The sequence below is a fragment of the Notamacropus eugenii genome, chromosome 3 (assembly GCF_028372415.1).
Source record: "Notamacropus eugenii isolate mMacEug1 chromosome 3, mMacEug1.pri_v2, whole genome shotgun sequence".
Lineage (NCBI taxonomy): Eukaryota > Metazoa > Chordata > Mammalia > Diprotodontia > Macropodidae > Notamacropus > Notamacropus eugenii.
The window spans coordinates 479,509,875-479,581,963 of record NC_092874.1 but is presented as its reverse complement, the minus strand read 5'-3'; the positions used below and the strand labels follow the sequence as shown (position 1 = coordinate 479,581,963).

The window sequence follows — 72,089 nt, the reverse complement described above, 5'->3', positions numbered from 1 at the left end:
TTTTCTAGGCTACATCATTACAATCTGAGGCCAAAGGAGAGGATGAGAGTGTGGTCCCCAGTAAAACCTTACAAAAGAGACAAGTCTGGGCACATGAGCCTACCCTCCTGCACCTCCAAAACAGTCAGCCCACTGCTATAAATTCTGCCAATGGCAGGGTTCTCTCATCATTTTAACATACCCTCTCCCAAATTATACATGACAATGACTGCCCATTTTAATCACTCGATTTCATGACTTGTTCATTCATTTAACAAGCTTTAAGTCTTCACTATGAGCCAGACACTTCTGATAGACATGAGGAACACAAAGAAACGCCCCCTTCCCAAAGAAGTCCCTGACCTTGAAGAGTTTACATCCTACTGAGGATATTGCCATAATACAAGTAAGTTAGCATAATTAATTTAAAACTGGAACAAATGTCAGAGGTCACCTAATTCAACTGTCTGATTAACCACTGAGGAACTGGGACCCATGGAAGGCAAGTAACTGGCCAAAGATCACAAAGAATTGGGTGTGTGTGGGTGTGGGTGTGTGTTGGGAGGGGGGGTGTATGCCTGTTTGCAACAAAGGTGTGGAAAGTCAAGCTGCAGCAGAAACTATGATCCCCTCAAGCTCGATCTGGATGAAGCCTTCCAAAGAGATGGGAAAATTAACTTTCCAAACACCCATTTTTCCTAGGGGGATTTGAAGAACAGGACAGCAAACCAATGCAAAACTCATTTGTATCTCTTTGCCAAAAAGGAAGATAGGTTTGGGGGTTCTATAGAAACAGTCTGAGTGAAGGGCAACAAAGTGAAAGGTCATTTTCATCCCATCACCACTGGAGAACTGGCTTATACTTGAGAGCAGCCTGCAGTCAGGAGGGAGGGCACTGGACTAGAAGTCAGAGAGACTTGGGTTGAAAACCAAGCCTTATTTCCAATGTTTCTAATGCCTAGCACATAGTGTTTAAGAAATACTTCTTTCTTCATTCTACTTGCAAATTGGACAAGAAGGATCCTGGTCAAGTTCCCTGTTCTGGGCAATGTGGAATAGAATCCTTCTGCTGCTGACTGACATGGTTATAGTGACTGGCCCTATTCCTCATTAAGAAAGATGAGGAATCTCCTTCTGCCAATGCAAACTAGCTCCTTTTCTACAAGTTACAGGCTTGGAAAGTTGTCAAGAAGTTTGAGAAGTTTGGAGAGAGAACTAGAAATATGCCCGAAGTTATAAATTACAAATTATGTCCAAAGAGCTAAAAAACTGGGTATATACCCTTTGACCCACCAATACCGCCACTAGGTCTGTTTCCAAAATGATCAGGGGAAAAGGAGAAGGACCTCCTTGTTCTAAAACATTGAAAGCAGCTCTGTTTGTGGTGGCAAAGAATTGGAAATGTCAGGAATGCCCATGAATTGCGGAGTGGCTGAACAAGTTATGGTCTGTGATCATGATGGAATTCTACTGGTTTGTAAGAAATGGTGAACTCAATGATCTTGGAAAAATATGGAAAGAGCTGCATGAAATAATGAAGAGTAGAATGGGGAAAGGCAAGAGAACATTGTCTATAGTAACAATAATATTGCCTTAAGGACAACTTTGAGCCAATAAGTCATTTTGACTATTATAAATATCCAAATTAACTAGAAAGTGTCTATGAAGGAAAAAGCTATCTGCATACAGAGGGGAAAAAAACCCCTGATAAACAGAAGGAGATATAGAATAGATTTACATACATATGTGGGTGAGTGTGTGTCTAATGATAGCCATCTGTAGGGTGGGTGGGGGGGAGGGAAAAAGAAAATTAAGTAATAATTTTATTATAAATTGAAAAGGAAAAGCAAGTTGTACGTAATAGATTTGCAGTTTCGTGTGCAATTCTCTTTTTCTATTCTAATTTTTCTCTTCTTCTTGAGTTCAGAATAATAAGAAACAAAAACAAAATCTTAATTTTAATTTTAAAAATCCTGCAGAAGGAAAAAGAATAAGAAAACTGAAAGGTTATAATGGACTTAGGGTTAAACTGCTTCAGGATTTGAGGGTAAGTCATCTTTTCCTTGGGATTCACTCTCTGTCCATCCTCCAGGCTAACTCTCAATTAGAATAAAACCTTAAATAAATATACAATACTCTTATTTAGAGGACTCAATGTCTGAGGAGAGCAGCAGACAGCCTAAGAGTTTTTGGGGTGGAGAGGAGTAGAAGTGAGTCAAGGCAACATTTTCATAACTTCGTCTTTGGTCAAAGGAAATGGGAAGGACAATCACTATTGACATCACCAAAGCTGCCACTCCCCACTGCCATTGGGGAGAAGATTGGTCCGTACCTCTTAGAAAGGTCACAAGGTTTGAGCAGCTCACTTCCTCTGCTGACACCACAACAGGCTGCTTCCAGGCACTCTTTCCACCATCCTGATCTTTACATCCATCACTCTTCTTGTTCCTTGGGTTTTAATTTGGTCAACCATTGGAACAGCCAGAATGAGCCTCTGCCAAGTGCTTGCTGTGGCTGCCTTCTGGGCCTGTGAGTTAACTTCTCCTTCTCTTCAGATCAGGTGAGAAATAGAGAAAAATTCTCAAAAGGACCTTCTCATGTTCCTATGTTCTCTTCTTTTATTTCCAGTTGGACATGCAGCTGTACAACTGGCACAGCCTCAGGTCTCTATCACCAAAGAGCCGGGAACAACAGCATGTGTGACCTGTCTAGTGTCCGGCGTTACAAACTTTGCTTCTTGGTACATACACTGGTACCAACAGAAGCCAAACCAGTCTTCGCAGCATCTGCTCTATGTACAATCAACCAGCACCCCCAACATAATATCCTTAGGTGATGTAAGGAACAAATTTGTGGCAGAAAAGAATGAAAACTGAAGAACCTCATTCCTAGCAATTAACTCCATAACACCTGAAGATGAGGCCACCTACTACTGTGCATGCTGGGAAGAGCACAGTAGTCAACACCCAATGACAACACCTACAAGATTCATGCCTTCCTCCCTCCCTCCCACATCCTCTTCCCTGGGGGCCACCTCCTCATTTCTCACTCCCATCCTCAGCCTGCCTGCAGCACTTCCTAAATTTCTTCTCAAGGCCACGTGGCCCACGTCTATACCATACCATATTCCTGTTTGACACAGATTCCAAGCTCCCTCCATCAGCATCATAATCACTCACATCTCTGCAGGACTTTAAGGTTTACATTGGCTTAATGGACTGGGCTAGACAGTTTCTGAGGTGCTTTCCAATTCTCAAATTTTGTCATTCTGTTTTTTGGCATGGCACCTTACACTCTATCATGTTGTCTCACCCTCTTCTCTCTCTCGAATAGAATCTCTTTCCATTCCCTTATTATAGAGAGTGAGATGATAAGAGATGATTTAAGTGGCTTACCCAGAATCACCTGTCTAAGGTAGAATTTGAAGCCAGATTTCCAGACATCATGTCTAGCCCCCTGTTCAAGGCTCATACACCAATGTTGGCAATTGAATCCTATATTCCTCAGGAGAAATTAGGAGAAACAGGAAGAATGAAGACATTAATATCATCTCTTAATTCCTTAGGTCTGTGAAAAAACTCAAATGTTTTTTCTGACTAGGGAAATACCTTCCAACATTAAGATTCTATTTCTCCTCATTATTCATGGTGGTGGGGGTTCATTAGCTTAGTCAGTCAACAAATACTGATTCACATGGAGTATGCTCAGTGCTGTGGGAAAGAAGAAAGGAGCAGAAGACATATTTCCCTTTAAGAAATTGATACAGCAGAGGTGTGGAAACTCAAGTTACAGCAGGAACAATGACCCTCCTACGTTCTATCTGGATGAAACCTTCCAAAGAGACTGGTAAATTAAGTCTCCAAATATTCATTTTGTTGGAGGATGTGAAGAGCAAGAGAGCAAATTAATGCCAGAGCTCATTTGTTTCCCTTTGTCAAAGGGAAAGAAAGATTCAGGGGTCCTATAGAAACAGTCCAAATGAAGGACAACACAAAGTGAAAGGTCATCATCATCCCATCACCCCTGGGAGATGGGCTTCTACTTGGGAGTAGCCTGGAGTCTGGAGACAGGGCACTGGACTGGAAGCCAGAGAGATCTGCGTTGAAATCTAAGCCTTATGTCCTGTGCTTCCACTGTCTGGCACTTAGTAGGTCTTTAAGAAATACTTCTTGCTTGATTCTACATGCTAACTGAGGGGGTCTGGGCAAGTGACTCCTTGTCTCTAAGCCTCAGTTCCTTCATCTGGCCAATGTTTGATAGAATCCTTCCACTGCTGACTCATATAGTTATTAAGAGGAAAGCAATAATGACTGTTCCTGTGCTTCATTAGGACAGAGGAGGCATCTCCCTCTTCCAATGCAAGCTGATACCTTCTCTACAGTCTACAGGCTTGGAGAATAGTCAAGAAGACTGAGAGATTTGGAGAGTGATCTGGAACTGTGACTAAAGCTATGAGTTGTAAATTAAATACAAAGAGTTACAAAATGGTATACACCTCTTGACCCAGCAACACCACTACTAAATCTGTTCCCTAAGATGATCAGAAGAGAAGGGAAAGAACCTTCTTCAGTAAAAGATTCCTGAAAATGCAACGATAAATTAATTCAAAATCAAAAGGGTAGGGGTGGAGCCAAGATGGGGAGTAGAAAGACGCACGTACACATAGCTCTGAACCCACAACCCATACAACATCTGTAAATAGCAACTCACTGCGAATTCTGCAGCACCAGGGGCCACAGAACATTGGAGCGAAGGAGATTTCTGTTCCAGAGGGACCTGCAAACCTCTTGCAAAAGGTCCTTTGCACCGCGGACTGGGCGCCCCGGACTGAGCGACGTGGACTGGGAGCCAAGCACAGCCCTGCCACTGCTGGGGCACTGAGAGGAACAGATCCGAGCAGGCTTCAGGGATGGGATCTCCAGCAGCCGCGCGGGTCCCTCCACCCACAGGTGACGGGGGTCAGTGAGAGGGTCTTCTTGGTGGGTCGAGAGGGGAGTGGGGTGCCCCCATGACTCAAGCCCCCTCGGGAGGCAGTAGCTGACGCAGTGGCAGACCAGGGCTCCCCAAGCAGGCAGGAGCCCAGATCCATTGTTGAAGGTCTCTACATAAACCCCCTGAGGGAACTGAGCCTGAGAGGCGGCCCTGCCCTGACCTGAGTACCTGAACTTAATCTCACACTGAACAGCAGCCCTGCCCCTGCCCAAAGCCCTGAGGCTGGGAAGCAGCATTTCAATCTCAGACCCCAAGCACTGGCTGGGAGGATCAGGAGGCAAGGTGGGTGTGAGGAGAATATTCAGAGGTCAAATCACTGGCTGGGAAAATGCCCAGAAAAGGGAAAAGAAATAAGACTATAGAAGGTTACTTTCTTGGTGAACAGGCATCTCCTCCCTTCCCTTCTGATGAGGAAGAACAATGCTTACCATCAGGCAAAGACATAGAAGTCAAGGCCTCTGTATCCCAAACACCCAGACTAAATATTCTGTGGGCTCAGGCCATGGAAGAGCTCAAAAAGGATTTTGAAAATCAACTTAGAGAGGTGGAGGAAAAGCTGGGAAGAGAAATGAGAGATATGCAGTCAAAGCATGAACAGCAGGTCAGCACCCTGCTAAAGGAGACCCCAAAAAATGCTGAAGAAAATAACACCTTGAAAAATAGGCTAACTCAATTGGCAAAAGAGGTTCAAAAAGCCAATGGGGAGAAGAATGCTTTCAAAAGCAGAATTAGCCAAATGGAAAAGGAGATTCAAAAGCTTACTGAACAAAATAGTTCTTTCAAAATTAGAATGGAATAGATGAAGGCTAATGACTTTATGAGAAACCAAGAAATCACAAAACAAAACCAAAAGAATGAAAAAATGGAAGATAATGTGAAATATCTCATTGGAAAAACAACTGACCTGGAAAATAGATCCAGGAGAGACAATTTAAAAATTATGGGACTGCCTGAAAGCCATGATCAAAAAAAGAGCCTAGACATCATCTTTCATGAAATTATCAAGGCAAACTGCCCTGAGATTCTAGAACCAGAGGGCAAAATAAATATGCAAGGAATCCACCCATCACCGCCTGAAAGAGATCCAAAAAGAGAAAGTCCTAGGAACATTGTGGCCAAATTCCAGAGTTCCCAGGTCAAGGAGGAAATATTGCAAGCAGCTAGAAAGAAACAATTCAAGTATTGTGGAAATACAATCAGGATAACACAAGATCTAGCAGCTTCTACATTAAGGGATCGAAGGGCATGGAATAGGATATTCCAGAAGTCAAATGAACTAGGACTAAAACCAAGAATCACCTACCCAGCAAAACTGAGTATAATACTTCAGGGGAAAAAATGGTCTTTCAAAGAAATTGAGGACTTTCAAGCATTCTTGATGAAAAGACCAGAGCTGAAAAGAAAATTTGACTTTCAAACACAAGAATGAAGAGAAGAATGAAAAGGTGAACAGCAAAGAGAAGTCATAAGGGACTTGCTAAAGTTGAACTGTTTACATTCCTACATGGAAAGACAATATTTGTAACTCTTGAAACTTTTCAGTATCTGGGTACTGGGTGGGATTACACACGCACACATGCACACACACACACACACACGTATAGAGACAGAGTGCACAGAGTGAATTGAAGAGGATGGGATCATATCTTTAAAAAAATGAAATCAAGCAGTGAGAGAGAAATATATTGGGAGGAGAAAGGGAGAAATGGAATGGGGCAAATTATCTCTCATAAAAGAGGCAAGCAAAAGACTTATTAGTGGAGGGACAAAGAGGGGAGGTGAGAGAAAAACATGAAGTTTACTCTCATCACATCCCACTAAAGGAAGGAATAAAATGCATGCTCATTTTGGTATGAAAACCTATCTTACAATACAGGAAAGTGGGGGATAAGGGGATAAGCAGGGTGGGGGGGATGATGGAAGGGAAGGTATGGGGAGGAGGGAGCAATTTGAGGTCGACACTCATGGGGAGGGACAGGATCAAAAGAGAATAGAAGTAATGGGGGACAGGATAGGATGGAGGGAAATATAGTCAGCCTTATACAACACAACTATTATGGAAGTCATTTACAAAACTACACAGATTTGGCCTATATTGAATTGCTTGCCTTCCAAAGGGAAGGGGTGGGGAGGGAGGGAGGTAAAGAAGTTGGAATTCAAAGTGTTAGGAACAACTGTTGAGTAATGTTCTTGCCACTAGGAAATAAGAAATACAGGTAAAGGGGTATAGAAAGTTATCTGGCCCTACAGGACAAAAGAGAAGATGGAGACAAGGGCAGAGAGGGATGATAGAAGAGAGAGCAGATTGGTGATTGGGGCAATTAGAATGCTCGGTGTCTGGGGGAGAGGGGACAAAAGGGGAGAAAATTTGGAACCCAAAATTTTGTTAAAATGAATGTCAAATAAATAAATTAAAAAAAAAGAATCCCCTTTTCTAAGGAAGGGCACCTACGAACAAGGATGCTGCTTGTAAATACCTAAACAATTGAAATCAATGAACTATCACCAATAAATTAACCTAGATCTGCTTCCCTTGTGAGTGGCTGTGCATCTATGACCAAAAGGACTTTTTCTCTGATTACCTTCCTTCCGGTTAGAGTCATTTCCTTTCTCTCCAACACAGGTATCATTTCCCTTTTAAAGAATGTCTTCTGCCCCTCTCCCAATACATTATGAGGACCACCAGAATGTTACTGGTTTGCTTTCTCATTCTGGCTTTCCTTGGGACTTGTGAGTTCTTTCTTCTTATCATTTATTTGGATTCAATTTTTGTAGGGGGTCAAAAATGGGTGAGGGCAAAAAACCTGATGCTTCCCTCTCAGAGACAGCCTGAGCTGTGGGATAAAAGACTGAATCTGAGGTTTCTTTTTAAGGCAACACCACATCTCTTCCTCTGAGAGATGCAGCATGGTGTAGTGACCTTAGAGTCCGAGTCCCTGGGCTGAAATCCTGTCTGAGTTCAGTTTTCCAATGGGATGTCCCTGGCAAAGGTATTACCAGGGCCATAATCTCTACATAAGAGCACTGGCTGTACTAAAGTCTCCTTGAAAGACATTTCCAAACCTCCTTGTGAATGAATAAATGCATTTGATTAGCCTTGTTTCAGTTACTCAAAAGAGAGAAACAGAAACTTCCATACCCTTTTCTGCTCCCTCTGTCCTTCCTTGAAGGTCGATGTCTCTGTTTCATTCTCTAAGTAGATACAAGAAGTCCAACTAGCCCAACAAATTCCTTTATTCATTGAAACAATGGCTGTGCTATCTCATGGAAATGCTAGTTTTATTCTATAAATTAAAAAAAAATTAAAAGACAATAAAACTCCTTAAAAAAAATCGAGTCCATAAATAAAGAATACATTTATCATCAGATCTGTGCTTATTTTATGTATAATTGATCAAAGAACTTAATAACTACTTTAAAAGAATTTTTGGACCATTCATCAATAGCTTTTTAAAAGACCATTTTAAAGACCCTTTTCATTAACTTGTCTTATGTCCTGAACTTGAATTATCCACTCCTGAAAGTCCAACTCCAGCTAAAACTGACCAACTGTATATTTTGAGTTGCTGGGTATCTGGCAGTTGAGGATAGATTCTTTTCTCTTGTAGGTGCAAGTAGGGAACCCATAGTGACCGAACGCATACTGTCCAACACTACAAGAAATGGGAACACCGCCTTCCTTGAATGCCAAGTAAATGTGACTCCTTTGGGGTATGCTTACATTCACTGGTACTGCCAGAAACCCGGTGGGCTTCTGGAATGAATTCTCTATCTTTCATCCAGCGAAAATGTCATTCATGAGGATGGGGTCAGTGAGGAGAGGTATGAGACCAAGAAACGGGAGAGTGACTTCTTGGCAAACCTCCGGATCCATCAAGTCACGGAGTCAGATGGGGGGCTACACTACTGTGCCTGCTGGGATGGCACTCTGAGTCAAAACCACAGAGGCTGTAAACAAAAACTCTCACTCTGTGCATCCATGCACCTGGAAAATCCTCACTGTCAGCCCCAGGTCCCACAGTTAGATACCAGACATGGTGGTAATCTTGCCTGTGCTCTGCTCAAAGCTAGGAGGGAGCAGTCTCACAACTGGCTCTGGGCGTCTTGATCCAACTGTGAGATTTTCTTTCATTTCTTTTCCCTTCTCCCACAGTTACCCAGGTTCTTGGAAACTGTCTCTGCTCCAACTCAGCCTCACCAACCTGAGGAAGCATATGTCAGTGAATGAGAGGGTCACGTCACTCAACCAAGTCCCACACATTTGGAGAGCCTTTAATGGTGCCTTAAAGGTGAACCCTCTCTGTTTTAAAATGAGTATGATCATAGACACAGAGGTGAAAAGGAACTCAAGAGGTGTCTGGTCCAAGACCCTTAGTTTATACAGAAGCAAACTGAGGCCCAGAAAAGTTATACTTGTAGGATCCTAGCTTCACCTGAAAGGCACGTTGGAAGCAATCTTGACCAGACCTCTCATTTTGCAGATGAGGAGACTTCATCATGGACATTAAGTGACTTGTCCAATGTCATACAGTTAGCAGATGTCCGAGGCAGGATTGGAACCTGCCTCCATGCTCCCGCATGCATTATTCTCCTTGAAAGATGAAGGGGCAGCCAAGATCTACTAAACTGCGGAATCCTAATTCAGGAGGATTTCCAAAGTCTGTTTGTGCGCATGGCAGTGGAGGCTGGAGCAGGTCATCTCTAACATCTCTTTCAATTCTGAGGTAAAGTGCTCTAATTTTCCCCCAGATAACAGGCAAAGGTATGTTCCCCAACTTTAGTCTCAAAGCTGTGCAAAGAGGGAAGGATGGGGTCCCTGGATTTTGATATTTTTTTTTCTTTTGCTCATTTTATTCTGAACTTCAGAAATAAAACAACCATTCCCATATCATAGTAGAATAGGAAAAAACACAGAGGAGTGTACATGAAACAGCACATCTATTGCAAACAACTTGCTGTTTCTTTTCATACATAATAAAATTATCAACTAAATTTATTTTTATGCTTTTTTTCTTCCTTTCTTCTCCGCACCCTAAATCCTACAGGTAACCATCATTAGACACAAATATCTGTGGTTGTGTGTGTAAAAAACATTCTATACATAGTTCTATTTCTCAGCTCCTTCTCTGGATGCTGGTAGCGTCTTCCCTCATGTATCCTTTGTAGTTAACGTGGGTATTAATCGTGGTCAAAATGACTTAGTCACTCAAAGTTATTCTTGAAACAATGTTACTATCATTGTATACAATGTTCTCTTCTTTCTGCTCATTTTCCTCTTCATTATTTCCTGCAAGTCTGTCAATGTTTGTTCTAAGATCATTGAGCTGATTATTTCTTATAGCTCAACAGTTTTCCATCACGATCATATATCACAATTTGTCCAGCCAGTCCTCACCCGGCAGGCATCCCCATAAATTCCAGTTCTTTACCACAAATAGAACTGTTACAAATCTTTTAGAACATAGAGATTCTTTTCCTTTTTACTTAATCTTCTTTGGAAAGAGTCCTACTAGTGGTATTACTGAGTCAAAGGGCAGAGGCATTTTAATAACTCTTTGGGCATAATTCCCGATTGCTCTCCAAAATGATTGGATCAGTTCACAATTCCACCAAGAGTAAATTAGTGTCCAATTTTTTTCCATATCACCTTCAACATTTGTTGTGTTCCCTTTCGATTATTTTAGCCAATCTGATGGGTACACAATAGTATTTCCATGTTATAGTGATTTAGAGCATTTTCTCACATAGCTATAAATCATTTTGATTTATTTATTTAAAATACTATGTTCATATCCTTTGACCATTTACCAATTGGGGAATGATTTTTTTTATAGATTAGATACAATTAATTCTTTATATATTTGACATATGAAACCTTTATCTGAGAAGCTGTCTATAGTTTCCTGCTTTCCTTCTGGATTAGCTACTTTTTTTCATTTGTACAAAAATTTTATTTAATGTAATTGAAGTTATCCATTTTATACCTCATACTGCTCTCTCCATCTTGTTTATTTATAAATTGTGCCCTTATCCGTAAATCTTATAGGTAATATGTTTCATGTTCTAAAAATTTTCTCATAATATCTCTCTGTATGTATAGGTTGTATCCTCTTCAAAGGAAGATAAATTTAGACGGCCAGAGGATGCCCAGTTAACTTGGTGTTTACTGGCTGCATTTCTTTCTTTCTTCTTTCTTGTTCTCTCTGTCTTTCTTTCTTTCTGTCCATCTTCCTTCCTTCCTTTCTGTCTTTCTGTCTTTCTTTCTTGTCTTCCAGTGCACTCTGAAGCGCATAGATTGAACAACAGTAGGTCCCTGTCCAGATTCCCCTTAATGGCTGTTTTCTGGACCCTCCTGGCTTAAGAGTGATCGTCAATAGTAACTGTATTTCTCTCCTTCCCAGTTCGATTTACCTATTTTTTCTTTTGCTCATTAAAGGAGCCATTCTCTGAGTACTTCTTAGAGAGACCTATTCACTGAATGGGTGTTACCTCACTCTAAGTGAGTCCCTGAATAGGCCTTAGTTGAAAAAGGTCAAGGTCTCCCACTGAATCCTGGCCCATCTCCAGTCATCCTGATGAATATCTGGTCACAGGATCCAGATGGCTTATGAGGAGAAAGTGAGGCTGGTGACCTACACAGCCATCCCTCACCCAAAATAAAATCAAGTGCAAGTCATGTCATCATTTCTCTGATGTCATGGTCTTCTTCAAAAACAAAGGATGAACATAATCTGTTTTGACTTTATCTTGCTAAATGGTAGAAGGTTGACCTATGCTCAATTTCTGCCAGACTGCTTTCCAGTTTTCCCAGTAGTTTCTACCAAATTATGAATTATGGTCCCCAAAACCTGTCTTTACACAAATACAAGATTATTATACTTATATACTGCTGCAAATTTTAAGTTTACTCTGCTCCACTCATCTACCTTTCTATTTCTTAGCCAGTATCAGATAGTTTGGTAACTATTGCCTAATAATACAGTTTAAGATCTGATACTACTAAATATCCTTCCTTTGCATTGTTTTATTAGTGCCTTTGATGTTCTTGACATTTTCTGCTTCCAAATTAATTTTGTTTTTATTTTAATTCAGTAAAAAAAAAATAAGATCTGCCTATTGAGCCTTTTTAAACTGTCACAATAGAAATTTAATAACCATATGGTAATATCTAATATTTACACACAGCCTAAGTTTTTCATACATATTCTCTCATTTGATCCTCTCAACAACCCTGTGAAGGTGCTATGAAAATTGTTTAAAAGAAACCTGAAAAGTATTGGGGCTAAAAAATGCTTTCATTTTCAAATTTTGAGAATAATCTATCTAGTATTGATCATAATAGTTCCTTAAAAGTCTGATGAACTTCTCCTGTAAATCCATGAGGACCATGGCTTTTCTCTTGTTAGTTCCTTTAGAGTTCATTCTCTTTCTGGAAAAAGGGACCATAAAATAATTAAGTGACAAAGGTGAATCTGGCCAAAGTCTGAGAACATTTTAGCTCAGCTGTCTCTGGTAAAGCACTGTGCTAAGGAGACCAAGGTCACAGGTGTAATGACCAGTTATGGAAGTTAATTTCATAGAAGAAAAAAGTATCCCTTCCATTGAACCCATTATTACATCTAGCTGCCTTTAAATGTGTGTATGCTATTGGTCATAAATGGAAAAGTCGGGCTAAAGAATCTATATAACTTATCACAACCCAGTGGCACAACTAGAAAAACAATGAAAGAAATTATTTTACTGGTAGTAAGTCCGTAAGTATAAAGGATCTTAGTATAAAAGACAAAAATTTCCTATATTTTAAGATCATAGCACATTAAATACATTCTTTGACAGCTTTATTTCCTTTTATTGCTGTGACCTGAGACAATAGAATATTACTTCTTTAGTCCAAAATATGCCTGCACTAATATTAGCATAGTGGTTTTACCCTCCTGAATCCAGAATTGTGGGACCAAGGTGTGACGTCAGTCACTGAACTTCTCTCAGCTTCAGGATACTCATCTGTAAAATGAAGAGGTTGGACAAGATGGCCTCTAAAATCCCTTCCATCTCTGGATCCATGATCCTATGAATATAAGTGACACTTCATTTTTGAAGAGGCCCAAAGAGCAAAAATTGCATATTTAAGTAACAATTTATAAAATTTATAATTTTGTAGAAGTAATATTTTATCTGGAAGAAATAAGCAATCTATTCTACTCTTCAACAACAACAGAAATCAAAGATCTTTCCTTTCTTTTTTCCATCTGTCTTATTTCTTATTTCCTTTAATTTCCTGCTTTCCTATTAAGGAAGACACATGATAAATTGTTTTGGCCATGAAAGATTCTCATTCAGTAATATTAGAAAATCTTAATAACTCTAAATTTAGATGGCACATATATTTGAAAGACAGAAATTATGAATTAAATTGAATCCATTGCAAAAAGGCTTTTTGCTATTTGTTTTTAAGAAAATGACCAAGATATAAGAGGAATCATTTTACTTCGTTGTATTACTGATTGAGGAACTGTGTTGGCAAATCTGTAAAATCTCTACTTTTAAATGTTTTAAAGTAAACATGTTAAAAAGACATTTTAAAATATCCTTCATGATAGGATTTGTGCTAATGACATATGGAAGAATAACTCAATTATTCAAGTATTCATTGAGTTTGGAATGCCATTCTGATAAGTAAAGTATTATAGGATCAAGATGAATTTTATTGACATATTATTTTTGTTGACTACGACCAAAGTTCAAGATCAATACTTCTTCCCTATGATACAAATCTAAATCACAGATACATTCAGAGTCCTAACTTTCAATTGCCAGGTATTCACTAATTCAAGGAACTGGTTGGAATTTACAGAAATGAAGTTGGTTTTATTACAAATGTCAATTGTAGAATTAGACGCTACAAAACATTTTACGTGGACCTCTACAAGAGTATTTGTTTCACCAAGGCTGGATTACTGGCAGTGTAAAACCCTCAAGATTAATTTTAAAGCTAACAAATCAAAGACCCAGTGTTAAGAAGTTTAAAATGACTCACACTCATATGATGCCAGGAAATACTCAAGTTTGTAACTCCATAGAACTTAATATTGATTGATAATTATGGATACTGGAGGTTATGAAAGAAAATGTAGTGCACTAAATAAGTTCCAGAATTAATGGAAAAGTATTTAGAATACATAATACTCTAAAGTCATACTCATAGGCTCAAATTTGGGTCTGACAATTCAAGCCTTTAAACGTCTTTCACATATCTGACAAGTAAGACTAATGCTAATATCCAATATTTGTCAAAAAGAGGAAAAATTCTCACTTTCCAATGAAGTCTGAAAATAGCAACAAATTCTGAACCAGAAGTAATAGAAGTTAGTCATAAGAATGCAAAAATTTCTTGCAGAATTATTCCACTAAACAATTACAAATATGAGGAAACACTTTTAAAATTTCCATTACTATAAAAAGAATCACCTCCTTTGTACACACTTTGCACAAGTAAAGATTTTTATTTGAAGCAGGAAACAAAATGGTAAATAACAGTGTATTTTTAGGCATAAATGAGTGTCTGCGTGTGGTTCCAGTACAGTCAGGTTAATACTGAGATCCTTGAGTAGCAGGACATTCATTTCAGTGGAAAAATCCAAGTTTCTCCCATAACCATTCTTCAGTTGGGTCTTCAGTATTCCTTATTTCAAAAACCTTAGTTAGTTGAGCCCTTTGAACTAGCTTATTCTTACTCCCAGCAGACATCATCTGTTGTTCAGGTTTTGCACTGAACAGGACAAGAGAAACTAAAACACAGAGGGTAAGAAACTCTTCCATCAGCATGGTGATATTTATAACTACATACAGTGAAGCAAGGTTTTCATTCTGGCATCTCATCAGCTGAAATACTCTCATGCTCTTCATCCAGGACAACCAGCCATTTATATTGTCAATCGTCATTAGAAGAGCAGCATTGCTAGTTTCTTTGCAAAAATGAAACTTTCTCAGTTTCTCCACTGGATCTTCAGCAACATCACAAACCACTAGAGATTCACTCATTTCCCTTCTGGCCAGCCAACACCCCGCGGAGACTTTCCTGGGGCCCATTCAAGAACGGAATACATTTGAGCCTTTTCTCTCCTACAGCTTCCTCCCTGAGCTCTGGGGTATTCTCACAGATGGATATGTGATCCACTCACTTTACTGAGGCAGATCACAGCCACTTCTTGTCTTTTCAGCTCACACAGCACTTATCTGTGTCCTGCCATACCTACCCCTTAGGACATTCAGTCAAGAGGTGAAAGACTCTCTTATTCCATGGCTGCTGGTGCAGCTTTTAGAGTGCCCACCTGCTGTCCTTCCCCTTCAGAGAGACCTGAGTTGAAAGCCAAGCCTTATTTCCTCTGCTTCAAGTGCTGGCATATAGTAGGAGTTTAATACATACTTATTCCTTTTTACTGTGGGACCCTGGCCAATGACTTCAGGTCTCTAAGCCTCAGTTCCCTCTTCTGGCCAATGTGCAAAAGAATTTTTCCACTGCTGATTCACATGGCTCTTGAGAGGAAGGCAATGGTCACTAGCCCTCTGCTTCATTAGGACAGATGAGAAATCTTCCTCTGCCAATGCCAGCTGTCTCCTCTGCAACCTACAGACTTGGGGAGCAGTCCTTAAGATCGAGAGATTTGGGAACCGATCTGGAACTATGCCCAAAATCATAAATTATAGATTGTGCCCACACTTATAAACCTGGGTATACCCTTTGAACCAGCAATACCACTACTAGGTCTGTTTCTCAAGATCATCAGGAGAAAAGGGGAAAAAAATTCCATGTTCTGAAACATTGATAGCAACTCTGTTTGTGGTGGCAAAGAATTGGAAATTGAGGGGATTTCCATCAGTTGGGAATTGGCTGAAACAATTGGGCTGTATGATCATGATGGAATACTACTAGACTATAAGAAACGATGAGCTCAGTGATCTTAGTAAAACATGGAAAGACTTACATGAAATAATGAAAAGCAAGATGAGAACAACCAAGAGAACACTGTATAGAGTAACAGAAATATCACTTTAAGACTGACTTTAGGCAAATAAATCATTTAGAATATTATAAAAACCCAGATTTACTACAGAGATGTATAAAGGAAAGAGCTATCTGCATCTAGAGAAAGAACTCAAAAATAGAAGTAGGGAAGGCATGAATTTACATAAATATATTGATACACATACATATTTGTGTCTAATGGTAGCATTTTGTAGGGTAGGGGGATGGGAGGGGAAAGACAGAAAATTAAACTATTATTTTAGTATACAATTAATAGCAAAGAAAGTTGTACATAAATATTTGCAGTTTCATGTGCAATTTTCTTTCCTATTCTACTTTTTCTATTTTTCTTAAGTTCAAAAGAAAACAAAAATTTAATTGCAATTTTAAAAAACCCCTACAAAAGGAAAAAAAGAAGAAAACTAAAAGGTGATGACAAACCTAGAATTAACGAACACCAGGACACGGGCCCAGCTCTTCTTCATTCACTCTCTTTCCACTCTTCTTGTTATATCTCAATGAGAATAAAGCTTTAAAAGAACATATGATCTACTTATTTAGAGTTCTCTGGAGCATCTGAGGTGTCACCAGCAGATATTCCCATGGTTTTGGGGGTAGGAGAAGTGGGTCAAGGCAATACCTCCATACTTTCATCTTTGGGCAAAGGAAACAGGAAGGACAATCACCACTGACATCACCAAGCCTGCCACCCCTATGGGGACAGCCCTGGTCTGTACCTCTTAGAAAGATCACAAGATTCCAGCAGCTCATTTCCTCTGCTGGCAGCACAATAGGCCACTCTTTCCACCATCCTGATCTCTCTATCCATCACTCTCTTTGCTTCCTTGGGTTCTCTTGTGGTCAAACTGGCACAGTCACAATGAGCCTCTGCCAAGTGCTTGCTGTGGCTGCCTTCTGGGCCTGTGAGTCAACTTCTCCCTCTTTTCAGATCAGGTGAGAAATGGAAGAAATTCTCAAAAGGATCTGCTCATATCTCTGTGTTCTCTTCTTTTATTTCTAGTTGGACATGCAGCCATAGAACTGACACAACCTCAGGTCTCCATCAACAAAGAGCCAGGAACAACAGCACGTGTGGCCTGTCTAGTGTCTGGTGTTACAAACTTTGCTTCTAAGTACATACACTGGTACCAACAGAAGCCATACCAGTCTTTGAAGCATCTGCTCTATGTAATATCACCCGGCACCTTCAAAGAAATACCCTTAGGTGATGTAAGGAACAAATTTGTGGCAGAAAAGAATGAAAACCAAAGAAACTCATTCCTAGCAATTACCTCCATAACACCTGAAGATGAGGCCACCTACTACTGTGCATGCTGGGAAGACCACAGCAATCAACACTCAATGACAACACCTACAAGAATCCTGCCCTCCTCCCTCCCTCCCACATCCTCTTCCCTGGGGGCCACCTCCTCATTTCTCACTCCCATCCTCAGCCTGCCTGCAGCACTTCCTAAATTTCTTCCCAAGGCCATGTGGCCCATGTCTATACCATACCACATTCCTGTTCCACTTCACACAGGTTCCAAACTCCCTTCATCACCATTGTAATCACACTTCTCTACAGGGTTGCAAGGTTTCCATTGGTGCTGTGAGTTGGACTAGACAGCTTCTGAGGTCCCTTCCAATTCTCAAATTTTGTCATTCTGTTTTTTGAAGAGAGTCTTACACTATATCATGTTGTTTCACCATCTTCTCCAACCTTTGCAACTGGTTCTCTTTCCATTCCCAGAGGGTGAGATGCTAGGAGATGACTCAAGTGGCTTACCCAGCATCACCTGTCTAAGGCAGAATTTGAACCAGGTATCCTTGAATACATGTCTAGCCCTCTGACCAAGGCTCATGTACCAAAGTTGGCCCTTGGATCCAACATTCCTCAGGAGAAAATAAAAGAAACATGACATCATCTCTTATTTTCTTAGATCTCTGAGACAGGAGATGACAGGATGAGCTGAGTTACAGAAAAAGTGAGGCTGATGACATTGCACAGCCCTCCATCACTCAAATCAAAGTCTATTGCAAGCCATGTGATCATCTCCCTGATGTCATGGTCCTCTTCAAGAACATAGGACAAACACAAAGTCTCTGAACAACTGAAATGCTTTTTTGGAGTAGAATTTGGACTACCTGACCACAGAAGTGCCTTGCAATACTCAGACGGAATTTCTCCTCATTATTTATGGTGGTGATGATTCATTTTCTTTGTCAGTCAACAAGTATTGATTCATATGGAGTGTGCTCAGTGCTGTGGGAAAGATGAAAGGAGGCCAATCCTTGATGATCAAGACCTGAAGTGGGGGCATGGAGAGAGGGAAATCTGTGCTCCTGGGGGATGTAGGTGGGGCACTGAGAGTGCCTCATGGATGGAAATCCAAGCAAATTGAATGATTTCAGGAGCCAAAGCTAAAAAGATAAAGAGAGAAGAATTCTATACATTCTCCCCTTTTTGTACAACAGATCCAATTGAAACAAAGAATTAAGGAATTTAACTGAGAAAATGTTCTGTTAGTATTTTCTGAGGGGATTATGCTCCCAATAGCATCTTTTCTTTTCAAAAGCATTTCTCTAATTTTCATCTATCAACAAGCATTTATTAGGGACCTTCTCTTCAAAATCTCTTAACCTCTCAATGTCCCAGGTAATGCTCTAAGACCATAAGTCAGAATATGTTCATCTACACTGGTTGAGGGTCTTCCTCACTGGGAGATTCCTACAACAATGATCTCACAGGTTCAGTGTGAAAAATGCCTTCCAGGCATTGTGTGGGTCCTAGGGATACAAAAGCAAAAATGCAAGCTCCTCTCCCCTTCCCTCAAGAACCATGTGTTGTATGGGTGAAGCAATGTGCCCATATACCTGAGAAAGCCAAAAATGTTTCCAAAATATGAGACAGGGACTGGACCTTTGGTTTCTGTCCTATGAGGAACTCCCATATGAGGAAACTCCTATCAATAGAGGCCAGAGTCTCCTCTCAACTTACAGGCTTTCTTGGGTTACTGGGAGCTTCAATTAATTGCCTAGGGTCACATATGTCAGAGGCATGAACTCAGGCCCTCCTGATTCTGAGGACAGCTCTCTATCCCTTAGTCCTGCCTGCCTTTTATAAAAAGGAAATACAATCTAGTTTGGGGGTGTCAGAAGCCCTGGTAGTGGGAGGGAATTCATCAAAACCCTTCCATAGGACAATACAGTTGGCCTGAATCTTTGAAGAAGCCTAGGAATTCCTAGAGGAGGAGGTGGGAGGAAATTGTCCTGGGACACAGTTAGTATAAAGGCATGGAGGTGGGAGATGGATTTTCTGGGTGAGGAAGCTCAGTAAGGAGGCCACTTTGCCTGGATTTTCAAACACATGAAGACAAATACATTCGTGTGTGATATGTCTGCAAAAGCAGGCTTAGCTCAAGCAATGACGGGTTTTAAATGCCAAAAAAAAGCCATTTTAATTTTATTTTAGAAGAGACAGGGAGTCACTGGAGCTCTTTAAAGAGGGGGCTTAACATGATCTCAACTGTGTTTTGGGAACACCCCTGGTGTCCTTAATGTTCCTTCAACAAGACACTCCAAATTCCCACTATGACCATTGTCTCTAGCTGCCCATCTCCCTGCCCCCCGCCCCATGCCTGGAATGCTCCTCCCCCTTGTCTTCCCCTCTTGGATTTCCCTGTTTAACCCAAGTGCCAATGGTGATGCCATCTTCTGCCATCTCATCGCCAGCCTCTCTTAATTTTAGTGCCTTCCCTCTGTGGGTCATTTCCTCTTCATCCTGTAGAAAGCAGGTGCATACCCAGGAATTTGCTCAGAACAATGCCTGGCACCTAGTAGGTGTTTTGTTGTTCAGTCATTTCCAGTCATGTCCAGCTCTCTGTGACCCCATTTGATGTTTTCTTGGCAAAGATACTGACCTTCTACAGCTCATTTTACAGATGGGGAAACTGAGGCAAACAGGGTGAAGTGACTTGTCCAGGGTCACACAGTTAGTGAGTGTCTGAGGCTAGATTTGAACTCAGGAAGAAAAGTCTTCCTGACTTTAGGCCCAGGGCTCTGTGCACTATGTGCCACCTTGATGCCCTAGATGTTTAATAAATCTTTATTGACTCACTGGCTGACTGGTCCCCATACCCCCACCCCACACACACACACATGCTACAAATGCTTTCCCTCTGACATAACCTTCAACTTATTCAACATGTGTGTTGTGTGTACACACTTATTTGAACAGCGTCTCTCTATTAGGATGTGAGCTCGTAGAGAATCAGGATAATGCATTTAGGCCACAGCATGGACCGTGCTTATTGATTGGTTAAATGAATGAATTATAATAATGATTTGTTGAGTCCTCATTTATTGAAAATATTTTGCTAATGCTCTACTTTTGACATCACTCAGACTTCACAAAGACGCTTCCTCTTCAAAATCACCTGACCTTGTGTTTTTTGTAACAAAAGATACAACTAAGGAAAATTGGATTAGTTTGACAGTGTATACCTCACTTTGCACCAGTAATCCACCACTTCTCAGATGAGAGGTAGGAGGCATGCTTTACCCATCTGTCCTCTGAAGCCATGATTGGTAAATACATTGGTCAGAATTCTGAAGGTTTTGCATTATACTTTCCTTTGTTATTCCAATATTCCATTATGTTACTGGAGGCATTATAGAAATTGCTCGAATTCCATCTTCTGTGAAAGAACATTTTATTTTCTTTATCTGAAAGAGGTACAAGTTTTAGATCTCAAATCTCTCACCCAAAGATTTCTTTAAAAGAGAAGTAAATTTTCTGTGTGTGGTCAGCCTAGTGACTGTGGAATCACATTCAAATGGTGTTGGGACTGGAAGCTCAATTCCGTGTGGACAGTCTCGGGCAGGTAAAAGTGGGACTTCTAAATCTTAGAGTCTTACGAGGCCCTCCATGAACAGCGGGGGTTCGAGAAGGTCAGACCGAGCTAGCTCGGCTAGCTCGGGTATTTCCGCCTCTCCCCCGGAGATACCTGATGGGTGGAGTCTCCCTGCCCTCGAGGTCGTCCCGGATTGGAGCACACCTAGTTACCTAACAGCACGGTATTGAGATGCAAACTGTGTGGCTGAAGATTAAGTAGGATTGAGGAAGCCTAAAAGCTCTTAGCACGTGTGGAGCCAAAGAGAAAAGTAGGGCTCCGCTTCTTTTCTTTCCTCTCTCCCCTCCCCCTCTCTCCCCGCTTGTACTTCTACTTCCAATCCCTTAAATCTCCCCCTCTTCGTCCTAAGAAAGAAGACCCCCTGCACTTGTAACTGAAACCCTGTAATAAAGCTCAACCCCTGTTTGACTCTGGAACGTCCTTTCTCTCATACGTGCATCCGGCGTGGCCAGCCGAAGACCTGGACAGGTAAGAAAGACTCGGGTAGCCCAATACAGGCCTCTAGGCTTGGCAAAATGGGTCACTTCCATGTGCCAAATGTGGACAACGTCCTTTTGAGAAGAGTAAAGGGGGGAAGACCTGTAATGAGGTATCTATCTATTGAAGATGCTCAAGGCCCAGATCAATTTGTGGTGATGGGAAGAGGGAGGAAGGAGTAGATGGATAGAGGAGAAATCATGGAACTGAAATGAGCCCAACTTGGTAATTGACCATATGTGAGAGCACAGACGTCAAGAGTCTGCTTGCAGAGAGCCACAAACAGTAGACTTCCTGTTAAACTGTCAGCTTGGCTGGAGGTACAGCTTCCTATTTGGCCATGCACTGAGAAAAGGAACAGGAGTATTTAAGTCTACAGTGACCATGCCACCATTTTCCATCGTGTAAAATACCTTCTGCTTTCTGTGTGGCCATCCCCTACGGTGGCTGTGACTAAGAGCGGATGTGGTCTCCTCTCCTCTTCTCTAAAGTTCTTTGTGGTTTCTTTCTGTCTCTCTCCCACACTCCCACATTACACACACACAGACACAGACACAGACACACACAAACACACACACTTAGTGCCTCTGCTTGTGTATTGCCAGGGTGAAGATTGAGTGTCATTTAGTGAGCTCATATCCTGACTCTGCTACTGATCATCTATATAACTTTGGGCAAGCCCCATTCACCTCTAGGTCTCAGTTTCCTCCTTGTGAAATGAGTAGATGCTTTATTAAGTTTCTTCCTTAGACATCCTAGGATCTTCAGTCTATTTCATTTTTTAAATTTATTCAGTTACTACTTTATTCAAATTTATTCTTTTTTCTATTATCTCCCTCATTCCTGCAGATCCCATTAAGTGAAGTCTTTACTGTGCACCATATGAGGACACTGTGACCTTGCTCATTTATTGACGAGTGTGCAGTTCATTCAGTGCCTCTTGGGAAGGCTCGCCTGCCATCACAGAGACTTCAAGGAACAGTAAATCTCTGGACTTGCCCAATGATCAAGTAGCTACATTACAAATGTGAGGATGTTGGGGAAATCTGTCTACTTAAGTTTTGTTCCTAGATGTTCACAACCCAGGATAAGTCTTGTGGTGCTCATGAAAGTTTTTGTTTAGCAGATGACCAGTGTGATAGCTGAGGCTGGATCAAAACCTTCAGAGAAGGAACTCAGCTCATAGTTCTTGGGAGTGGTAAGTGCTTTCTTCTCTCTTGCCCACATCTGGGGGAATTCAAACCAATTCAATGCATCTTTACGAAGCACCTACTATGTGCCAGCACTGAGCCAGGTGGAGGGATACAAAGACAAACAGTCTGTTTCTTCCAGGAGCTTCCATTCAAGGGGACATAACCATACAGTGGGGAAAGCTCTGGTTTTGGAATCCTGAGATCTGGGTTTGAATTGGGGCTTTGCAATTTTCCATTTGGGTAATTTTGGACAAGTTAGGTCACCTCTGAGGTTGTTTCCTCCTATGTAAAATAAGAAGGTGGACACCTATACTGTAATCTTTAATCCAATCAAGGAAGCAAGCTACTTAAGTCTTGGAGCTATTTGCTCAGGCCCATCAGAACACCCAAATGTCCTAGAATCATTCAGGTAACAAGGTACAAAGAAAGTCAGAAGTGGTTCCTTAAGAAATGAAGAGCCACCATAAAGATGATTTAGGCAGTAACAGAAGAAATATTCAGTTTGGGAGCACAGATCTCAGCTGTGCTTGGCATGCTATGAGAGTGTAGGAAATATCCCTGGAATGGATCACTGACTGACTGCATGGGTGAATCAGTCAGTAACGCCAGAGATTCTCAAACTTTTAGGTCCCTGTAATCATTATACTCCTAAAAATTATTGAGGACCCCACCTCCAAATATTTTTTATTTGTGTGTGTTCTACCTATCTTTATTTATCCTACTGGAAATGAAATCATTTTAGTATCATCGTAAAAATAGCTTTGACCTTCTGTACTCACTGAAATAGTCTTAGGGACCCTCCAAGGATCCCTAGAACACACTTTGAACATAGTTGATTTAGACAATCAATCAATGAAAAATAGTAGAGCAGACATGAATGACAGACGAGTTTTTTCCAAGAGAAAATGGAAGATATAATGTGGGGAGGAAGGAATGTTGAGCAGCTTTAGAGCGCTCTTAGATTCAGAGATTTTGTAAAGGGCTCAGACATTGTGTCATGGACCAAAATATTTGGCTCTGGAACAAAACTCATTGTGACAGGTAAGTTCCATGATAACTAACTAACTGTGCTTTGTATGCGAATAGTCAGACAGGACTCGATAGGGGGACTCTGAACACAGTCTTATAAAAAGGAGTTTATGTTCAGAGAACTTGTATCCAAAGGCCAGCTCTGCTAACCATTAGATCCTTGGGGCGAGTCACTTAAAAACTCTCTGAGTCTCAGTTGTATCATCCAAAAAATAAGGAAATTGGACCAGGTAATCCCTTTCAGGTCTGACTTATGTGAAAATGATAACTAATATTTGTAGAGAAAACAGTGAAGGGCTTTGTCAAACATTTTAGATACAATGTTGCATCTGCTCGTTTCAACAGTGAAACAGTTTCTACCATTTCCATTGTTCAGATGAGGAAACTGAGTCCTGGAAGAGCAAAGGAAGAGCCCACAGTCATATAGCTGGCATGTCTTGTAGGCAGGGTTTGAGTCTGGGTCTCTCCTAATTCTGGCTCCAAAGCTTTTTCCAGTTGACAGCACCCTCCTCTTGAATACAAGCTAATGTTTACGCTTCCAGAATTCTCTGGAACATTCAGGGACAGCTGAAATGCTCAAATGGAGAATCATTTCACATGCATGAAATTTAGTGCTAAGCATTGGCCACCCAGATCCCTGTCACCCAAGGGAATAGCTGGAAGGACAATGTAGCTTGATTTTTTTTTCTCTAACAGTTGCATCCTTGAGTGTCTTCTTGACACAAAAAGATAAAGTTTTAAAGTTACTGTGACAAAAATTCAACTTCCTTCCAAAGTTTTTCATACCTCAAAAAAATGGAAATTTTCCCTAATTCACAATTATACTCAAATTTTCCCTAATTTACAATTAACAAGTAATCAAGTAAATTAGAAAAACATTTGTGGAGCTGGAAAGAATGTTTTTAGAGGAGGAATGAGAGAATAAAGGGGCAAAGGAAAAGAGAAGAAATAGGGAGAATTCAATGCAAGTGTTTAGGTTGGATAACTATGGTTCAGTGAAAACTTGACTCAGGTTTGGTAAATTTATGGAGAATATAAGACAAGCCCTTTGGCTCCACAGTGTGTCTTGATTCTGTGTCTGCTGTGGGTGAGCTCCTCAGATGGATTTTGTAACTGGCTGACCCACAGTGGGACTTGTCAAAGTCTTTGGTGAAGGGACAAAGCTCATTGTGACAAGTAAGTGTTTCAGTCATGTTTCCATTAGTTTCTAGTAATCACAGGTAAAAAGTAAGACTTGATCTACTGGAGATGTTTGCAAGTTAAGTGGGTCGTTTTCTGCTGGGACGGCAGTGAGTACTTGATTGAAGTTAGCGGCAGCGGCGAAATCATTTTGCTCTAGAGAGAATGGGTGCAGTGCACTAAGGCTCAGGGGAGATGCTGGGTTACTTCAAAGGACTTTTTCTGTGTCATTTTTGTTGTTATTCTATTTTATTTTTGCAAATATACCTGATAAAATTCTCTGGGGAAAAACTGCCTAAGGTGCATACCAACCTTTTCATTTTCAAGTCTATGATTCCTCCAAAGTCCCTTTGACTTCACTGTGGCTTCATACTGATCACATAAGATTCTATCATATGAAGGAAAAGTTGGGGATATGGTAGCATCCATTAAAATCTCATTAATAGTAAAAATAAGATCATATGCAACTAACTGCATCACATTTTTACCTATTTTTTATTATTTAAGGTTTTCTTTTATTTAAAAGGTCATTCACAAAATAGCATGTTCATAAGTTTAATCCCTGTCATACCTATGACTATTCAAGAGGGATCAGAAGCATTCTGCTTGGCCCCAGGGGGCACAAAAAGGAAGCCATGGGAAAAGTTGTTTGCAAAGAGGCCACCTTGGTCTGGAGGTTGGGAGGAATTTTCTCCTGAGAACTGCTCCAAACACAACGAGGTGGGAGCAAGTTCCTTTTCACTAGACATCATCAGAAAAAAAGCTGGATGGCCCGTTCTAATGGGAATTTTTAGAGGAGCCTAGAGTTAGCCTAGATTTACATAAATGTAAAAACCATTCTTAGCTCCAGACCATACAAAAACAGACAGGGTGGTAGATGGGAGCCATAGTTTGCCAACCCCAAGCCAAATAGTCATCAAGGGCCTTTTAATCTAGTGATCAGTGACTCTGTGGGGATGACTTTTGTGTAAAAGTCAAACTTCATAGTTTGCAATCAAGTATGATCCATTAACAGTTATCTTTTGGATATCTTTTAAAAATTGCTGGGAGTCAGGGAACCTGGGTTCAAATCACAAGTCTGTCTCTTATTCCCCCTTGTGTGATTTTGAGTCGGTTATCTCTGCTAACTCATCTGTAAAATGGAGGAATTTTAGAGCCAGGGGTTCTAAGCACTGTGGACTTTAAATGTATATATATGTATGTATATGTACATATACATACATATATATACATATATACACACACACACATATGTATATATATATATATATACATGTATCTAGCTTTCTATGTGTGTGTACATATATGCCCATGTATATAATTATGCAATGCATTGCAATGCATTTAGTTTCCTGGTACTCTTATGCATTTTACTTTATATATTTATATATTTAAAAAGCTTTATCCCAATACGGGACCTATAGACTTCACTGAACTGCTGCCAAAGGGATCCAGAACACAATACCACAAAAAATGTTAAGAAATCCTGGTCTAGACAATTACGAAGATCCTTTCCAGGTCTAAATTCCATGAAAATAACAAAAAAGCTTGCTTTTATATAGGTAAAAGGCAGAATTGGAACCTGAGTCTCTTCAGGCCAGGTCCCGAACTCTTTTCCATCTCTGTCACACTGACTCTCATGTTATGCATCAGGAATTCCCCAGAGGATTCAGGGACAACCTCACTTCAAATGGAGAAGTGAAAAAAAAAGTCACTCAGATGATAGCCACTCTGGAAATTATTCGACCACTTGGAAGGAAAAAATGTCTAAAGAATTTTTCGGGATGATTTTGAGAAAATGGCGCAGTAGGTCAGAAAATTCTGAGCTCTCAAGATTTTCCCTCACAAGAGTTCAAATAGCACCTTAGCGGGGAGATAAGTAAGAAGAGGAGCATGTCTCAGGTCTTCCTGGGACAATTTGAGAAGATCAGAAGCAAAATCCCAGGACGAGGTTTGGCCCCACGCAGAGCAAACACTTCCAGACTAGCTGCAAGCCCTAGGGTTGGTTGGTTTGGGAGACTGAATCCGCTCCAGCAACTGGATCTTTTACCCCCTGGATAGTGAATGAGCCCAGGAAGACTGAGGGAACCTTTGATGATAAAGAATGCCAGACCCCAGCGAAGAGCTGGGGGCCCTGAAGGAACCAGTACCTGCCCGGCGAGTGCAGAAGCTGGGGGTAGAAAGCCTCTGGCTGCTGGCACTTACTGGAGGTTGAAAGTTTGGCTTTGGTTCCAAGCTAGAGAGCAGAACTGAAGCTCTGGGGCAAGTTGAACCATTTCCCAATACCCCAGGGTTAGAGGAGATTACAAAAATTAAGCTATTACCACAAAAGAAAATATACAGGTAAAGGAGAAAGAATCCAATGATAGAAAGCTATTACGGGAATAGAGATGACTGGAGACCATGTTCAGAGGAGGATATCGAAGCAAAGAAACCCCCAAAGAGTAACCTGCCCCAAAAAGAATTTCTAGAAGATCTTAAAAAAGACTTTAAAAATCAAAATGACAGAGATGGAGAAATAAACTTAAAAAAACAAAAATAATTCAAGAAAAACCAGAAGGTTATGAAAGGAAAAGGAAATCCAGGCCCTTAAGGAAGAAAATGACACCTTGAAAATTAGAATTGGGCAAAGGGAAGACAGTGAAATTATAAGAGATCACAAAATAATTATAGAAGAGAAAGTGAAACATCCTATAAGAAAAACAACAGATTTGGAAAATAGATCAAGAAGAGAAAATAGAAAAATAATTGAACTAACTTAAAGTTATGATCTGACAGAAAGAATCTTGACACATTAATACAAGAAATAGTTAAAGAAAATTGTCGTGAAGCATTAGAACAAGGGGGAAAGTAGAAATAGAAAAAATCCACCGATCACCTCTTAAAAAAGATCCTATGAGGAAAACTCGTAGGAATATCGTACTCAGATTCTGAAATCCCCAGCTGAAGAATAAAATATTAAAAGCATCAAAATGAAAACAATTTAAATATGATGGAGCCACAATTAGAACCACACAAGACCTAGAAGCAGAGACATTAAAGGACTGCAAGTCTTGGAACACAAGAAGAGTAAAAAAAAAAACTGGAGTTCCAGCCAAGTTAAGTATTATTCTGAATGAAAAAAATACGGATATTTGATCAACTCTCAGACTTTCAAGACTTCACTAAAAAATTCTTGAACTTAACAGAAGATTTGACATATAAGAACCAAAAAAATATAAAGTATATTTATACCAATGACTGATTATGAGGGACTCACAAGGCTAAGCTGTTTACATTTTATACATGTAAAATATATGTTTAAGATTCTTATTAATAATTGGTTAGCTAATAACAAAGATTGGGGGAAACCTAACTATAATATTAATTTAAAAAGTAAAATCATTTAGGAACAATTAAAACAGTAATTATTTTATAAAAATGAGGCACAAGAGGAAGAACTGATACAGAGAAATTAGATGGGGGAAGAGGGTTAGTAGTTCTAGTAACCTACTTTCATGGGGAATGGGCTTGAGAAGGAGCAATAAATGTATGTTTAGAAAAATGTAAAAATCTTCTAAATTCAGAGGAAATAAAACGGTAGCAGCATAGGGAGGGGGAGAGGACAAGGGAGGGATCTTTAGAGGGAAGGGTGAGAGAATAGGTAAAAAGGGGGGTATGAAAAGGTGTTTAGATTTATGGAAATGGGAGGATATGGGGAGGGATGGTTGAAGAAGGGTAGGCAAGTAATAAATAGGAGGGCAAGGTAATGAGTAGAAGTGAAGTAGAGGAGGTAGGAGGGATAGGAAACAAGAGATATGCACAAACATAGAAACAAAGATGAGGTGCAGAATATTTGGGGGAAGTACATGTCTACATATGTATGTATATATATACATATACATATGGAGAGAGAGAGAGAGAGAGAGAGAGAGAGAGAGAGAGAGAGAGAGAGAGAGAGAGAGAGAGAGAGAGAGAGAGAAACATATCTAAACTTTATTGTCACTTTCTGAGGGTTTGGGGAGAAGGGAAAAAAGAACAAAAAAACTCATGGCAGAGAACAAAAGAAAACTCACAGGGAGGCAAAGACCGATGGACAATTCTCAACACTGTATTATTCATCATAAGGCTTTCGTGAAATGAAAATTGTTACATATTTTGAATCTTCTTTTACGCTCTGCCCTGCATACGACTTGCTTTCTTTCTTACTTTGTATTTAATTTCCAATATTTAAGTTTATGACATGTTTTTGTTTCTTTTCTGTTTTGTATTTGGTTTTTGCTCTTTAATCCAAAATTAAAAAATAAAGAGATGGAAGTACTCACCTGGGAAACCCAGGAACCTGCTTCTGGGAGAAGATATTTTCCTAGAAGTGTTTCTATATTTGTTAATGTTATGTCAGTAAAGTAAATATTACTTTGTAAAAGTTCAAAAACAGAATTTTTCTAAGTACTCCAGCTGTTTTGTTACTGGTGTTTTCTCACTATCAAGAAATAAAGGTCAGAAAATTCACGGTGACTGACACATGATAGTCTTCGGAGGTTCTTTGCAAAAGCGGAAATGTTCTCTAACTAATCTAATAAATTAGAAAAACTGTCACAAATCAAAAGGAGTATTTTGAGAGGAGTAACAAAAGGAATGAGGGTAAAAAGAGAAGAAAAGCAAAATTTACAGAGAATCAACTCTAATGTGTAAGTTGAAGAACGAATGTTAATTGAAAATATGGCTGTGATTTGGTAAATTTATTATGTGGAGTTGAAATGAGCATTTTTTAGAGGAGCAATGAGAGAATAGAGGGGAAAGGAGAAGAAAAGAAATAGGGAGAATTCAGCGCAAATGACTGAGTTGGATAACTAAGGTTCAATGAAAGCTTGGCTGGGGTTTGGTAAATTTACGGAGAATATACACACAGGAAAAAATACCATGGAGACACACCCTTTGGCCCCACAGTGTGCCTTGATTCTGTCTCTGGCTGTGGGTGAGCTTCCTTAGATGGTTTTTGTAGCTAGCTGTCCCACAGTGGGACCTGTTAAAGTCTTTGGTGAAGGGACAAAGCTCATTGTGACAAGTAAGTGTTTCAGTCATGTTTCCATCAATTCCTAGGCATCCCAGCCATAAAATGAGGTTTGGTCCATTTAGGAAAGCAAAACCCCACAGGTCCTGAAGGTCTATGAGTAAAGCAGGCTATTTTCCAGTAGGGATAGCCATAAGGATATGGCTGAAATTAGTGGCAATTGGGAAATCACCTTGTTCTGAAGGGGTGGGTACACATAGTAAAGGACTATGGCTCGAGTGGGGAGAGCCCCTGTTATTTTGCTGTATCTTTTCATTATTTTAGCTTATTGGGAAATGAAACTAATGAACTTGTCTGCATGATAACAAAAAACCTCAAAAAAACTGGCTAAGGTGAAAAATCAAACTTCACATTTAATTAACTGATTCCTCTAGTCCCTTTGTCTCTGGTATGGCTTTACAGTGTATGTGACTTATGAGTTTTTCCAGTCCTCATCACCAAATCAGCAACTTATGAAGACCTTCACCAAACATAGCTCAGCTGATTTGGGGATGGTGGACACACAGCTTGGTGCCTGTCTTGGAGGAATATACCAGAGCTTGTGATCCATTGGCACAAATTTTAAGAAGTCAAATTCCTCCCAAGACATGAGGAGGCATCAGTGTAGGACCTCAGTGGAAGAATTTAATGAAATATTGGTGAATGCATTGGCTATTTTTACCCTTCTGGCAGCAGCTCCATTAAGATGTCACACTGAGTCCTAATGATATAATAAGTTCTTACAAGAAGCCCTCAGGGCATCAGATCCATCAGCCTCTTCATAGTTCATCATTCCCAATGTGGGCTGTAATTAGTAGGGATCTGGAACAATCCTGTTGCTAGCTGGATAAACAAAACAATGGAGAAGGTGGGGATTGAAGGGTAAAGTAAGTGATTAAATGTATTTGTATTTGAAAGATGCTGAAATACATAGAAAATTCCCAATTATTAGTGAAGTTCAACCTAGGAAAAGGCATGAAAAATCTATAACTCACATACAACTCACATAAAACTTCAGAAAGCAAAGGCCATTTTGAAAAGACCAATCAAATCATTTCTCTGAAATGTTTTGGATAAAGCACAATACATTATTACTGGTAAATGTGTATCTCAAAATACAAGATAATGATATACAAAATAAAGTCAACCCCTCTTCTGAAAAACAACTGGTGGGAGGAAAGAACATCCTTTATCAAGAGAAGGCAGCTTTTCAAACTTAAGACATAATTTATACTTTTGGAAGGAGTATGAGATGATATGCTCTTGAATAATCTAATGATTTTCTTGTGAAAAATTAAGAAAAATGTAAACTTTGAAACTGAGCAGAATTTTTAAAATAATATTTTATTTCCTCCTCATTTACAGTAAAAACAAGTTTTAACATTTGGGGTTTATTAAGTTTTGAATTCCAAATTCTAACCCTCTCTCCCTTTCTTAACCACTACCTGAGATGGTAAGCAATCCAATATAGGTTACACATGTGCAACTATCTAAAACTTTTCCACATTAATCATATTGTGTAAGAAAACTCAAATAGAAGAAAGTGAAAAATAGTATGCTCTGGTATGTGTTCAGGTAATATCAGTTCTTTCTCCAGAGGTGGATAGCATTCTTCATCGGAGCTCCTTTGGCATTGCCTTGATTTATTCTGTTTCTGACAATAGCCAAGTCATTCACAGATCTTCGTCGTACAGTATCATTATTCATACAATGTTCTTCTGATTCTGCTTCACTTTGTATCAGTTCCTGTAAGTTTTTCCAGGTTCTTCTGAAATCATCCTACTTGTCATTTCTTATAACACAATAATATTCCATTATAATCACATACTTGTTCAGCCATTCTCCAATTGATGGGCATCCTCTCAATGTCCAATTCTTCGCCACCACAGAAGGAGCTGCTATAAATATTTTTCTGACCAGAATTTTTGAGAATTTGAAAGCTCCATATTCATGTTTGAAAGCAAAAGTTGCAGTCTAATTTACTTACTTCCATGGAACACTGATGTGAAATTCCCTTTGGCAACAACATAATGTGGTTTGTTAAAACTTTTCCAAGCATTTGATCCTGTATAAAATTGAATAAATCAGGTGATATTTGAATTAGGTCTAGGGAGAGAAAAACTGGTTTCATCATCACCTAGAAAAAACATCTGGATGAATTCTAAAGAAATACACAAGTCAGTCAGTTCACAAGAATGGCCCTTCTTAATATCATCTCCCATCCTGAAGGCCAGATTTCCTATGCAATTTCCTATTCATCAAAACTGGTGATTACCCAGAAATAATGTGGTAAAAGTTTATAACGGGTTGTCATCTGGAAGAGAGTTTTGCCCTGCTCTGCTGCTTGACCCAATATGGCAGAACTGAGTTGGAAAGGGGCAAATTTCCACCCAAGATAAGGAAGATCTCTCTAACAACTCAAGCCATCCAAAAGTAGATGGAACTGCCTTCAGAAGTAGTGGCTGCCTCAGCGGGATGACCATTTGGATATGGTATATAGGAAACAGTTTTCCAGTTTCAGGTTCAACTAGGTGACTACTATAGTCCTTTTGAACCTTGAAATTGTGTGAGTCTAAAACAAATGGTGCCTCAAGAAGCCTAAGGGGCATCTTTCTTTGGAATAGCATTGAGGTTCAGAACTTGCTTTGACCAGCATTAGTGGCACCAATATTAGCCTTTCAGTTTTTCCAATAAATATCTTTTTGTTCTTCGGTTTTCTCTGTAGATTCTGCTGTTAAAAAGAAAGTACCAAAACCCACAGTTTTTCTTCCTACTTTGGAAGAAGTGGAGAAAAAAAAATCTGGGACCTACATTTGCCTGCTGGAGGATTTTTTCCCCAATGTCGTTAAAACATATTGGAAAGATGAGAAGTCACGCCAGCTGGATGCACAGCTTGGACCTATCACTAAGGTCAATGGTTTATACTCGCAGGTCAGTTGGCTGACTGTGCAAGAAGACACCCAGCCTAAAAACCTCACTTACTACTTCCAACATGAGGAATCGGGCATAGAACCTGTGGCAGTTCGTCTTCCTTCAATTTCGGAAGGTATGTACCCTGATCTCAGGAGCAGGGAAACAAAGTTCCATATTTCTGCATGTTGACTCTTCTCTCTCTCCAAGGGCTTTCCATTAGCAGAATCAAGAATTGGCCTCACTGTCATTCAAAGTTCTGCCCAGCCTCCCAAAGTCAATCACCAATAATGCATTAAATACTTACAGTATGACAAGCATACTAAATACTGCAGTTACAAATTAGAAATTCAAAGAGTCCCTGCCTTCAAAGAGTTTATATTTTTATGGGGGAATTTAAACAGAAAGTGAGAGAGGATAGGAAGGAGTGAGGGAGGGAAGAAAGGAGGGAGAGAAGAGGGGGAGGAGATAGGGGAAAGAAAGAGAGACAAAGAGAAACAAAAACAGAGACAGTGAGAGACAGAGACAGAGAAAGTAAAACATACAGATAAGCCCCTAATTGTTATAACTGAATTAACTGGTCAATAACCATACTGAAAGGACCAGACAGGATTGGGACAGTTGCATCAAAAGACATAGGTAGACCATAGAGTCCTATACCAAAGTAAGTTCTTTTGTTTCCTTCAATAAAGAGTGACTTTTTATAATCTTCCCTCCTTTTAGTCCATGAACATATCTAATGTTTTTGCCCCCACATTACATTTCATCTTCCATCCAAACAAACCACTAAGAGAAAAGCAGAGACATCTAAGATTCACATAATGTTAGAATAAATCCTTTCATCTGGTATGTGAGCTCAGCACAAAGATCTCATATCAAATATTTGCACATCAGGCTAGTGGGGCCAAGATTCTGTCCTCCCATTGTGTTTCAGTAAATTCTGGGGGAAAGGCAAAGGCAAAATCCTCTGAGTACAGGGGACTTCATCTACATCCTTCTACATCTACATCTGCATCTAAGTCTACATCTACATCTACATCTACATCTACATCTACATCTACATCTACATCTACATCTACATCTACATCTACATCTACATCTACATCTACATCTACATCTACATCTACATCCATAGAAAGACCAAAGGGCACTGGACTCAGTACCCAGCTCTAGCACTTACTCATTATATGCTCCTCTCCAGACCTTGGTGTCCTCATCTGCAGATTGTAGAGGGATGTAACATCTTCCCTACCTTTTCAAGGAACAAAGGGCCCTTTGTGATGTCAAATTTTTCAGGACCTCAACATGAGTCATTTTATTATTAATATTAATTCATTGGTTTGAAAAAAATCAATAATTATGAAGCACTTATCATTTGCCAGGTACTGTTCTAAGAGCTGCAAAATATAGGATAAGAAAAAGCTCTGAAATCAGTGACATTCAAGAGAATTTTTATATCATTGTATTTATTAAATGTGAAACAAACTGCTCATTTAGTCTACGGAAGGTATATTGAGTACACATTTGGGTTTGCAGACCACTCAGAAGAACTCCAAGTTTGCACTAGACAAGACAATCTCCCAAGGTGCTTCCTGCTCATAATCACCGATTACACGGACACTTATACACCAAAGAGAAAGTGAAAAAAAATGTAGAAATATATCTTCGTTAGGAGATCACATGGATCTTGGCAGATCTCACAATCCCAGCCACAGGGAATCAACCATTAGAATTTGCTGACTGGAATGTCTAGTACTCCCAGCTGCTTTGCAGTTTGTTGCTCCAAACCCTCAACTCATAACATCAGAAGAAATTCAGTCCACTTCAGTCCAAAAGCAATCTATCAAACAACTATGAACCAGACACTTTACAAAGTACTGGAGATACAAAGACAACATGGAGAATAGCCCTTGTCCTCAAGGGGCTTATGTTCTGTGGAAGGGAGGCTATAAGTATATGCCTACTCACTAGGGAAGGGAGAGAACCCCAGCAGTGAGGGAGACCGAGAAATGTTTTAATACAAAAATTCAAAGGGAGAGATGGGAGTCCATTTCAGTCATGAGGGGCAGCTGATGCACAAGTAGGAAGATGGAGATGTGAGTTCATGAAACAATAAGCGGGGAGTTTGGTTGCTAGTACATATCATGCAAGCTATACTTTGGTACCTCCCTCCACTGGAAAAAAAATCTCTCTATTTAATGTATCATTTTATACACATACATATACATATAGACATACAAATATATGTCTACATCTGTGTGTATACATATATAATATGCACGTATATAATATATATAACACATATAACATATATAATATACATAGGCATATATTTGAGAGAGAGTGGCTTCATGGTAGACCTAGCCTTGGAAGCCAGGAAGACTTGAGCTCAGTGTTGCCTCTGACCTTTACTGACCATGTGACTCTGGACAAATCAATTAACTTCTAAAACTGTAAGTTTCAGAGGGGAGCCAGCTTGCTTTGGCAGGGGAAATTTCCTTCCCTGGGCATTTTTCTGCCAATAATATCACAGGTCCAATCCCTGTCCTTATACTGGTTTCTATCTCTTCTGGTCATAAAATTCCTACAATTCTCAGTAACAAACCCCAAGACCTTGTGATGATGTGGCTCATGCATCATCACCAGTCAGTTTTAATTGGTTGATTCCCTGGTGTGAGATCTGTCAAACTGGGTATTTGGGATCATAAACAAACTACAACTTTTAAATGTTGCTTCTCAGATAAATAACAAGCTCCTGGGGAGCCTGATTTCCCTTCTGTCTCTACATCTCTGGTGCCCAGTAGAGTGAACAGGCATAGAATAGATGTTTTATAAATGCTTGTTAATGGATTGGTGGCCCTTTTCCACACCAGACAGGATAGCACCACCTTATCCTATGTTAGAGACATCCAAGGAGTGCAGATGGTTTCCAGCTCCCATTGTATCACAATCTACTTTTTGAAATGAATGTGACAATAGCTTAATCATAGCAGAGAGATGGAGTCTTTTCTTTACACTCTTTCCCGCTTTTGTCAGACTTGGACAAATGTCTTAGGGGAAAAGTCTCTAGGTGTGGAGGGGAAGAGGGACTAGAAATGGTCTGCTGAGTCTGTGTCTGCTTTCGAAGGGATGAGACAATGTGGTAGAAAGTCCACTGGCTCTGAGGTCAGAGGACCTGAGCTTGAATTCTGTCTCTCTTACTACCAGTATTACTTGACACAAGAGGCTGATCTCTGGACCTCAGTTTTCTTACCTATAAAATTGAGGGATGAGGTCCCTCCCAGTTCCAAATCCATGCTCCACATCCAAAATCCTATTTTTAACAGAATTTCATATTTTCCCCCATGATACCTTCTCCTGCTATGGTTTCCCAGATACAAAGTGAAGGGAGGAAATCTAGGTGTTTCACAGCCACATGGATCACTCAAGTTGCTCAAGGCCTTTTGACATCAAATTAACCTCAATCCTTGGGCCTGGGAGGGTTGGGATTTTTTTTTTTTTTACCATCATGCTGGGTTTTGTCTTTTTGCCTGAATAATACTCTCATGTCTGCTCTTCATTCCATTGCGTTAAACTGAGCTTTATTCAATGTCTGCATTAGGTGGTTCAATTTTGTCTGATTACTGACTACTTAGCTAATAAAATGAATGCAATGGCTTTTTTCTATAGACACAGTCTATGAGCCCCAGAGGCAGGAGGAGTTTACAGTAGAGATGAGGAAAGGAGAGGGGCAATGCTGGTCATTTCCATGAATGCTGGCTCAGACTTGGGTTCTCTCCTTTGGGTTCCAGTGACTCATTCTTGTAAATGTACTTACCGCTTTGGTTTTCATAGGTGTCCATTTTTTACATAGATGTGACTTTCAGAAACAACAAGGAAACCAACCCTGAGTGTCCCTTATAAAAGGAAGTTGTTTTTAATGAAAACATCCAAAGAATCCCCAGACATTGCTTTTAAATGCATCTCATTTGTTACTTCAATGAACGGGCTGATAAAAAGGTCACAAGGAACTTCCTAATACACAAAGAAGTTTAGTAGAAAATCATATTTGCTTGAAGTTGGTCAATGGAAACCTCTCTTCCAGACCATTCTTGGTAAACAAATGGCTTCCTTATCAAGTTTAATTTTTTTAATCTGATCTGTACCAGGACAATTTCTTCCATTTGTCCTTTGTCGTTCATTCTTGTCACTCTGCTGTTGACTACTTTCCAAGTGAAGAGACACAAAATTCCATAAGCATGCCCAGCACGCAGGACAGGATGATGGGGAGGATGCTTGATTTACTAGCAGAAGACCCAGGTTCAAATCCTGGCTCTGTCACTTGTGACCTGGGACAATTTGCTTCACTTGTCTGGACCTTGGTTTCTTTGTCCATAACATAAATAGGTTGGGTTACTGCGGCTCTAATTTATTTTTATTCATGGACCCCTTTGGCAGCCTGGAGAAGGCTATGGACCATTTCTCAAAATTATGTTGTTAAGTGCCTGAAATGGAACACATAGGATTACAAAGTAAAGCAACTGTACTGAAATATACGTCTTTGACAAAATAAGTTCACAGATCCCAGGTTAAGACCACTGTTCTAGATGAATGTTAAGGCCTCCCTTTAGTACAAGTGGCCATGTCAGCTTGGTGGAGTGTACTGGCCAAATATTGAAGTGAAGGGTGCATGCTTCAGCATTTTCCCAATGAAATGTCTGCCTCAGTTGACCTCTAGGCGCCCAATGGCATGTAACAATGCAAGGAATATTTATTGATTTGAATGGTTAAAGTAGGTTGGTAGGTTAAATTCTAAGAAAACCACAGTCATTTAATGATCATGTAAGAGTGAAAGAGGGTACCCATCAGTTTACTCCCTGCAAGACTTCCAAGAGTGATTTGATCAGGGACTATGGGCACGAAGACTGAACAATCCCTGCCCTAAAGAAGCTTGCATCCCCCAGCAGCAACGCACACAGATAAGTCAATGCCAGGGGCATAAACCATCATGCAAAGTCATTTCAAAGAGAAGTTTCATTGTGTCAGTATCATGGAGCCCACACTAACTGAACAAGGGCTAGTGATTTTCCACTCAAGAAATCAATTGTCTTAATGGTTGAGTCCAATCCTTGAAGGAAGGATCCCATGCATGGTGTCCTAGCATCTGGCAGGAATCCTGTTTACTCAGGAGACAAGCACTCTGTTGTTCTGACTGGGCTGAGTGATCTCCAAGCTCTCTTCCAACTCTACACACAGCACAGTTTCTAGCACATGGCAGGCACTTAATAAATTTAGTGATTGACTAACTTTACCATTCCCTGAATGAATGAATATTTTAGATTCAAACAGTCAGACCATCCATGCATGTAGCTAACACAAAGTCCTTGAAGGAGATATCAGTTTGTCTGTTTAATTGTCTGATTAAATATTACCTGCTTGGCCTATCAGTCCCACCACGTGTCCAAAACTCAGTGGAACTCAGTACAATGAATGAATGAATGAATGAATGAATGAATGAATGAATGAATGAGAATAGAAAAAAGCATCACCTGAAAAGACTCTTGCCAGAATCATATGGTTTTCTCTAGATGGATGTTTTTCTGTGGACATAAACATATGTGTGTAGCTAACTAAATGGAAATTTTTCTATTTTTTTTCCTTTTTCTAGTTGTCAAAGAAAATCATTCTTCAAATCACCGTAACAAAACTGAAGGTATAAAAGGTAAGTTTCCCATTAACTTGTTTTCTGGGCTGTAGGGAGTCTTTATTATGGTCCACCCAACTTTGTATTTCTGGAGATTGGGGGAGGGATAGAAGCTTCCTGGGATCCAGAATAAGACCCCCAATGTTGCAGGGATATGTGGAAGACTGGCTTGTCTATGTAAGGACACTTCCTCTGTATCATAATCTGACAGTACAAAGTCTAGGATCTAGGGCTTCTGGGGCCATGAAGATTGAAAGTGTTTGACTAATGGGAGCTTGGGAAGCAGCTGGCCTGAGAGGTCCAGGACGGAAGTCATCCTAGACCTTTTCCTGAGAATCACCTGAGGTCTTGTTCAACCAGAGGCAGCAAAGTTGGATTAATGATCTTGCGTCCCAGCTGTAGCACTGACTAGTGGTGTGTGAATATGGTTGAGTCACTGAAGCCCTCTTGGTCTCCACTTCTTAGTGGAGAAAACATCGTGCTTGTAGTCAGGAAAATGGAGTCATATCCTGGGCAAGACTAACAACTTGATTCTTGTCAGGTCGCTTAGCTTTTCTTAGCCTCAGCTTCCCCACCTGTACAATCAGGACAATGATACCTGGTCTCACAGGGATTTGTAGGAAAGCATTTTATAAACATTATTTCCTCTCTGTAGGACATTGGTTAGGTCCCTAGGTTGCCTAGGCCTCCATTTCCTCATTGTAAAATGAGGAATAAGGTGAAGGGGATGATATCTAAGACTCCCTCCAGATCTGAATCCGATGAAAACAGTGCGGCTCTATTTGCCTTCAAGCACTCATTTATGGGGCGGTATCTCTGTCACGTTAAACAAGTGACATGGAATCTTGTGCCATTCGAGGGGAAGGGATTCAGAATCATCTTGATACAAATCCTCATTTTATGGTTGAAGACACAGGCCCAGAGATGAGAAGGGACTTAATCATGCAACAATGTCACAGAATGAAAGCTTCCATAGAAACTCGGGATCAGGGTCAACAAAAATTTGTTTTTAAATGCACATCATTTGTTACTTCAATGAACTGGCTGATAAAAAGGTCACAAGGAACTTCCTAATACACAAAGAAGTTTAGTAGAAAATCATATTTGCTTGAAGTTGGTCAATGGAAACCTCTCTTCCAGACCATTCTTGGTAAACAAATGGCTTCCTTATCAAGTTTAATTTTTTTAATCTGATCTGTACCAGGACAATTTCTTCCATTTGTCCTTTGTCGTTCATTCTTGTCACTCTGCTGTTGACTACTTTCCAAGTGAAGAGACACAAAATTCCATAAGCATGCCCAGCACGCAGGACAGGATGATGGGGAGGATGCTTGATTTACTAGCAGAAGACCCAGGTTCAAATCCTGGCTCTGTCACTTGTGACCTGGGACAATTTGCTTCACTTGTCTGGACCTTGGTTTCTTTGTCCATAACATAAATAGGTTGGGTTACTGCGGCTCTAATTTATTTTTATTCATGGACCCCTTTGGCAGCCTGGAGAAGGCTACGGACCATTTCTCAAAATTATGTTGTTAAGTGCCTGAAATGGAACACATAGGATTACAAAGTAAAGCAACTGTACTGAAATATACGTCTTTGACAAAATAAGTTCACAGATCCCAGGTTAAGACCACTGTTCTAGATGAATGTTAAGGCGTCCCTTTAGTGCAAGTGGCCATGTCAGCTTGGTGGAGTGTACTGGCCAAATATTGAAGTGAAGGGTGCATGCTTCAGCATTTTCCCAATGAAATGTCTGCCTCAGTTGACCTCTAGGCGCCCAATGGCATGTAACAATGCAAGGAATATTTATTGATTTGAATGGTTAAAGTAGGTTGGTAGGTTAAATTCTAAGAAAACCACAGTCATTTAATGATCATGTAAGAGTGAAAGAGGGTACCCATCAGTTTACTCCCTGCAAGACTTCCAAGAGTGATTTGATCAGGGACTATGGGCACGAAGACTGAACAATCCCTGCCCTAAAGAAGCTTGCATCCCCCAGCAGCAACGTACACAGATAAGTCAATGCCAGGGGCATAAACCATCATGCAAAGTCATTTCAAAGAGAAGTTTCATTGTGTCAGTATCATGGAGCCCACACTAACTGAACAAGGGCTAGTGATTTTCCACTCAAGAAATCAATTGTCTTAATGGTTGAGTCCAATCCTTGAAGGAAGGATCCCATGCATGGTGTCCTAGCATCTGGCAGGAATCCTGTTTACTCAGGAGACAAGCACTCTGTTGTTCTGACTGGGCTGAGTGATCTCCAAGCTCTCTTCCAACTCTACACACAGCACAGTTTCTAGCACATGGCAGGCACTTAATAAATTTAGTGATTGACTAACTTTACCATTCCCTGAATGAATGAATATTTTAGATTCAAACAGTCAGACCATCCATGCATGTAGCTAACAGAAAGTCCTTGAAGGAGATATCAATTTGTCTGTTTAATTGTCTGATTAAATATTACCTGCTTGGCCCATCAGTCCCATCATATGTCCAAAATTCAGTGGAACTCAGTACAATGAATGAATGAATGAATGAATGAATGAATGAATGAATGAGAATAGAAAAAAGCATCACCTGAAAAGACTCTTGCCAGAATCATATGGTTTTCTCCAGATGGATGTTTTTCTGTGGACATAAACATATGTGTGTAGCTAACTAAATGGAAATTTTTTTCTGGTTTTCATCCTTTTCCTAGTTTTAAAAGAAAATCACTCTTCAAATCAGTGTAACAAAACTGAAGTTGGGAAAGGTAAGATCCCCATTAACTTGTTTTCTGGGCTGTAGGGAGTCTTTATCATGGTCAACTCAACTTTGTACTTCTGGACATTGGGGGAGGGATGGAAGCTTCCTGGGATCCAGAACAAGACCCCCAATGTTGCAGGGAAATGTGGAAGGCTGGCTTGTCTATGTAAGGACACGTCCTCTGTATCATAATCTGACTGTACAAAATCTGGAATCTAGGGCTTCTGGGGCAGAAAGATTGGAAGTGTTTGACTGATGCGAGCTTGGGAAGCAGCTGGCCTGGGAGTTCCAGGATGGAAGGCATCCTAGACCTTTCCCCAAGAATCACCCCAGGTCTTGGTCAACCCAAAGCAACGAAGTTGAGTTAATGACCTCGTTTCCCAGCTGTAGCACTGACTAGTGGTGTGTGAATATGGTTGAGTCACGGAAGCCCTCTGGGTCTCCACTTCTTCGTGGAGAAAATGTCGTGCTTGTAGTCAGGAAAATGCAGTCATATCCTGGACGAAACTAACAGCTTGATGCTTGTCAGGTTGCTTAACTTTTCTGAGCCTCAATTTCCCCATCTGTACAATCAGGACAATGATACCTAGTCTCACAGGGATTTTTAGGAAAGCATTTTATAAACCTCATTTGCTCTCTGTAGAACAGTGGTTAGGTCCCTTCCTTTGCCTAGGTCTCCTTTTCCTCCTTGTAAAATGGAGAAGAAGGTGAAGGGGATGATATCTAAGATTCCCTCTGAATCCAATGAAAACAATCTGGCTCTATTTGCCTTCATGCACTCATTTGTGGGACAGTATCTCTGTCACATCAGCCAAGTTACATGGAATCATGTGCCATTCGAGCGGGAAGGGATTCAGAGTCATCCAGGTACAAATCCTCATTTTATGGCTGAAGACACAGACCCAGAGATGAGAAGTGACTTAGCCATGCAACAATGTCACAGAATGAAAGCTTCCACAGAAACTCGGGCTCAGGATCAACAAAAACTTTTGGTCGAGGGGCACAATTCAAGTGTCCAATCTAGGCCTGGCTGACAATGGTAACAGTAAAAATGCCTCCCATTTGTATTTTCCAATGGGTTTTCTGAGTTTTAGTCGGGATTGGTTCTCACAGCAATCCAATCTGGGCAACAAGTCAGCCTCAGATGAGAGATGAGGAAGGAATCAGCCAAAGCCCTAGCAGGATCAGCAGCTGGGGATGGTCCCCAACTACTGACCCCATGGAAACGGCTCTGAAATGAAAGTTTTGCACATGCAACACTGTCTTCTCTCCAGACCTGTGGGTTCAAACTCAAATAGGGAGGCACTAATCCAAGGCTAAAAATCCCTCGGGGCTACATTTTGACTTAGTTTTTAAATGCAACATCATGTATGTCTTCCTGAATTTTTATTTATTTTGCTAAATATTTCCCACTCACATTTTAACCTGATCTTTTTAGGAGATTTGAGGAGTATTGTGGGCTACTGGCCACAGATATGGCCCCTCCATGCCAGACCATAGTGCTGTGTTTTCAAGGATCCATAGGATTTTAGGAGCAGTCCCTTGCAATTACATGATCCTTTCCCAATGCAGTGGACAAATCTGTCTTAAGAAGACACATGCAACTTCTGATTGTCTCTGAGGAAAATAACTCACATTTCCATGGACTTGTTATATCTCAGTTAGACATCGTTCTTTCCTTGCAATAATCCAATGAGGTGAGAAGCAAAGGTATCGTCATCCCCATTTTACAGATGCAGAAGCTAAGGTTCTGAAGAGTTAGAGCTGACTGTGGTCATAAAGTTAGCAAGTGCAAAGCTGCAGTCTGAGATCTTTAGAGCCTAGATCAGGGCTCTTTCCTCCTCACCTGTTCCTCAGTTTCTAATTTAGGGGCTCAGATTGGTGAAAGCTGAGATTGTCTGTAGTATTTTTCCCTTGGGAGGTAGTGGATTCACCTTTACTGGGGTCTTCAGGCAAAGGCTGGATTACCATTTGATGGAAATGATGTAGATTAAGGGCGCTTCACCATTTTGCACTGCAGGCAGGCTGGTAAAGGTTTTGGGTCCCTTCTCAGAAGCATGTTTTTAAATGCATAAATTAATAAATAATAACTAATCATGTGCCAGGCATTGTGCTAACCATTTTATAATGATCTCAGTTGACCCTCACAACCACCCTAGGATGTAGGTGCTGCTGCTATCCCCATTTTACAGATAAGAAAACTGAGACAGAGATTGTGACTTACTTGCCCACGATCACACAGCTAATAAGTGTGTGAGACTGAGTTACAAAGGAAACGAATGTGTTGAAATGCAGTTATCAAGTAAAAAAAAAAACAAACTAAGTTCATGGCTTAATAACTGCAAGACTTTAGGGACTCCTGTTCAAGGAAGGGTTTCCCTAGGTGGCCTCTGAGGCCCCTCCCAGCTCTGACATAGGAATTCTCTAGAAGATCTGGAAGGATGACTCCATCCACTAGTATTGCTTTTATTATTAACGATAAAAAGCATAATAGCCCCTACTTATGCAGTACTTCAAGGTTTATGAAACAAGACATAAATGCTAGTTTTTTGTTAACATTATTATTATACTTCTGTATGTTTCTGAATTAGACCCAGTGAGGAAAAGAGAATCCAAGAAAGAGCAGCATAAAGGAGTGTTCTGAGCAATTATACAAGCGCACCGGTGGCCTAGCGTATCCTGCTTTCTCCAGTCTCCTTTCAGGGCTCACTTTCGTTGTTGGTGCTGTCCCTGCCAGAGCCCAGGGTCAGGGGCTTCTGCTCCCAATGCTTGTGCTCCTATATCTCCTAAAGGGCCACGCAGCACTAACCACGCTCTCTCATTTTAGAGCTCCAGGAGCTGCATTTTGCCAACACATCGGCCATTTATACCTATATGATCCTGCTTGTGAAGAGTACCATCTACTTCACCATTACCCTCTTCTTCCTCTACCAGAAGAGAACGGCTTGGAACCAAGGCACAAAGTAGTCACGCTGAGGTGCCCCTCAGCTCTCACGGAGGGGAGAGTTTATCTGCGTGTTTTGTGTTATCTTCTGCAGGTTGCCAGTGGCCACATTATAGATTCTCATCATTTTCTTTTTGCTTAGCAATGCATCTTTCTTGTAACTTGGAAAATGCAAAATGGTATCTTTTAATCTGTTGGACAAACAGGAAACTTTAGGTTGTAAAAATTTTGTTCTTTTGTGTGCTTTGCTCTAGATATCTAGGCACCTCCTTACTGATAGACCTCTCCCCAATAAAAAAAAAGGCACTAAATTTCCCTCTTTTCTGTGTCATCTTTGTTGGTCCGACCTAGTCCGATGCTACCCAGTGATGGGATGATGATGTCTCACCTCTGTGGAGCACGTTCAGGGGTGCAAAGTACTTGAAACATAGTACTGCCTTGGAGCCTCACAACAGCCCAGTAAGGGAGGCATTATGGGTCTAACTCACCCCAATTTACAGAAGAGAAAACAAAGGCTCCCAAAGCATCAATAACTTAGTCAGTCACACAGCTAGAAAGTGATGGGGGCAGAGTCTAATCTTGTGTCTTCCTATCTCCAAGTCTCATTCTTTCCTGCGTTATTCTTCATATGAAATTGGAGCTGGAATAGGCTGATGTGGTTTCTTCTGCTTGTACATCTGGATACAGATGGCACCCATTTATTTGGTTCCTCTGGGTACAGCCAGGGGAATGAAGGAGGGGCTTTCTCTGTGAGTTTCTCAAGGGCACCAGCTAGAAAGCCAGTAGGGAATGAGTTAGTTAGACAGTCATTAAACATCTGTTAAGTGCCCAATATGTGCCAGCACCTGTGCTATGTGCTGGGAATACAAAGAAAGGGGGGAAAAACAAACCAGCTCCTCTCCACAAGGAGCTCACATTCCAAAGGGGAGACAACTATGTACAAACAAGAAACAAACAGGATAAATCAAAGTTGAGAGGGACCAGGAGGCTTCTTGTGGAAGGTGGGATTTTAGCTGGAACTTGAAGGAAGCCAAAAAGTCGCAACGGGAGGACAGTATTACAGCATTCTAGGAGCATGGTGAGGGAAAATGCCCAGTCTGGAGATGGAAGATCTTATATGAGGAACAGCCAGGGGGTCAGTGTCCTGGGCTGTAGAATACACGGGGGCGGAGGGAGACTCCAAGTCTAGGAGACGGCAACATCATACCCAGACTAAAGCCTGAAGGAGCTAACGAGAGTAACCATGGTGAATGTGTATAATCTCATGTTGCCCTTACAACCCTGGGAAACGGTGCTATTATTATCATCTCTACTTTACAAATAGGGAACTGAGGCAGAAAGGGGGTGACTTGCCCAGAGTCACGCTAAGTTTCTCATGTGGAATATGAACTGTGGTCTTCCTTCCTCCAGTTCTAGCACCCTCTCTACTATCCTTCCTAGCTGCTGAGCCTCACTGGTGACTTACTTCATTCATGATGCCTATGACAAAGCCCATGCTTTAGGATACAGATTCCTTCCCTCATCAATAGAAGCTGTGAGTTGAATTTTCTTAAAAGCATGATGGGAAATTACAACAAGAATTGCCTTTCTTCCAAAATGGCAGCTTCTTTGAAATGGCATCAGATGAACTGTGCTGCCTACTGTCTGCGATCCTGGAACTCTAATTTCTCTGTTTTCTCATCTCTAGAATGAGCAGGGAACTGGATAGCCTCTCAGGCCCCTTTCAGTTCTAAAGCAGGCCTGCATGGTTCTAACCATCTTGGTCTCAGTTTCTTCATCTACAAAGTGAGAGGGTTAGACAAGGCAACTTCTAAGGGTTCTTCTGGCTGCAAATTGGTCATATCATGATCCTATAAGTGATTTTAACTCTCTGGATTTCTCATTGGATTAGCACATCTCCAATAGCTCTTCTGGCTCTGACGGATGAGTCTGCCATATTTGTCTTATTTAGTGACATGAAGGTTTAAGATCTATTCATTGTTATGGTGCACAGCATCAAGACAGAGAGATGATGGGTAAAATCTGGAGAAGTTAGTTATAAGGCTGGTGCTCTCAACCTTCTGGTGGCTTGGACACAACACTCAAAGCCAAACGCACTATCATCAGGCCTTTCCCATTCCCAGGATCCCCATGATTTTGGAGGGGATAATACCAAGGTATAAGAAAATCCCAGGTAGAACCAAGGCTTTATCAAAGTTGTGCAGAAAGTTAAATCAGAGAGTGAACTTGACAAAGTCAACATAAAATCTTGGCATCACCAGCAATGGAACAGTCCTGACGTTGCTTTCCCTTTAACTCTCATAAGCTCATAGAAGACTGGAGAGAATTTTCTGTCCATTTAACCCAATGCCTTCCTGCCAGCACCTCCACATACTTTGGGGGAAGCTGAGTCACACTAGTATTGAGGTCAGAAACATGAAATATATTCAGTGAGTGAGCATAACAAATCAGGGGATTCCAGATTTGGAGCTGGAAAGAGTCTCTCAGTTCTCAGCTCAATGCGCTTGCTTTATAGAGGAGGAAATAAAGACCCAGAGATGGTGGTGACTTGTCCCAGACCACCCAGTGACTCAGTCAGGATCATGTATCTAGAGCATCTTATTTAGTCCATCCTCATTATACAAATTAAATGACTTCCCCTTGGTCACTGGGCTGGTGGTAGGGTCAGGGATTCAATCTTCCAGTGTTTAGCATCCTTTTCTGTATGAGAGCTGACTTGATGATGGCTAAGGTCCCTTCCCTACCTTAGCATTATATAATTATCATCCAAATGAAGGGTAAAAGAGGCAAATAATAGCCTTAAAGGTGGTAGGGCATGCTTGTGCTAAGGTACATGCAGAAATACTTCAAAATCTTGGGGTCTAGGGTGTGAGAATGATACCTCTTGGATGCTCCTGGAGACAAAGAGAGAAAGTCCACACTCCTCCATCTGCTACTGGCTCACTTCCTTATTAATTCTCTCTCTGGGTCCAAAGACCATCTAGTAGATGTGTATTGAAATGTCCTCAGAAAATACTTCTAAAATTTCTCAGTCACACATTCACATTCTCTTTCACTGTCTCTGAGCTACAATCAGTTATCATGAGATTCCTGCCATCACATAATTCACATGTTGGCACAATCAGTTCTTTGCTGGTCCCCCTGCCACCAACAGGTTTTTAGGAACAAATGTCCCTGGCACAAAATTTGTAGATTTGCAAGGCTATATCGACCAGTGCTGGGCACAGTAGCTCGAGCATTGGGAATATTTAATATGTACGTGAACAAATCATACAGAACCTACACAATTACATATTTTCTATCAGCATAAGAGGAAGAAGGGAAAAGGGAAAGAGGGAAGAAAGCATGAGAAGAAGTCAGACTTTAGAACAAATGACCCCAATAAGTCCAAAGCGTTGAGAGTACCATTAACATCCCAGAGGAACAGAGAAGCATCCAGGAAACCTCCCAGAGTTCCTATTTGTTTTTAAAGAGGCAGGGGAGGACAAAGAGTTGAAAAAAAAAAACAATCATTTTTTTTTCAGATTTTAGAGCTGCTAGCTTATGCTCCTAAGGGTGCCCAGATCTTGTCACTCATTTCTTGTTTTTGCTTATTGGTGATAAACAAACAGTGAAATGAACGTTTTCACTCAAGTCAATAAATAGAATTGTGTTAATCACAGAAATTAGCAACATTCTCTTGGGCTTGATTGGAAAGGCTGGAGGTAGAGGGGAAAGGAGAGTGAACCAGTGAGTCCCCTTTCCCACACACCCCCTGCCCCCAGCTCTTACTGAGGTGTGATTTGGGCTTCCAAAGGGGGGGTGGCCTCAGCAGCGGATGTGTGGATCATGGCTTCCTTAGGCTTTGCTTTGTCTTTGAGGTGGGCTGGGGAAAATGCTTGAGTCAAACAAGCCTCTTCCAGTTGAGGCTGGGGGATGGGCAGAGGGGCTGGGGTATTATGTGACAAAATAGGGCAGTTAAACCACAGCTCAGCCTGCATCTTCTCAAAGGCCACAGTTAGTGGTAGATAAAAAGCAGCCTGCATCAAGGGGCCGTTCAAGGGGGCTGTGGCTGGCCTCTCTGGGCCTCACACAAGGAGTCCTCCATTGTACTTCTGCCTCGGGTTAAGAATAGGAACCATGCACATAGTATTAAGTCTCATGAAAATGATCAACAGGCCCTGCAGGCCCATCCACCCTGTGATGTAATGCACTGAGAGGACACAGTTACATGTCTCTGTGTGCTGCCTACTGAGGCCTCCTAGCAGATGATGTTCCCAGGGTTTGTTGAATGAATATTAGACTCGAGACAGTGTGCCATCTTTTGGCTCACACTGTGCATGCCAGTCCTAGCTACAGTTGGCCATTTGTCAATGCCCAGGCAGTTCCCACGCCTGCTGCCCCAGACATGAATGCCTGGATGGAAAGGCAGGGACAGTGATACTGAGCACCCCTTGACTACCTCACATGCTGCCCGGCTCACACAGTGCCTGCCTCACGCACTGCCTGACTCAGGGACCACTCAAGTAAAAGGTCAGAGCCAAAGGTTGAGATGTTGCCTTTTATTAATGATTTTAAACTGTACAAAGAGCTCATATGCATGAATTAAAAAACACACAAGGACATGTTATTCTTTTAAAAAGAAATATAAAATAAATCTGAGACAAATAAAACAATTCCATTTTGTGAGTCAGAAAAAAAAATCCATGTACTTTTGTGTTGTAGAAGATGTGTTAGGTGGCTATACTACCATGGTGTCTATTGATTAGGAATACAGCACGAGACTTTCTCAGATCTCCCTCCCATTAGACGAGGCTCAGCAGCAGACAACAGCATGGGCTGTTCTGGAACATTCTCACCAGCCCCAGGCAGGCAAACGGACATGTGTGGGTGGGGGACAATCTTCTGTGAGGTATCACAATAAATAAACCCTTGATTAAAACAGGTGGGCACGGCTTCCTGGGCAGAGACCACGATGCTGGGGGCCTTCACACTCCCAACTCAGATAGACGGACAGATGGATGGACAGTGAAGATTCAGAGATGGGACAGGCTGGGGTGGACATAAGAAGCAGACAGGTTCAACATTCATCATTCCTGTTGTTCCCTGCACTTTTCTGAAGTTCTTATATTTTTCTGCAAGATTTTATTTCCCCCCAATTACATGTTACAACCATTTTTTACATTTTTTTGTTTGGGGGTTGCAATTTTTATCCCTGCCTTCCTCACCTCCCCCTCCCTAAGACAGTAAGCATCCAGTGTAGGTTATACATGGGCAATCATCCCATACATTTTGGCATCAGAACCTATCTAACAAAATACAAGAAGAAGAGCAAGGGCCTTAGAGGGGCTGGTTCAGAATGCAGCCTGTGGTTATTCTGATTTTGTAAGGCAGCTTGTCCATTGAGAGTTACATGATGAGGCCAAGCTGGAGCCTGAAAAGCAGCTCTGCCTCTTCAGCTTGTGTGGCTTTTGGGGGCTCTGAGAGGGCCTAGCCTAGCCTGCCTGTCAGGGATGCCTAGAGCAGAGCTGGGTCAGTGAATCAGTGCCTGCTCTTCCATCTTAGAAATTTCCATGTCCTCGATCTACTGACCGTGGCAGTAGGAGATAGACCAGCCCCACTTTACAGATGGAGAGCTTGCAGCAAACAGAATTGTTTTACCCAAGGCATACTCTTGGTAGGGAAGCCTGGCCCAGACCTGGGCATGCCAGCCTTACCATCAGCACAGCTCCTTTCCCCACTGTCCTGCCTGCCTCACCACTCAAAGACTGGGCACAAATGGCAAAAAATACCCACAGTGCTGGTCCACTTAATAAATACTCATGTCACCTCATGGGATCAGGACCTCACAAGTGCCTGGAGACTCCCACTCACAATGCTTTCCCAACCACACACGTAGACAAATATTAAGGTATTTCACTCCCTGAACATCAAGGCAATTTGCTGACTGACTAAAGGATGCATCTAAGGAAGGATGTGCTGGTCACCCCAGTGAAAACCCTCCCAGAGACAGCATTTGTTCTTTGGGGCTCTCATCTTTTGTTTCCAACACTTACTTTCATCAAAATTCTCACAGCTACAGGACTGGCTTTTCACTATCCTGTTTTTCTTCTGCTTCTTCATCAGAACCTATGTGGGAGAAAGGAGGAGAAAGGGATCAAGCATTTATGAAGGGCCTACTACATGCCAGACACTGTGCTAGGCCTCCTACGTTCATGATCCTCACAACAACCCTGTGAGGTCATTGCTGAGATTAGCCCCACTTTTCAGATACAAAAATGGAGGCTCTGGAAGTTGAAGTAACCAGACAAGGACGAGGCAGGTATGACTTCATGGCCTCACCAAGGCTGCACCCGACTACCCTTGTTACCCATCATGGAAGGGTTACTAACATAGGGAACCTAGTGAATGCTGCTGATCTGATGTAAACAGAGCTCAGCAAAACTTTTAATAAAGCATCTCATAACATGCTTAGAAAAAGAGGATGGAGAACTGTGATGAGAACTGAGATGATTCAGATGGGACCAGGGAGCCGTTCTTACTGGCTCCAGGGTGGCTCAGCCAGTCTTCAGTGCTGTGGCCCAGGAATCTGGCCTGGGCCTCAGGCTGCTTATCATTTTTAAGAACTTGAGCCAAGGAGGAAGAGACAGTCTGGTTGGAAAGTTTACAGACAGAATAAAGCTGAGAAGGAGAGTGCAGACATCAGTGGACAGTCAGTCCCCAAGCACTACTGGCCAGCTCTAGCCCTGGAAGGCTCTCCCTTTTGGATTTGGAAGCATTCTGACACCTGTGCAGAGTCGCTCAATGAGCCTCCTTCTTTTGTCTGAGCTGCCCCCTCCCTGGGGCAGGCCCTCCAGAGCTTTAGGGTTCCATGATGCTGTGACTTGAACAGAAGGCCAGGTAGGAAGAGCCAGGAGTGGGATGTGTGCCCACGAGCAGGGGATGTCAGGGCTGGGGCTCTATCCACTTCAACACATTGCCAACAATGCCCCTTGTAGGAGAAATTCAGTTCTTATTGGTAACCAAGCAGTCCACCAATCCACAAGGCTCTAGGGGACCCTGACTCAGCCAGACTCACCACATCAGGCAGGGTCCAGGCAGGGATTCCAACCTCAGTCTCCTGACTCCTAGATTCAGGGTTTTTCCCATGGCGCAGCTCCGCTGCTGCATTAGAACGCCTTTCATCAGTGTAGGGACTTCCTGGGGAGGAAATTCCATTCACCAACATAGAGCTGCCTACAGCATCAAAAGCATGTGACTGGCCCAGGGTCACACAGTCAGTATGAATCAGACAGGACTTGAGCTAGAAGGGGACAATCTATTAAGTGCCTTTTTTCCCCCTAAGCCATGTCTATGCATCAGACACTGAGCTAAATGCTTTACATATACTGATCCTCACAATGCCCTGGAAGGAAGGCATGCCCATTGTATAGATGAGGAGACCAAGGCAAACAGAGAAAAAGTAACTTGCCCAGGGTCATGCAGCTAAGTCTCAAGGTCAGGTGTGAGCCCATCAGTATCTCTCAGTGACTGAATCATGAGCTGCCCACCTCACCAAAAGCCTGTCGCCTTCAAGTGATATCAGAGCGAAGCTGAGAGCACGCCAAAGCAATCTAGAATCAGTCCTGAAAAGCGACTCCCATGTTCACACCTCTGACCTCTAGGCACATGACCAAGAAAGGTATACACCACACATAGCTGGCCCTCCCAAATGCCCTGGACCCAAGCAGATGCCTGCTGCCCACAGGATGGGCATCCAAACAAACCATGGCTAGTGGATATCGGGTGACAGTGGAGAAGTCCAAGCCTGGGCAGATGGAGATGAATGGGGAGTGAAGGAGGATGAGAAAAACAACCTTTACAATCGTGCCAACGGAAGGGAAACATGAGCACCACGAGGACCCTCCACACAGTTCTTCACGCAGAAGCACAAGTCACCGCCATCTTTAGCGGAAGATGGAGGGGGCTGGGTGGAGGTGGGGGGCGATGGGATGGCACAGTGCATGCACTGTCAGGCTGGGCCATGGCCTGGTTTTGCTGAACTGCCTGCTTCTTCCTCTGTTGTATTGTTTGTTACAAAGGATGGACCACCACGCAGGGGAGGAGGAGGGATAAATGAGGTAAAAACAAAAAGTACTGATAAAAATGAAACAGTTATTAAAATTTTATCATAGAAAAGTCAAATAAAAATAGAAATCCCAGCCTTATAACAGAGCAGGGTACACTCGGGAAAACCAGAAAGGTCAGTGTGGGCCAAGACTTTACAATGCACCTTTATTCCTGCTTCCTCTCTTTCTTACTTGCCATATGCACAAAAACCCACACGTGTAGATGTCTGAATCTTTGTGTGCAGAGGTACATACGTCTACATTCATCTGTGTTAACCAATGACCCACTCTGGCTCCACAGATGGCCTTGTCTGGGCCCGTCTGCCCCCAGAAGGGGGCAGGTGAGAAGAGGCTGGTAAGCAGGGCATGCTGCCCCCAGAACAGCTGCCCTGCCCCCTCCACTGTGAGAAGGCTACAACCCTGTGGGGGGCCTGCTTCCTGCTCAAAGCGGCTGGGGTGGGAGCTTTAGCCAAGATGGAGGATCTGGAGCAGAGTTCTGCCTCACACATTCACTCGGGCCACGGTGTGTGCCTCAGCTCAGAAACCATGTCTTTGATGTGAAATTAGTGGTTTAAAAAAAATCCCCCACAGGACGCAATGAGCAGGAAGCTTTGTTTCTCAGCTATACAGTCACAAATCACACAATCTTTGCTGTGGTTTAACTGCTTTCTTCTCTGGACACTGCTTTTTAAGGTAACACTACCAATACCTCAGGCTCATTCAGCACCAATAACCTCATCTGGCCTTTGACAAACACCCTTAGGCCTGAGCTGCTCTAAAGCCTTCCAACTGTGCTCTCTCTAAAATGTGGCTGGGTATTTTTCAGCATCCGTGGGTGTCAGCTGAAGGAGAACAAAAACAGTCCTTCCACCATGTCTGGTCACCTCCCCAAAATGAGCCCCAACTCTGAGGCTGCCACAATGGTGCCCGAGCTCACTCAGATGGTCTACACCAAGAGGCACACAGATTTCCATGACAGACTTTGCTTTCCCAGAACCAGCCCAGCTGAGTGCAGGGAGGTTCATCACAGAGAAGATGGCAGGGAGGGGATGAATTCAGTGTTTCCACGGCAGAGGAACAAAGTAGCTATGGCAACAGAGGGACCAAAGCCTTTCACCATGTCAGTAGCTGGTGCTTCATAGCTCCCAGAGCAGTTCACATCACACCCCCAACAGTGATCTGTTTCCACACAGTCTTTGGTGACAACAGGAGGCAGCATTTCTTCACCAACACCATGGGTCTCTCAGGAGAGAAATCTTCATACAATTTCTGAAACCCAGTGGCCAAAGGTCTGCCTGCTTTTCCCACTGAACAGACTAATCAGACACCATCCCTCTCCATTACACCTCCACACACCTTTACACACACAACCAAGCCACCGTGGATAACCAGGCACTAGACTTGTAATCAGCATGCCCTGGATTCAGACCTGCTGCTACCTGGGGGACCCTGGGCACATTGCTGACCTTCCCCCTGCACCCCAAGCTCTATACTGGCTCTCCAAAGCCCAGGGACAGCAGCCTGAGAATCCCAGGCCAATTCCAGAAGGCCCCCTTTCTGGATGTGCAAAGGAGACCATCCACTTCCTTCTGATGCTAAGGAACATTTATATTCCAATGTGTTTCCTGCACTGGAAACTCAAGAGGTGACAATGACAAAGAAATGCAGAATTACCCAGCCTGGCCCCACCCCTCCTTCCGTCCTCAACCCCCACCTGGTTGCCTGGCTATGATGCCAAGGTCACTTCCCAGCTCCACCAGGTGGCACCATGAGCAAAGCATAGCCAGCCGGAGGCCAAATCCTACCATTCCTCCTTTTTGGGGCAGTCACCTGGACCTCAGAAGCACTGACAACACCTACCAAGAGAATCTGTGTGGGTCCAGAACCTCCTCCTTGCCTCCTCGGGGCGGGGGGGCGTGGGGGTGGGTGGGACCATGAACAGTGGCAGGCAAGTGGAAGTACCAAGCTGGGGCGGGGGGGGGGGGGGGGACCATGAACAGTGGCAGGCAAGTGGAAGTATCAAGCTGGGGCGGGGGGGCGGATTTCCAATACAACAGGGAAGAAAGCAACAGCCAAATGCCCTTTACCCACTTCAGACTCAGGAGGGGAATAAAACTGCCCATTTGAGAGACTTCCAGGATGCTGGATGAGGGCTGCCCTCTCCACAGCATCCTGAACCAGCAGAAGTCCTGGAAGAGAAGGCATTGAGAGCCCGAGCATTAGTCTGCCACAGCAGGACAGAGGGCTAGCACCATCTAAAAATGCTTGTCAACAGGTACCCACATCTGCCCATGCATATGGCGGTGAAGGTGTGACTTTGAAAAGCTCTGGAACACCACGACAGTGGCAATGCCCCTTTTCCCACCCCACCCCAATACAGGACACAGCTGGCCTGAGGGACCAGAGTGCCCAGGGCTGCCACTGGACTTTTCCTTCTCTCAGTCCCCTGAGAATATCCTGTTCCCTTCAACAACAAATGGGTCGCACCAGCAGATAAGAGACTTGCAGCATCTCTTGAAAGAGAAGGCATTTGAACCAGCCACACCTGGTACCTTGATGGACCATCAAAATAATAATGTGGGGCAAGAAAGAAGCTACTGTACATGACTGGCCTCCCTCCCAGCAATGGCAGTGTCTGCTGGAGCTCATGGTGATGCATGCGCCAGCTCCTTGGGAGCACTGTGCCATGCCCTGGCATCAAGGAGGGCATTGCTAAGTGCCAGGCTAAGAGAGTGAGGCCTCGCCCTCTGCGGATGCTGGCCAGTCATGTGCTCTCATGCCCCATTGCTCTCAAGCAATCTAATCATCTGTATCTCTGACTCAAGGCAAAGCCTCGTTCCTCCTGGCATCTCCCTCGTCCAACTGGCTGAAAGCAAACTGCAGGGGTGTATCCAGAATGACTCAGGAGGCAGAGGATGGACCCACAGAGCAGCCACAGGAGGGAGGAGTGCCTGACACGTGGCTTCTTTTCTCCCCCGACTCACTCCCATACTGTCTTTCCTTATATTTTAATTTCATTGTCTTATTTTAAAATTCCCTGAAAATGGGTACAGAGAAACAAAGCTGTGTGCCAGGACTTCCTTAGGCATCCTCCCTCCCATTTATTCAGTGTGTTACAGTAACTTTCAGCTCCAGGCTGAACATGCAAATCCAAGAAGTGCTTTAATGATTAGTGCTGGTACTGCTTGATGGCTAGGTCTGAGCACAGAACTTCCTAAGCAGTTAATGAGCTAACACAAAGGGGGACCAAAGGGTATCTAAAGGTGGAAATGGTGCCCTTCCTACTGCCTGGAATTTGCTACTTTTAGACTAAGTGCCCTGAGAGGAAAGGACGTCTAAAGTTTGCAACAACAGCGTCAGAAAGAAAAGTCCAGTATCTGGCCTGTGGCTCCATGAATCATTTGGGCTTCTACTCCAAGCCATTCCCTGCAAAGAAAGCCCTGGGGCCCAGCAGTCAGAGCGGTGGCTTTGACGTGATTCGACTGTGAGACACACCAGGCCTCAGACGCTGGGATCTCATCACCTCCTGATCCTCCACTCAGCTCTGAAAGGTGTTGTTTACAGGTCTTGTATCAGTCAGACTCAGTCCCCTTCCCTCCAGACTCTGCTCTCAGGGCAGGACCAAGATCCATCTCATATGTTTATTTCTATAATGTCCACTATATTATATATACAGATGCAGGTCCTATCCTTTCTACAGTGTGACAAAGTCTATGTTTTATTGACCCTGGTACCTCCTCAAGCACTTGGCAGAGCTTAGAAGGGACAGAATGACTGAGTCAACACTGGAAAGTCATTGTGGCCCACCCCCAGCAGCCTCTGCATGGCCAAGAAAGTTCCCAGGGACGTTCCTGGGGTCCTCCCCCACCCAAGGCAAGCCCTTGAGCTGTGAGAGGGGAACTCACTGTTGTCCTCCTCAGCTTCTTGAGGCAGTACTTTGAAATCTAGGAACCAGGTTTCAATCCACGCCAGAATGAAGGAGATGATGGGCAGCACATATCCAAAGGCCCCCTGAGAGAAGAGCTGAAAGATGGAGGGGGAGGGGAAGGGTCAGCCTTTGGCCGTTGGCAGGCAGAGCACCCAGGAGATGTCCCTGGGGAGGGAAGAGGGCCTCTTACCTTGGACAGGATGACTCTGACTAATAAAAAGGCACTCGTCACAGCTGTCGTCAACTGAAAGACAAAGGATTGAGTTCAATGCAGATGCCAATAACAGTCTCATCACAGGCTCAAGTTCTGTAGGATGTGACATGCCCACCATAGCAGCTCTTCCTCCACAGAGAGGGAACAGAGGCCCCTGCATGGCCCCTGGACCAGGCATGAGCCCCCGGGCCTGCTCCTCACTTACTAGGCATCCAGGTGTGTGCTGGGAAGTGATGCCTTGATCGTGACCACAGGGTGATCTCTGGGGCCCCAGACACAAAATTCACCACTTCCACCACCCAAGAGTCAGAGAACTCTTGGAGGGAAGAGAGCAGACCCACAGAGCCAGCATTGCATGGCCCTCTCTCTGCTCTCATCCTTCCCTAATATTTGAAGATGGACAAATGTTGGTAAGGGTCCATCAAAGGATCCCTTATTCGTGTAACTTACCCTGAACAGTGAGTGAGCACCAAGTCAGTCAAAGGCCTTGGGGAGCAGCTTCACACACAGACAATCACTGCCCAGAGGAGTTTTGTCCACTCTCTGGACAGCACTACCCCTCCCCAGACCCCTGTCCACCTGGAGATGCCACCCGTCCTTTCCTCTCTGGCTTGAGCCTCATGTTTTGTCTCCCCACTGGAATGAGCAAAGGGACCATTTTATTTGCTTGTACTTGATCCCCCTGGTACCTGGCTTAATAAATGCTTTTTTTCTCTATTTCTCTAAAGAACCAAAGAATTCAGATGGATGGCATTATAGAGATCCCCTAAACCAATCCTCTTGCTTTACATTTACAGCTGGGGAAACTGATAATCAGGGAGGTGAAGTCACTCACTCAGGGTCAGAACTGCTTAGGTGGTTGGCCAGATGGCAGAGGGGACCAAATGACCAGTTTGTACTCCAGAAGACCCAAGTTCAAATTCTGCCTCAGATGCTGTCTGGCCCTGTGAACATGGGCAAGTCACTTACCCCTCAATTCTCTCATCTGGAAAGTGGGAGCAGTGAGGGTACCTGCTTCCCAAAGTAAAGCTCTCCAAAGGCACTCACTGTGGGTCAGCTCATCTCATCTGGCCCAGAGGCTGGATCAGGTGCTGTTCCAGCATCCTTCTGCGGATGGGCATGGTGGGAAGGGGGCTACCAGCTCCAATGTCATATTTTCCAACACCATGTTTTCCAGCCCCAGGGAAGGCAATCTTACCTCCCTCCCATCTGCCAGGGCCCCTGCCCTCCTCCGACTTGTGTCCTTGTCCTCAAATCCCCATAAGAAAGTAAAAGCTCCCTGGGAACAAGGCCTTGATCATATTTACAGCTCCTTGCCTGCAACAGACAATGAATAAGTGTTTTTTGAATGAATACCAGAGAGCTGGACCTGGACTCAGGAATAGGCCCCCAGCTGCCACTACAAAATGTCCAGGGAAGGCTTCTGAGCCTCCATTTTACCATCTGTAAAATGGGATAAGAGGATCTGACAACCTTAAAGGGTTGCCGTGTGGACCGAAAGAGATAATAGCTGTAAAACAAGTCTTAAAAAAGCTTTTGAGCCCACACAGACCTGAGCTGCTATCACATGCTACCTACTAGGAATGGCTGGTTACATCAAGTCAACAGCACTTCTGTGCTTAGCACTGTGCTAAGGGTGAAGAAGCTGCAGATGGGATGGAACAGGACCAGCTTCTTGCAGAAGATGGAAGGTTGGCTGGGATCCAAAAAAAGCTGGGGAAGGTAGAAGTGAGAGATGAGGAGGGAGAGGACCAGAAGTTTAGGAAACAAGATCCCCCGAGCCTTGCCTGTCAGTGACACCCTTGGCGATCCAGTCCCCGGGACAGCCCAATCCCAGCCCCCCAAGCAGCCCTGCATGAGAAAACATCACCACAGACACCAGGGTTTTCCTAAGAAAGTGACATCATCACTCCCTTCACAGCAAGGGAGATCCCTGCCTCCAGACATTAATGCTTCCTCCTCCCTGGACCAACACAAATAACAGAAAGTACAAAGTTGTCTGCAGCTGGGTCCAGGGCACGAATGCCCAGTTACACAGCGGTTTGTTCCCCAAATGAGACACTGATTGGGATAACCCTGGCCTCAGGAGAGCATCAGAAATGCACCCAGAAATAAATGGAAGAAAAAAGAAAGATGGAAAGATGTCTATTTAGAATCACAGAATAATACGAATGAGGGTAACAGCTAATATTTCTATGGCACTGACTACATGCCAGGCACTCTGCTTTACAATTACGATCTCAGTAAAGGCTCAGAAAGGCCCAGGGAATCTCTTTTTAATAACTGAGGAAACTGAGGTCCAGAGTGGTCACCTGCCCAAAGACCTAGAGCCACTTTGCTTTCCCTTTCCTAAATTCACAATTCCCCCTCTTCTTCCCTGTATTTATTTCCTGTAAAGCTGCTGCCCCAAAAGTGGACTGGCTGACCAAATCCTTGCCTCCAATTTCTCCTCTCACTTTTTCACGCTTCCCCCACCTCTAGATTTAGGGTTGCAGGCTGGGAGTAGTTTCAATCCTGGGTCTTCAGGTGCTTCATTGACAGAACAATCTCACAGCCACACAGATTTTCGTTCCTTGGTCCCTTCAGGTATGTGCAGCACAAGGCAGGGAAGGGTGTGTCCCCTTGGCAGTCACCTGTGTGGCCTTGTGATCCACAGGACGAATCCTGTTATCTTCTCATTAGTAGGTGAAGGAAGCGCCTCGAGAGCCAAACCAACCCTGAGTGTGCTGACGTGCCCACAAACGGGTTGGATGGCACATCGATGTCAAAGTTCTACCAAAAGGCAAACTGGGCCTCTGCTGCCTCAAACAGGAGACCCTGAGGTATGAAGAGGGAATTCCAAGGGTCTCAGCACCCAGCTAGGCTCACTCCTCACTGTCAGCATTTGGGGGGAGAGGGGGAGGGGAGAGATACTCACTGCTACTGCCCACCAGTGGCGCAGCCTGCACACGGCATATGCGAGGATTAACACTTTAAAACGAAAAACTGCCAGGAGCTGTATCAAAAAAGAGGGAAGAAAAAAAATCTTCTCATTTTAATGGCCAAAAGCAAACACCTATGACATACTCAAAGGTTAATAACCAGGACCACGGCTCCTAACTTCAGAGTGACAAGGACTCTTAGAGAGCATCTAGGCCAATCCCTTCCCTTCACTAATGAGGAAACTGAGGACTTGTCCCTGACCACATAGACAGTGAGTGTCAGAGGGGAGACCTGAAGCCAACTCTTCCTGACTCCTGGTCAGCACCTGGCCTGCCTGTCATGTGGAGTCGGACAAAGCCCAGCGTGTGAAGGGACAGAGGAGAACAAAGGACTGGGCCAGGACAGAAAGAAAAGCCAGCCCTACACAATGGGCCTGACAGTCACAGTCTGGGAGAGAGGAAAGGTCCCAGCCTGCAGGAGGTAACAGAAGGGATGCAGGGAAAAGCCAGCCCCAGGCCTGCCTAGGCCACTTCTCACAGACCTGCTCAGATTTAAAGAGAACCCAGGATTAAAACACCCTGTCAGGTGACTCCACACACAGCAACCATCTCCTTTTAGAACACTGTAGGAGAAGATCTTCTGGAATGTTCCTCTCATTTCATGTGCAAACATAAACTTCTGGAATACGTACAGGAAGGAATGGGGTTAGGCAAGGGGTCTATGTCCCCACCTTGATGAGACATCCACTGCTCTCAAGAAATGGGTGAATGGAACGAGGAGGGAAGAAAGGAAAGCTAAGGACAGTCATCAACAAGAAAACCTGTCATCTTTTACTCTCCCTTAGCATTCAGAAGACATGGGTTCAAGTCCAGTCTCTGTAAAATGTATGACCCTGAGCAAGTCACTGACTTTTGTAAAATGAGGGCCTTGGCCAAGAGAATGCTAAGGCTCATTGGGGCCCACAATGCTCTGTCTCGTCATTCCTTCCTACTGGTCTCAAGTTTGCCCCAGCTTGTCTCTCAGCCTTCTGCAGCCACCTGTGATTCAGACCTTCTCTAGCCTGACCCCAGGATCTTGCCACCTCTCCCTCAGACCTGCTCATTCCTCCCAGAGCCTTCGTTTTAAGGAGGAGGCTCCAAACTGCCTCATCTTCATTCCTCCACAGGCTGTCCTCCTGACCCTGCAGGATTCTGTCCACCATGAGCCCTTGCCTTGTCTCAGCCTACCTGAATGTTACCTTCCTGCAGGCAAAGCCTGCCTTCTTCTCTGCCTTTCTGCATTTCTGTTCCTAGGGCTTCACAAGGCCCTTGGCTCATGGTGCCTCCCAAGCTCCTCTGTGGCAAGGACAAGCTGCCCAAAGTCTGGCATACTGCCTTTAATCAAGCCTGCACAAGAGCATCCCTCCTTGCCAGCCTGTTGTTTCTTGGGGTCAGAGGATTCTAAAACTGTATGGAAACCTCAAATCTCTGCTCATCCACCTCCTCATTTTACAGAGGAAGAAAGGAAGGCCCAGACCACAGAAGGCAAGGAACTTCTGCAAGGTCACAGCACCAGAGCACATCCAGTAGAGAAACCAAAGTGTCCCAGTTCTGTTATTTTTTCTTCCACCTGAGGGTGCACGGTAGGCACTGAACATAGCTGTTGAATTAGAGTTGTTTCCCCTTAGGATTTTTTGTCTTCTGGGCATTCTTTCAAGAAAAAGGATGGAAGTTGAGGGTAGCTGTGAGAAATGTTTGGAATCCAAAGGACAAGAAATACATGGAATAAGAGGGAGCAGTGGGAACTTCTAACTACCCATGCTCTCCCTAACCCCGTGGCATCACCAGAAACAAGAAAGGATGGTCACAGAGGTGCTAGCTCCAAAGCTGCAGGATGCAACAATGGTGCAAATAGTGTCCCCAAAAGGACCACAGATAGGAGTTGGTATGGACGTGGTCACTCCAGCCCAGACAGGTCACTAACACCAACTGTGGCCCTCCTCACATAAATAAGAGGTTCCTGAAATGCCGCTTTACCTTCAAGACATCGATATGAGATTCAGATTACAGAAGTCTTTCCCCACAAATGGCCTCTTCTCTGTTTGCACCAACATAGAGGAACATCATTCACTCTCCAAGCACTCAGAGGGATTCAATCAATACAGAAATAAATGGTTGTGCCAGGCTTCAAAGCAGCAGAATGCCTCTCCCTGCACAGTTCCCTACCACAGGGCCCTGATAATTAATGCCTAAATAGTAGAGATTAATATGGGCCAGCTTGGTGGTGCAGGAAAATCTGAGTTCAAATCCAGCCGTGGATACTATCTGTGTGACCCTGGATAAGTAATTTCCCTTCTGTTTGCCTCAATCAACTCACCTACCATAAAGAGCTGTTTTGAGGATTTGGCGTACAGCACTGCATTTGCTCATCTGGGTCAGAACACTCACAAACACCAAGACTGGTTTGATGAAAATGATGGGGAAATTCAGAAGCTGCTTAATGAAAAACAGGAACTTGACAGGGTTTACCGCAGGATTCCTCATCCACCTCTAAGACGGCAGCATTTAATTCCATCAAAAGCAAAGTGCAAGCAGAGCTTAGAGAGATGCAGGATTCCTGGCTCAGTAAGAAGGCAGATGAAGTTCAGTTTTATGCTGATAGTAACAATTCAAAACACTTTTATGATTCCCTGAAACCTATTTATCGACCAAAAATCTGTGGTGCATCACAACTATTCAGTGCTGATGGAGTCATGTTGATTACTGTTAAGGACGTGATCCTAGAGAGATGGGCTGAATAATTCCATAGTGTTCTCAACAGACCATCATCAATCATTGCTGAGGGTATTCATCATTTACCTCAGGTTGAAGTCAATCCCTACTTAGCTGAACTTCCAACTGAAGAAGAGGTTTTGAGGGCCATTACGCTCCTATCATGTGGCAAATCACCTGGTGCTGATTCTATTCCAGCTGAGATTTACAAGGTAGGGGGACCAGTGCTCATACAAAAGCTGACTGAAATTTTCCAGGTTATATGGCAAGAGGAGGTTATCCTCCAGGAGTTCAAGGATGCCTCCATTGTCCATCTCTATAAGGGTAAAGGGAATAGATTGTCCTGTAACAATCACAGTGGGGTCTCTCTCTTAGTCATAACTGGCAAAGTTCTTGCTATAGTCCTCCTTAATAGGCTGATCCTTCACCTGGAAGATGGGCATATACCTGAGAGCCAGTGTGGTTTCAGAAAGGACTGAAGAACAGCCGATATGGTGTTTGGTGCCTGACAACTCCAGGAGAAATGCCAGGAGCAGGACAGAGGTCTGTACACAATGTCTATAGATCTGACCAAGGTCTTTGACACTGTAAGCTGTGAGGTTTTATGGAAAAGTATGTCAAAATTTGGTTGTCTGGAATGGTTTATCAATGTTGTATGTCAATTTCATGATGGCGTATTTGCCCAGGTTCTGGGTAATGGACAATGCTCTCTTGCCTTCCCAGTCACCAACAGAGTGAAACAAGGCTATGTGCTTGCTCCCATGCTTTTTAGTATGATATTTTCAACCATGTTGACTAATGCTTTCAATGAGGATGAACATGGCATCAAGGTCAACTATCATACTGATGGCAAGTTCTTCAATTTGAAAGGGCTACAAGCCAAGATCAAAGTGGAGTGAGTGTTGGTGTATGGTATTCAGTTTACAGATGATTGTGCACTCAATGTAGCCTTCAAAACTGAGATGCAACAAAATACGGATCAATTCTTTGTTGCCTATGCTAATTTTGGCCTAATAATTAATACCAAGCTCCATCAGCCACCACACACCACCCATACATGGAATCATCAGTTACAACAAATGGAAAAGTTTTGAATGCTGTGGATAAGTTCACACCTTGGTAGTGTACTTTCCAGAGATGTTCACATTGAAGATGAGGTTGATGCATGCATTATCAGAGCTAGCTCAGAGTTTGAGAGTCTCAGAAGAAAAGTTTGGCAGAGAAGAAGTATTAGACTGACTATCAAACTGATGGTCTACAGAGTCGTTGTGATGATCACATTGTTATATGCTTGTGAAACATGGACAGTTTACCAGCGCCATGCCAGGAAACTGAATCGTTTCCATTTCAACTGTCTTAGGAAGATTCTGAGGATCACCTGGCAGGATAAGATACCAGACATTGAAGTCCTTGCTCGAGCTGAACTGCCAAGCATTCAAACTGAGCTTCAGAGAGCGCATCTCTTATGGGCTAGGCATACTGTTTGGATACAAAATGTATGCTTGCCAAAAAGACTATTTTATGGAGAACTTCCATGGAGCACGCGATCACATGGTGGCCAGAAGAAACAATACAAGGACCTTCTCAAAGTCTCTCTCAAGAACTTTGGATTTGACTGTGCAACACAGGAGACACTGGCACAGGACCGCTCAGCATGGCACGCCCACATCAGAAAGGGTGCTGTATTCTTTGAGCAAAAGAGAATTGGGACAGCACAAAGTAAATGCAGGATGAGCAAATTTAGGATATCCACTCCAAATATTCAAACGGGCTAACTGTGCCCAACCTATACTAGAGCATTCCAAGCTCCTACTGGTCTGTTCAGCCACAGTTGGACACACTGAAATTTCACGTTATCATGGTGATGTCATTTTGGTCCTCTTTGAAGACGAAGGACAACAACCAACCAAGCAAAGTGATTTTCCTGTGGTGTATGAGATGTTCATGGGGAAGTCTAACCCCTCTGATGTGAGGGCTACTGAGCCCTTTTAAGGGCTGCTCATCCACCTTAGGTATGCATCTGCCACCCAGCTCTCACCTGTGGCTCCAAGAAGCTGTCCTGTGCACAGGAGCCACACCCTGTCAAAACCACCTTGGCAGAGAGTGGCTACACCAGGCTGAAAGTGACTGACAGGTATCAGCACTGTTCATGAGTCAGGGGGAGGTCCACCCCAAGCATGAGAAGACTTCATCCAGCACAGTGGGTGGATGAGGACTGTTCATTCCAACAGCCGTGAAGGGAGCTAAGGCAAGTGCTGTCAAACACTTAAGAGCTTGGTCAGACATCAAGGCCATCAACTGCATCTTGGGCCACTGCCAGTCATCTTGATTAATCTCTTGCCCCTAGAAGTCAATGACTGTGGAAGAGAGAGTGAGGCTGAGGGCTTTGTGCAATTCTGAATCACTTAAATCCCATTACACACAAGCCAAGATGGTGGCTTCAGGATGTCATTGGCCCTCTTCAAGAATGAAGGACAAATAAAAACAAGAAGTTCAGAAAAACAAATTTATGAAGTAGGAAATAAAAAATTAGTAAGAAAGGCTTTATGCTTGGTCGTTAAAGGCAATATGCATTTAGCATTTGCCAAAACTAAGATTAAAAGGAAAACAATGGTACCATAATGAAGGGAATATTACTATGACCCCAGTTGATATTAAATTTTTAATTCATTTCCCAATTTATAAATTTTGGAACAATCAACATTTTGATTATTTAAAATGAGGACAAATTCCCTTCTTGATAAATAGTCAAAGGATATGAACAGGGAGTTTTTAGAGGAAGAAATTAAAGTTATCTATAGTCCTATGAAAAAATGCTCCAAATCACTATTGATCACCTATCAGATTGTCTAACATAAGAATACAGGAAGATGATAAATGTTGGAGAAGATGTGGGAGAGTTGGAACACTAACTCATTGTTGGTGGAGCTGTGAGCTGATCCAGCCATTATGGAGAGTAAATTGGAACTAAGCCCAAACGGCTAAAAGAATGTGCATACCCTTTGACCCAGCAATACCACATCTAAGGTTGTATCCCAAAGAAACTATAAAAATGGGAAAAGGACTCACATGGAAAAAAAAATATTTATAGCAGCTCCCTTTGTGGGGGCCAAGAACTGGAAATCAGCAAAATGCCCATCAACTGGGAAATGGCTGAACAAGTTGTGGTGTATGAATGTAATGGAATACTACTATGCTATAAGAAATGACAAACAAGTGGACTCTGAATACCTGACTACACTTATATGAATTGATGATAACTGAAGTGAGCAGAATGAGGAGAACAGTGTACACAGTAACAGCCTCAGTGTCCAAAGACTATGTCTGATACACTTAGCCCTTCACAGCAATGCAAAGACCAAAAACATTTCTAAAGGACTCATTATGCAAAATGCCATCCACATTAAGAGAAAGAACTACGCAATTGGCACACAGAATGAAACAGACTATTTTCTCTTTTGCTATGTTTGATTTTGTTGAGCCTTATTTGTGCTTTCTCCCATTCATTTTAATTCTTCTATGCAACATGACTAATGTGAAAACGCGTTTAATAAGAATGAATGTATAGAATGGATGTATTTGATAAGATTGCATGCTGTCTTGGGGAGGGAAGAGGGAGGTAGGGGGAGAAAATTTTAAACTTATGAAAGTGATTGTTGAAAACTGAAAATGAATAAATAAAGTTGGAGGAAAAAATAACAATTTTCCTCTCCAAAAACATAAAATAAAATGAGGACAGCCATTTGCTTTCATAGAGAACAAATATGTGATTTTATTGGCATAGGGAACCTCTGCCAACTGAGATGAGCGGTTCATCTGTAATTCAGAGTATGAGATGCTTAAAATAATTTGAAGATATCTAAAGATAAACTCATGGACAAGAATTCAAACTAAAGAAAATTAAAATACAGCACCATCACATAAAGCTAAGCATTTTTTCTCTGCATACATGCACCTCACAAAGCTTGAGGAAAGCTAGACTTTTTTGCTGACTTTTTCAGAGCTTAACAATGATTGCTGAGAAGGGCTACAGAGAAGAGAGAAGTGGGATGAAGCAAAGTTCTTCATTCATTTCATATTAAAGCTAGAATGTTAATAAACAAATTTCCATAGCCTTCTACACAATGCTTAGAATTACCTGTTCTTATACATGACCACTATATAGAGAAGTAAACAAAAATAAATGAGGGGCTAGGGAGAAGTAGAGACAGAACTGTTGAAAGCTTCTCTGTATCTGTGGGTTCCAAAGGAAGAGAGACCCAACTCCCAAACCGCTGATCTCCCACCCAGAAGGCACTGTAGCAGAAGTAAGCAGCAGGGGGCAAAGCAAAGAGCCCATCTGCAGCCAGATCACAGGAATCTGGACAGTGGCATTTTTCCCTTTACTGCCTGTGTGGCCTTGGGCAGATATCTTCCATCTAAATTATAGGGGCTTGGCCTGGGAGGGCCTCTGAAGTCAGTGCCAGGTTTACCTCTGATATCCTGGGATTAAAACACAACTTTTGACTGCATCATTCCCCTTCATTAAATTGTACCACAGTTTCCCAATGCCCACCATAGACCCCTCTTCTCTACTACTCTGCTGTCTGCCACACCTAGGCTTTTTAATTTTTCTCCCTAGTTTGATGTCATCCCCTTACCTCAAAATGCCCTCCAGCATTACCTAGTGAAACTCTGCTCATCCTTAAAGGCCAAGTTCAAATGCTCCTTCCTCCATGAAGTTGTCTCTGGTCCCTCACCCCACCCCTAACAGCTGGAAATAATCTCTCCTCCTTTGGAATTCTGGAAACACCCTGATAATCACAGTGGGGAGCAAGGTCTCTCTCTTAGTCATTGCTGGCAAGATTCTTGCCAGAATCCTCCTCAATAGGCTGATCCTTCACCTAGAAGATGGCCATCTACCCTAGAGCCAGTGTAGTTTCAGAAAGGGCTGAGCAACAGTTGATAAGGTGTTTGCTGCTTGACAAGTCCAAGAGAAATGCCTAGAGCTGAACACAGGTCTGTACACAATGGTCAACAACCGAGATCTTTGATACTGTCAGTCATGAGGGCTTGTGGAAGATCATGGCAAACCTGTGTTGCCTGGTGTTCATCAGTATTGTTGATGGGTTACATGGCAGGAATCTTGCTCAGGTTCTGGATAATGAATAATGATTTCCCAGTCACCAATGGAGTGAAGCAAGGCTGTGTGCTTGCTTCCAGGCTTTTTAGTAAGATGTTTTCTAGGATGCCATTGGACACCTTCAATGAATATGAAAAGGGCATCTAGGTCACCTACCTCATTGACCGTAACCTTTTTAACTTAAGAAGGTTACAAAATAAACCCGCACAAATCTTTTGCATTCCTATACATTAGTAACAAAGTCCAGCAGCAAGAGAGAGAAAGAGAAATCCCATTTAAAGCTAGGGTAGACACTATAAAATATTTGGGAGTTTACTTGTCAAAACAAACCCAGGGGCTATATGAACACAATTACAAGACACTTTTTGCACAAATAAAATCAGATCTAAGTAAGAGGAAAAACATGTTGTTCATGGATAGACTGAACCAATACAATAAAAATGACAATTCTACCTAAATTAATTTACTTATCTAGTGCCACACCAATGAAACTATCAGATGATTATTTTCTAGAGCTGGATAAAATAATATCAAAATTCATCTGAAAGAAAAAAAGGTCCAGAATATCAAAGGCACCAATGAAAAGAAGTGCTAGGGAAGGTGGCCAAGTGCTACCAGATCTCAAATTGTATTATAAAGCAGCAGTTATCAAAACCACTTGGTACAGGCTAAAAAACAGAAGAGTAGACAAGTGGAATATGCTAGGTACTCCAGACATTGTAGGCAAGGAAAATAACAACTTCCTGTTTGATAAACCCAAGAACCCCAGCTTCTGGAATAAGAACTCATTGTTTGACAAAAATTTCTGGGAAAACTGGGTAACAGTGTGCCGGAAACTAGGCATAGACTCATGCCTGACACCATACACAAGAATAAAGTCCAAATGGGTACATGATCCTGGTATAAAGACTGATACCATGGACAAACTGGAGGAGCAAGGAATAGTGTATTTATCAGATTTATGGAGAAGAGAAGAATTCTTGACTGAAGAAGAGACAGCAAGCATTTTGAAGTTCAAGATGGATAATTTTGGTTACATTAAACTGAAGAGGTTTTGCACATCCAAACCCAATGCAACCAAACTTCAGAGGGATGCAGTAAATTGGGAAAGAATTTTTATAGCTAAACTCATGGATAAAGGCCTCATTTCTAGAATATGTAGAGAACTGAGTTAAACGTATGACAATACAAGTCATTCCCCATTTGACAAATGGTTAAAGGATATGAACAGGCAATTTTCAGAGGAAGAAATTAAAGATATCTATAATCATATGAAAAATGCGCTAAATTACTTAGAGAGATGCAAATCAAAACAACTCTGAGGTACCACATCACACCTCTAAGATTGGAAAACATGACAGGACAGGAAAATGATAAATTTTGGATAGGATGTGGGAGAGTTGGAACACTAATTCATTGTTGGTGGAGCTGTGAGCTCATCTAACCATTCTGGAGAGTGGTTTGGAATTATGCCCAATGGGTTACAAAAATGTGCATAACCCAACAATATTGCCTCTAGGATTGTATCCCTAAGAGATCATAAAAGTGGGAAAGGGTCCCATGTGTACAAAAATATTTACAGCAATGCTCTTTGTAGTTGCCAAAAACTGGAAATCAAGGGGATGCCCATCAATTGAGGAATGGCTGAATAAATTATGGTATATGAACCTAATGGAATACTATTGCACCATAAGAAATGATAAACAAGAAGACTTCAGAGAGGCCTGGAAAGACTTACATGATCTGATGCTTAGTGAAAGGAGCAGAACCAGGAGAACTTTGTGCACAGCAATGAGCACAGTATGAGACAGTTTTTTTGGTAGACTTGGACCTTCATAGCAATGCAAAGACATAAAAAAAATCCCCAATGGTCTTCTAAGGCAAAATGCCTTCCACATTCAGAGAAAGAACCACGGAATTCAATCAAAGGATGTAGCAGATCATTTTTGCATGTGTGGGTGTGTATTATGTTTTGGTTTGTTATATGATTTCTCCCATTTATTTTAGTTCATCTACACACCACAACTATAGTGAAAATGCATTCAATAGGAATGTATGTGTAGATCCTATATAGAACTGTATGCTGTCTTGAGGAAGGAGTGAGGTGGTAGGGGATAGATGGGGGGGAAATATAGGCTTTATGGTAGTAATTGTAAAATATTAAAAATTAAAATTAATAAAATAAATTTTAAAAAAAAGGTAAGCCATTTCTTCTGTGACCCTGAGATATGAAATAAGGAGACTTCACTCTGAAAGCATTTCAAGGAGAGCTGAGACATTGCAGGATGATAGATTTAGAGCCAGAAGGGACCTTCGAAGCCATCAGATCTGACAGAGGAGGAACTTGGAGCTCAGAGATTCACCCAGTATCACACATCTTTCTGAACTGGCTCTTTCTTACTCCAGGTCCAGGGTGCCTCATTGCTTCCTTCCTCCTGTCTACAGTATGAGAATGTTGGAAAGGCCTATTTAAGAGAAGTGTCCTTGGGGGCATCTCAGCCTTGGAGCCAGCAAGGATAACATCCAAATCCTGCCACTGACTTGTCCTACCTGTGTCACCCTGGAATTTTGAATTTTAAATTCTCCCTCTCCCTCTTCTTTTCTCCCTTCCCTGAGATGGAAAGTAATTTGATCTAGGTTATATATGGGCAATCATGCCAAATGTATTTCCATATTAGTTATGTTGGAGTGACCAAGTTTTTGTGTCTGTGATATAAATGTCCCACACGATATTTGACTGATGAAAAGGAACCTTTGCAGCAGATCTGTCTGATGCCTCTGCCATGGCAAGTCACTTCACCCCTCCAAGACTCAGTTTCTCATCTCTAAAATGGATTCTAGGATCATAGATCTAGAGATAGGAGGGGCACAGGGGACATGATAACATGACCTAGGACTGCAGTCAGCCTCGAATCATCTTCAAACAGGAATTCTTGCTCACATGGGCCTCAGTTTCCTTGTCTGTAAAATGAGTAGATTGGACTAAAAGACCTCTGAGATTTCTTCTCTGGACAATTGAATTTGTGATCTTGGGCAAACCACTTAACATCTTCAGGCCTCAGCTTCCTCACCAGTAAAATGTGGTGGCTGGACTCACTGACCTGTAAGGTTTCTGCCTGCTCTAAACTACAATCCTGGGATCACAAGTGCTCCCCAGTGTCACACAGGAGGTTCAGAAGATCCTTGATTGAAAGGTGGGTGGAGGTGGGGAACCTCAGAAAGCATCAAATTCAACAAGTGACTTACCCAAGGTCATACCAGTAGGTAGGTAAATACAAGGTAGGATTTGAACACAAGTCCTCTGGTTTCTGAGCCAAGATTCTTTCACTGTGCTCTAGCACCTTCTTGGGTAGAGCAGCCTTCCTGTAAGATGGCAAAAGTCTCTGTAGGAGGACTTAGCCTTGAGTGGGCATTTCTACAAGCTTCAGTTATAGGCCTTGGCTGCACAAACTTACCATTTTCATCCTTTTTTCCTAGTTGCAGAAAAAGCCTAAAGTCCCACCTCTACCCAAAGTCATACCCACAAGAGAACTGCAGCAAGAGAACATCATCAGCCTTTTTGAGGACAACTTTGTCCCCAAAAACGACGTGACAGCTACTTCTTAGGTCAATGGTACAGTCTGTGAGGGTGGGGCAGGGCAGGGCCTATGATGCTTAGTGTGGGTGTATGTGTGTGCACGTGTGTGTGCACACATGTGTGTGTGCATGCATGTGTGTGCCTGCATGCGTATGCACGTGCATGTGTGTGTGTGTGTGTGCATGCACATGGCTGAAACCAGGCCAAGACAGCTGCACATGCCCACGTATAAAAGAAAGGACCCAACGAGAGGGGGTGGAGCTGCTGGAGTGGCTGTTTCTTTCAGCCTGGGTTTCCAGTTTGGTCCCTACCTGATTGTATCCAGATAATTTGGACTTCAAGAGAAAATGGAAAATGAATGACTTATGTAGAGGCTGCCTCTGATTCTGGACAGTCTAGAGGCAGTTCTGGCATCTCTGAAAAGTCATTCCTGCTTTAGGTTGAGGTCTAATTAGATTTAGGTCTAAGTCATCCAGTCATGGTTGTGGGCTCAAGAACAGGATTCCATAATCTGGGCTCCTGCTAAGGTTTCTTCACCTTATCCTCATTGAGACTGATAGCAGAGTCCATAAATTTCCCTCAGAAGTCAAATGGCTAGAGCTCTTTCTTATTTTTCTGCAGTAATTATTTGTAGCAGCTATTCATGCCACCTAGATAGCTGAGAACACATCAACAATATCAAGAGTACTGTAGTAATAATGGATGGAAGGATGGATGGATGGATGGATGGGTGAAAAAGCATTTTTCAAATACTTGCTATGTTCCAAGCACTATTGCTAAGCATTAGGGATGCAGACGTAAAAGTGAAGGCAGTCTCGGTTGCCCAGGACCCTCTATTCTAATAGGAAAAACAATACGTATAGGGGATTGATGACCAGGTAGGAATATTTTGGTTTGGAATATTCTAGGAATGGTGGGGAAAACCATTGGTTGATATTGTTGAGTGATTTTCAGTCCAGTTCTTTCATTTCCCTGTTTGTTTGGGATTTTCTTGGCAGAAATACTGGAGTGGTTTCCCATATCCTTCTCTAGCTAATTTTACAAATGAGGAAACTGAGGCAAACAGGGATAAGTGACTTGTCCAGTGTCACAAGCTAGAAAGTTTTTGAGTCCAAATTTGAACTCAGGAAGATGAGTCTTCCTGTCTCTAGGCCTGGTACTCTATTTTGCCACCTAGTTGCTCCAAGAAGCACCACAGAGTAGTAGACTGACATAGCCTTTCCAGCTGAAGAGGCCATATTGATTTAATTTTGGATCCAGAAGTGGAAAGTGATGAGAGACAATGGAATATACATGCAGCAAGAAGAGGGCTATCAAGATGAGTGGACAGTAAGGTGAGACATGGTTGGAGCCTGCGTAGACTTAGTGGGCAATGTGAGGCACT

The 72,089-nt window shown here is 42.5% G+C and overlaps 1 protein-coding gene, 1 pseudogene and 1 gene segment (V, D, J or C); 1 reads left to right on the top strand and 2 right to left on the bottom strand.

The window, feature by feature from the left end:
* Positions 1-14,595: 14,595 nt before the first annotated feature.
* On the bottom strand, positions 14,596-15,012 carry LOC140497759 (glia maturation factor beta pseudogene; annotated as a pseudogene).
* A 14,093-nt stretch (positions 15,013-29,105) lies between these two features.
* On the top strand, positions 29,106-44,420 carry LOC140497755 (T-cell receptor gamma chain C region C10.5-like). The segment is given in 4 exon segments: positions 29,106-29,835; positions 32,546-32,866; positions 41,115-41,168; positions 43,989-44,420. Coding segments are annotated over 4 exon segments (591 nt in total).
* A 4,211-nt stretch (positions 44,421-48,631) lies between these two features.
* Positions 48,632-60,572, bottom strand: LOC140532313 (uncharacterized). The gene is made up of 7 exons (XM_072650707.1): positions 60,483-60,572; positions 59,252-59,359; positions 56,311-56,364; positions 56,098-56,215; positions 51,163-51,284; positions 50,141-50,213; positions 48,632-49,136 (listed from the first exon to the last, which is right to left on the bottom strand). The coding sequence occupies exons 1-7, from the start codon at positions 60,570-60,572 to the stop codon at positions 49,021-49,023; spliced, it is 681 nt and encodes a 226-aa protein (XP_072506808.1). The 3' UTR covers positions 48,632-49,020.
* Between the last annotated feature and the right edge of the window lie 11,517 nt (positions 60,573-72,089).

What these genes read in the sequence shown, in the direction of transcription:
- LOC140532313 (XM_072650707.1), bottom strand. Translation starts at nt 60,572, where the DNA reads ATGAGCCAAGGGCCTTGTGAAGCCCTAGGAACAGAAATGCAGAAAGGC. An exon ending in TGCAGGAAGGTAACATTCAG is followed by an intron (nt 59,360 to 60,482) that starts GTAGGCTGAGAC and finishes TAAAATGAGAAG; the next exon opens with ATTTTTTTTCTTCCCTCTTT. An exon ending in GCCACTGGTGGGCAGTAGCA is followed by an intron (nt 56,365 to 59,251) that starts GTGAGTATCTCT and finishes TTTGTCTTTCAG; the next exon opens with TTGACGACAGCTGTGACGAG.